The sequence below is a fragment of the Zingiber officinale genome, chromosome 3A, assembly GCF_018446385.1.
Source record: "Zingiber officinale cultivar Zhangliang chromosome 3A, Zo_v1.1, whole genome shotgun sequence".
In the NCBI taxonomy this organism is placed as follows: domain Eukaryota; kingdom Viridiplantae; phylum Streptophyta; class Magnoliopsida; order Zingiberales; family Zingiberaceae; genus Zingiber; species Zingiber officinale.
In genome coordinates this window covers 122,431,257-122,503,345 of record NC_055990.1, presented here as the reverse complement: position 1 = coordinate 122,503,345, position 72,089 = coordinate 122,431,257, and the positions used below count along the sequence as shown (strand labels likewise).

Sequence of the window (72,089 nt, the reverse complement as noted above, 5' to 3'; positions counted from 1 at the left end):
TTGGATTGGTTAACTAGGATTTATTTGTTGTTCTTGTTTAATTTTGTAGTTAAGTTCTTATGCTTGTTTAATGTGTAGTTGTTAGCTTAATTTCGTGTTAGATCTTCTTATGATGCATGTTAATTAGTTTTGGTACTTTGTTTAGTTCATTATGTATGATTGTTGATCTTGTATCATAGAGTGACAATGTGATACAAGTTTAGCTTTTATGCATAATTAGGTTTTGTTTAATTACTTTTAAGTTTGTTTAATCAATTGTCTTTGTTTGATTGTTGCTTTTTTTATGCATGTTTGAGTTCTTTGTTATGTTTCATGTTATTCCCATTGATAGATATTCTTGTATCGTAGCGTGACAATGCGATGTAGGAAAAGCTTCAATGGTTAGTTACAGTAGACATAGCTTTATTACTTGCATTGTCTTCCATTATTTAGATTAGATTTCATTTGATGTTTCGCTATTTCGATCCTTAGTTTAATTGTGTTGATAGTTAACCCATAGCGTAGAGTGACAATGCGTTGTGGATTAATTATTGACACCTAGTTAAATTTCATTCTAGCATTAGATTAGTTTCTTACTTGCTTTGCTTTTTATTTGTTAGGTTTAGAATTAAAATCCAAACCCCCTTTTCCATATTGGAACCCCCCAAAAAAAAAAATAGAAATAACACACGATCCTAAGTTTACCATCCTATCGTTACTTTGTTGGTGGACGACCCGAGTCATTTTTATGCTACATTAGCTTAGGAGGGGTTTGGTACTTCATTGTTTGATGCCCAATTCGCGACAAATTGGGTCGTAATCAGTGCCCTCAGGCGGATAAGAGGTAGCGGCGAAGGCTTATCGCAGCGATCAACTCGGGATATATTTTTGGGTCCGAGGCGCCTCTATAGTGCATTGGAGGCGCCCTCAATGCCCAATAAAAGGCAATCTCGAGGCAGCAGCAGAGACATCAATTATCAAGCTATCTTTCATCAACGCGCTGCTAACAAGACAACCCAGGAGTGCTGTTTCAAGTCATTGACAACCCGGAGCTTCATTTCCTTATTCTTGTTGTCGGTATTGTTTTAATTTGAGCTGTAACTGTTATAATTGTACACTTTCTCGATATTATAGTTGTTGCCCACCGAAAGTGATCAACGATCGTGGGCCTTGGAGTAGGAGTCGCCCTAGGCTCCGAACCAAGTAAACCCTTGGTGTCTCTCTGTGTTTGTGTTTATTTCGTTTATCATTTCCGTTGCTTTAACTCGAACATTTTTTGAATCCAAAATGAGTGAAAGCCACGAGTACTATTCACTCCCCCTCTAGCGCATCTCGATCCAACAATTAGTATCAGAGCGGGGTTGCTCTGAATTGGTACAACTACCGTTCGAGCATTTTTTTCGTCGCTTTCTCATTCGTTTAGGGTAAAAATAAAATCTTACGCCTTTCGTCTTTTTTCCCTCCAAAACTGTTTTCAAAAAATTCATTTTCATCCCTTCACCACTTATTAGTATTGATAAAATATCGCATTTGGTAAAATTTAAAATAATATTTTTGTAATATTTTTTAATAATAGATTATTATTGTATTATTTTTTCTCAAAATTCGTGAATTCTCATTTCTATCCTTTTCTCGCACTACTAATCCAGGATTAAGTCCTAGGACATTCTTTTCCATTGTTTTTCTTTGTGTGCGAGATTCTGCTTTCATGGCTCTCCAAGAAGGCTTCAATACAGCCCGACCGTCACTTTTCACCGGAGACGATTTTGGCTATTGGAAGAGTCGGATGGAATACCACCTCAAGACGTAAGTTGATATGTGGATCATTATCCAGACCGGTCTCGAGCTTCCACGTGACGGCACTAGAGAACTAGTTTCATGCATCAACTGGGACACCAGCATAAAGAAGAAGGTTGAAGTCAATGCCAAAGCAACCTGCATGCTACAATGTGGGCTGACAAAGGAGAAACTCAACAAAGTAGGACCCTTCTCAAGCCCCAAAGAGCTATGGAAAAAGTTGATCGAGCTGCACGAGGGCACTCCTGATGCTAAGGTAAGCAAACACGACTTAATTTTAAATAAATTATAAAACATCAAAATGCAGGAAAGTGAGATGGCAAGCCAGCTCCATGCACGCATCCAGGACCTTCTCAACGGACTTCATGCGATAGGACAGAAGGTAGATAACCGGGACATCATCAGATATTCCTTAAACGTCTTTCCGAGGAATACCTTGTGGGCATCCATGGTAGATGTATACAAGATTTCTAAGGACGTTTCTTCTATTAATTAGATGAGTTGTTTGCTGAGTTTGAACTGCATGAGCAGATTAATGCACGCTTGGCCGAGAAAGGGTTGGCTTTGGTTGCAGGTACAGGCAGAACCCGGGAAACTAAAATAAAGCGCAAAACCAAACCCGAGTCCAAAGACGAATCGGAGGATGACGACGAGATTGTTTCCGAGCTATTAAGGCTTGTACAAAAGATCTGCAGAAATAAAAAGGCGACTCAAAGGAACACGAAGGACAAGTCCGGAGTCACCTGCTACGGCTGTAACCAGAAGGGGCACTACAAGTCGAAGGCACTACAAGCCGAATTGTCCAAACAAAAAGCAACGAAGAAAGAAGGCATTGAAGGCAACTTGATCCAAGTCATTAGATGAATCCGAGACTAACGAAGAATAACCAACAAGCTTCCTCGCATTACCAGTGCAAGCCAACATTATCGAAACCGAGTCCGAGCTCGAGTCTGAAATCGAGAGCAAGTCAGAAACCGAGTCCGAGCGAAGCCACGGATCCACATCCATTTCCGAAGGACCGAACCCCACTGTAAGTTCTCTACTCGCCGAAACTCAGTTAGATGATTTAAAAATTTTAGTTCCTTACTTGTTAAAAAAGTTGGCTAAATCCAACGTCCAGGTCAAGTCACTCCAAAAGGAGGTAACATCCCTTAAGGAAGTGACTGACTCGAGTTCTTTAACTGAGCCAGTTCAAATTAGAAGTTCAACTCAAGTCCAACAACTTAAGGAAGAAAATTCTAATTTGAAAACTCAAATTAAAGAACTCAAGGACATGTTGGAACAATTCACCCTGGGTTCCAAGAATCTTGATCTGATTCTTGAAAAACAACGAGCCGTTTTCAACAAATCCGGACTTGGATTTAAAACCAAAAGAAAATACAAAGCATATATATCCTTAGTTAATAGAAAAAATAGAAACATAGTCCAAGCATGGGTCCCCAAGTCGAACTTGGTTAATCAAGTTGGACTTGGACTATATTGAGTCCCCAAGGATCAGATCTACTACCTTGATAGAACATACCGAGGCTATGATCCAGGGGGAGCCAATAGAAAGACCATATTTACCAAAAGATAGAATTGTTTGATGCTTGATTTTTTTTTATTATACATGTCTAGATTCAGGATAGTTTAAGGACGTTGACATAATTTACATTTGTCCAGTTAAACCTAAGGATTTCAAAAAGAAAATTAAATATATAATTTCTTTGAGTGGCTCTGTCTAGGAAGTGGTGGATGATCTCATACCTAATAAGGTCGAGTACCTCGTCACGACCTGGGAACCAATCTTAGAAATGTGTATTTAATTGACTAGTTAAAAAACCTAAGTTTAACTCAAATGTAAATTAATCCTTAGAAATAATCTAAATTCAAGATAACCATCTCACAAAATTACTTAAGATTACCTGATTGATAACTTAGAATTGGGCGAGATAGATCAAGGTTGAATCAACAGTATTAATCTTCAAATAAATTCAAGTTAATTAAATAAATTCAATTTAATCAAATGAATCAACTTAATTAATTAAAAAAATTAAAAAAACTCTTTTAAAAATTATTTGAAAATCATTTAAAAATCATTTTAAAAATCGTTTAAAAACTCGTTTAAATCATTTTTAAAATCATTTTATTTTTTTTTTAAAAAAAACTCTTTTAAAATTTATTTGAAAAATTATTTAAAAATTATTTTAAAAATATTTTTAAAAACTCTTTTAAAAATTATTTGAAAAATTATTTGAAAAATCATTTTAAAAATCTTTTAAAAATTCTTTTAAATCATTTTTAAAGTTATTTAAAAATCATTTTAAAAATCTTTAAAAAAACTCTTTTAAAAATTATTTGAAAAATTATTTAAAATCATTTTAAAAATATTTTAAAAACTCTTTTAAATCATTTTAAAGTTATTTAAAAATCATTTTAAAAATATTTTAAAAACTCTTTTAAATCATTTTAAAAATTATTTGAAAAATTATTTTAAAATCATTTTAAAAATATTTTAAAAATCTTTTAAAAACTCTTTTAAAAATTATTTGAAAAATTATTTAAAAATCATTTTAAATCTTTTAAAAACTCTTTTAAAAAATTATTTGAAGAAGCTAAATTGTTGTTGAAAGCACTAAGTCTTTTCAAAAGCACTTTCAAAATTAGCTAAGTGTTTTTCAAACACTTTCATAAACTCTTAAACATTTTTTTGGTTCAAGTTTAGCTACTCTTTAGGGGAGCTCAAAATTACCTAAGATATATTGTCATTAACATCTTTTTGATTTATGTCAAAGGAGGAGAGAGGTCAAAATTAAGGGGGAATATAAAGAATTATTTTTTTACATTTCTTCTATGCTTAAAATTCTTTATTTTACTGTCATAGTTTTATTTAACTTTGAACCATATTGCCATAATCAAAAAGGGGGAGATTGCTGGTGCAGAAAGCATCCGACGATCGAACCTATGTTTTGATTATGTCAAAGGGATCGAAGTTAAGGTGTTTTGTTTTCTAATGTGTTGAATGAGTTTTGCAGGAAAAGTCCTAAGTATACTTAGGCAAAAGTCCTAGTTGCGGTTAGGCAAGTGGAAAACCCTAGGGGACGGTAACCCTAGGTCATAGGGGGTGGTAACCCTATGCAGAAAGTCTTGGCGGGTTGGAGCTTCGGGCAAAAACCTAGGGGGTGGTAACCCTAGGTTAAAATCCTGGTGTCATGAACCGGGTAGAAGTCTGGACGGGTCGTGGACCAGACATCCAGCATGAAGACCGGAAGCATCGAGCGCCGAGCAAAAGTCCAGTCGGTCTGGAGGACCAAACTGGCAAAAGGTAAAACTCTCCTGAGTGGAGTAGGTGAGGACGCGTTCCCCGGAAGAGGGAACAGTAGGCGTCGGTTCGACCTAGGGTTTCCGGTAGGAAATCCGAAGTCAGAACCGGATAGTCCAATGACTGTCAGACTTTATATTTATGATATTATGTGCTAATTTTGTGTTACAGGGTATCTTTTGGACTAAAGTATCTTGCAGGTTCAAAGGAGCAACCTTAAGCCTTGGATGAATAGTGTCCGAGGCGCCTCCATGGAGCTTGGAGGCGCCTCGGGTGCAAAGATGAGCTGTCTGCGCAGAGGAGCTGGAGGCGCCTTGGACTGCTTCTTGGAGGTGCCTCCATGGAGCATTGGAGGCGCCCTCAGGCGGATAAGAGGTAGCGGCGAAGGCTTATCGCAGCGATCAACTCGGGATATATTTTTGGGTCCGAGGCGCCTCTATAGGGCATTGGAGGCACCCTCAACGCCCAATAAAAGGCAATCTCGAGGCAGCAGCAGGGACATCAATTATCAAGCTATCTTTCATCAACGCGCTGCTAACAAGACAACCCAGGAGTGCTGTTTCAAGTCATCGACAACCCGGAGCTTCATTTCCTTAATCTTGTTGTCGGTATTGTTTTAATTTGAGCTGTAACTGTTATACTTGTACACTTTCTCGATATTATAGTTGTTGCCCACCGAAAGCGATCAACGATCGTGGGCCTTGGAGTAGGAGTCGCCCTAGGCTCCGAACCAAGTAAACCCTTGGTGTCTCTCTGTGTTTGTGCTTATTTCGTTTATTATTTCCGCTTCTTTAACTCAAACATTTTTCGAATCCAAAATGAGTAAAAGCCACGAGCGCTATTCACCCCCCCTCTAGTGCATCTCGATCCAACAGTAAGGTCTTCGTTCGATTCTGTCTAGTGTTCGCTTATCGTTCATCTTCTATCTTGTTCTTTTGTGCTTTCGATGGAAAGCTCATCTCAGCCTCCCGTCGCCGTTCCTGGACTATGGTACACTTCCATTGAGTCTAGGTTTGATGCAGGCAATGCAGAGAGTTTGAGGGTTGCATGTGAAATTCTGCCTAACTATCAAATTGGTCTCCCCTCTGCCTTTGACCCTCCGCCAAATCGCCGCCCAGTTTCGTAACATTTTTCAGGGACCAATTTACTGCCGGTCTGCGGTTCCCGATCCACCCTTTATTTTTTGTTGTTTGCAAATATTTCCGTATTTCTCTCCACCAACTAGTGTCGAACTTCTTTCAGCTGCTGTGCGGGGTTGTCGTTCTATTCCGCCTGCAAGACATTCCCCTTACTTCTTGGCTCTTCCATTATTTTTATTATCCCAAATTATCCGAGCCGGGGACCTTCTTATTTCAAGCCCGAGTGGCCTTGGTCTTTTTCGATAATATGACGTACTCCAATAAACATTGGAGGGAATACTATTTTTTTTGGTCAATTTTCCCGATCGTCCCAATTTCCTGACCGGCTGGCAATTAGAGGTGTCAAACTCGCCAGAGCTCAAAAAATACAAGAGTCGCTCAGACTACCTCCATGTTGCCTCACAATTGGTCGGGCAAAAGTACCATATTCATAAATTGATGCATAAGGGGGTCCTCTACGTGTACGACTTGAGTCTGATCCGCACGAAGCTTCCGTCCAGCCTAGGTACGCTCCTGCTTGGTTATAACTTTTGAACCTAACTAATTTTTTGTCACGCCCCGGGGAAGTCCCTGTCCGAAGAAATTTCGGCAGCACCTCCCCTGTACGGGTGACAATCTGAAGCATTTCTACAGACATAATATACATCAGCCACATGCGACTGGAATATACACACAACCACGCAGTTTATAATACAGCCTACTCAGCTGATACAATAAAAACAAAACACAATGGAAAATGACAGAAACCAAAATACAAACCAAACACAAAACTACTAGCTGGCTAGGCTTACACAACCAACGACCAATACAAAATACCACATAACAACATCAACACTCCAGAAACAAAACTGAAGTACAGAGCTAAACACACTGATATATAAAACAAATAAAACATAACGGAAAACTATAGTCTGCTGATGTGACATGGGAACCGGCAGACAGGATACTCCAAGCGACTCCATAACCACCTAGTATTTGAAAAGATAGTGTCCACGGGGGTGAGTTCAACAACTCAGCGAATACCAATAGACATGTCTAGTAAGATATATCTAACAGCAATAAACATGGAATACAGTTTCCTAATCATATATAGGAAAAATGCAAAACTGAAAGGTAACTGAGGAAGCTGTACTCACCAGGAACTCCTATCCAGAAACAAAAGGGTCGTCAACTCGAGTGTGTCATAAATCCTGTATGAATGTCAAACATATGCATCCAACCAAATGCAGTAAATAAATGCAGCAAGCACAAGCAATAAATGCATCAATGCGTATGATGCCAATGACATGGTCACCCCTGACGTAAGTCAGTCATCTCTCACACAATGGTGAAACCGAGTGGGTAGGTCGCGACAACCGCACTCGACATCACTACCCCGATGAGCGACCGAGCGACGAGATGTCGCTTGAGTACACACATACTCCTACCCCAAATCATAAACGGGGAGCGAACGCCTCATCTCCCAGACACCACGATGGGAGGGATCCCAGGCTACCACCAGCACACACTACCCACGAAGGACCAACGAGCACCATCGAAAGCAACCGACGGTATTACCACTGGCTCGCTACCCACGAAAGGCCCCAATGAGCACCGAACAGTGATGAAACTGACGATATGCTCTACAATAATGGAGCAGCCTATCACGCAGCATGCAATCATGCGAATGGTGCATGACACTAAGCATGACAATATCCTGAACCAATCCATATATATATATAAATGTGAACCCTAGTACCAGTAAGTCAAATTCACATATCTAGGGTATACATGTCCTCTATGGTATAACAACCTAAGTCCTGAACATATCCACCTCCATAAAATATGTACCAACAATATACATGGATCAAAGAAAAAGGGTCTAGGTACACAGATTAGATATGATATAAAAATATAAGTACACATGCTAGATAATAAAAAAATCTAGAATCTAGTCCTAAACTCAATAAAGCATGGTATGTCACTTACTCTAGGAACTAAGGTACTCATGACATTAATCACAAGGTATAAACATGGATACATAACAAGCGACAAAATAGAACATGCTATGGGTATCAAACCGTGACATACCAAAGGCAAACATGATCATTGCTTGTAGCTATAAAATACTATGCATATCCAATTGACAATATCATAAAAGATAAGTCAAGAGGTACCCGCCTCTAATTGCAGGTCCAATCCAGTTAAATCCAACGTTGAGATGCTCATCTCAAATCATAGTCCTATGACTCCCTGTCCATAAGCTCCAAGAGCACACACAAACCTATCCCTCCAAGAAACAATCCAAAACTCCAATCATACAGCAAAAGATTTGCTGAAACCCTAATCCTCAATACAAAAACTCACCTCAACAGATGAATTGCTGTTGATCCAAAATTGAAGAGCTGCAACGACATGCTGTTGGAAACTCATGGCTGTAACCACAAAAATCCTTCCACATGCTTGTTGGTCGGAATCAAACCACAGTCCCTGTTTCCCAGAAAACCACCCAAATCAAAATAAGTATGACTTAATCAACTCAAATTCTCATTCCAGACCCATATCTCCTCATCAACTAGTTAGTCAATCCAACACAGAAATGAATCAAATTCAAAACTTACCCAAATTGGGACAAACCACCACTGATCCAAGGCCGGAGTTACCATGATCAAACAACCTCCAAGAATCAGTCCCGATCCATATATTCCCCTCGTATGAACTCCAACGGCTGCTGTCCACCAAATCAATATCCCTAAATTAGCAACAATATTAGACGAATCACAGTTAGAGCACGGTAACAACAAGGATAGGACCACAGTGAAGAACCAACTAGAGCAATGACCTTTGCCCCTGGTTGAAAACCCAACTCGTGTAGAGGTGGCACCTCAGATCGGGATGACCAGTACATCTCGGCAGTGGACCGAGAGCTAGGGTAGAGGGAAATTCTGGCCGAGACAAAGGAGAGAAATCCAAGGAAAAAAAGGAAAGCTCCGGCGTCCAATGGCTAGTGATCGGCGACCGGCTGGCTAGCTAGGGCAAAGAAAAGGTGGCGCTGTGAGGAGATCGGAGAGGGTGTCGGCTGTGGCGACCGAGGGCGACGCGAGCAGGAGGTGAAGAGCGACTGGGATCTCCATGGCGAGAGGCGTCGGCGCTCAGATCAGAAGAGGGGAAAGAAATTCGGGAGAAGAAGGAGAAGAATTGGGAAGAGGAGGAAATCGATGAGGTTGGGGGAGAAGAGACCGCCTCGTGCGGTTAGGGCAAAGGGCACGGGGAAATTCGGCGGAGAAGGGAGACTCGGGCGCGCACGGTTTCGGCGAGGAAGAGAAGAAAGAAAATAAAGAAAAGAAAATAGAAAAGGAAATTAAAAAAAAACATTTCCTCGCTTAAATGGGGTAGTCTATACAGGCCTTTTCGGGATCCACTTTTATCCCCATAAACTTGTGCATACGAGCTCCGAAAAATTCGTGAAAAATTTCTAAAAATTCCAGAAAATTCCCTTATTACTATTCTCCATTTTTTCGGTATTTTACATTTTTTACTTTTCTTTTGCAGCCCAAGTCATGTTACGTGCACGTCTGGCCGACAAAGCCAAGCTCGCAGACGCTGAGATCAATGTGGCGGTCGTGGCCGAGGTGTGCAGTCGATTGACTCACAAGAAGACCCGCTTGGAGAGAGCGAGGGAGCGCCAACCTTAGTGAGCGAAGGGATAGCTAGTCGGACGCCCAGCGGTGGAGCAGTTGGTGCATCGAATCCTCCCTCCGCACAGCTGCTGATGATTCCGGTTGAGGGGACGTCGGACTCGTCCTCTTCTGGGGAACCACTGATGAGTCGCAAGAGGCGTCGGGCAGAGGCGACATTGCTATCTACTTCCTCCGTGGTGTGACTAGGACTAGCCCGTGCCTTCCTTCCGCCAAATGGGTTGAAACCTCGATGCCAGCTTCCGCCACGGCGACCGTTTCCCCTACATTATCGGATCATACACCATCCCTGTCCGGTCTACCACAGGGAACTATTTGCGCATCGCCAGTTGCTTTTATGCCGCCGCTGTTGGCGTAAGTTGCACCAGAATCAAACCTGAGTTTTGATGTTGTCAAAGGTTCAAGTTAAGTCTTGTTGTGATCTAACAAGTTGACTGAGTGTGCAGCATGTTTACTCAACCGGGAAAGACCTAGCTGGAGGCTAGGCAGGAGAAATCTTAGCTGATCGTGGAACCCAGGTGCAAGTCCAAGTGAGTCGAGGGGACCGGATGCTTGGCGGTGTGATCAAGAGGTCTGGAGGACCGAAGATCAAAGGAAAAGTCCTGGGGAGCCGATCAAGGCTGAGTGAAAAGTCCAAACTAGATCTGGAGGATCTAAGTTTGACAGGTAGGTTGAGGTAAACAAACTGGAGGAGCAACAGTGAGGTCGGGTTCCCAAAGGGAACAACCTTAGGTCGCTGATCCAACTGAAGAAACCGGGAAGGTTTCCAAGTTGAGATCAAGACAATTCTACTATCTTTTAATATTATTCTTGCATTATACTATTATTGTGCTAATCTCTGTTTTGCAGGATGTTTTGCCTAACACTGTTCTGCAGGTACTGCACGATCGGTCGACCGAACCAGAGGATCAGTCGACCGAAACAGCAAAGTTCAGTTCAGTATTCAGATTGAACCAGAACATAAGCCGAGCCCAATCAAAGCTTGATCGGTCGACCGAACAGTAAGATCGGTCGATCGAACTATAAGCACAGGACAGATCATATGCACCAATCAGCAGCAAAGGAAATAGGCTGATCGGTCAACCGAACCTGGGGATCGGTCAACCGATTCAATCAACATTTATTCAGCATTAAATGATGATCTCAGCAGAATCACGACGAACAGGGAAGGAGGTTGTTCGGTCGACCGAAATGCATGATCGGTCGACCGAACCATTAAAGACCAGTAAATGCGAAAGATCGAGCCAGCTTCGAACTTTAGCTAGGAAGGAAGGGAGCAGGTTCGGTCGACCAAACAGTGGGATCGGTTGACCGAACCTCCAGTACACCTATAAAAGCAGGCTCGAAGACAGAGGCCAGGACAATTTTTTCTGATTATCTTCAAGTCTTCTCTTTGCGTACGGATTGTGCTACAAGTCTTCGACTCCGCAAATCTACTCCGTCCGGAAGTGCTGACTGAGCTTCAACCTATACATAATTGTCGGTATATTTTCATATTGCACTTAATTTTAATAAGATAGTAGGATTGTTACTATCTTATTCTATTTGTACTTGTATGATCTGCTTCTCTCCGAGGATTTCGGAGAGAAGAGTTATAGTGATTTGCCCATCGGTGCGGTCAAGGACCGCGGGCCTTCGAGTAGGAGTCAAGCTAGGCTCCGAACAAAGTAAAAGAACGTGTCTCTTTGTTTAATATCTGCTGCTTAACTTTGATTTTTAATATACTAAAAGAAGAGTTTTAAAAAGTGATATTGACCCCCCCTCTCTATCGCAAGTTTCCGATCTATCAATTGGTATCAGAGCGGGTTAACTCTGAAATTTCTTAACCGATTTTCAAAGCAATTTTTTAGAACTTTTCTCTTATCTTTTAGAAACATTTTTTTATTTATTTTATTTTTCTTCTCAAGCATTACTAATCCCAAGACGAAAGTCTTGGAAATATTTTTCTCTTAATTCTTATCTTGCAAGAATGCCAAATTCTTATCAAGAAGGTTACAACACCGTAAGACCTCCACTGTTCAAAGGAGAAACTTTAGTTATTGGAAAAATAGAATGGAGTGCTACTTGAAGTCCAACATCGAGCTCTGGTTCACAATCCTAAAAGGTTACACTCTACCGACGAAAGACGGAACTCTAGAACCAGAAGAATGGACTCCTCAAATGATCAAGAAGGCTCAACTGAATTACAAGGCAATCAACACCATTAAGTGTGGGCTCACAACGGAGGAGTTGAACTGAGTCGGTCCCTACGACAACGCCAAAGAATTATGGAACTCACTAGTCAAACTACACGAAGGAACCGATGACTCGAAGGTAAACAAAAGGGATTTACTTTTAAATACTTTATTTAATATAAATATGTTTCCTGGAGAGACGGCCTCGCAACTACACGCTCGTCTAAAGGGCATACTCAACGACCTCCACCTAATCGGACACAACCTGGAAAATCGCGACATGATAAGGTACGCTCTGAACGCCTTTCCGAGGAATGCTTTGTGGGAATCGATTGTAGATGCATACAAAGTTTCCAAAGATCTTTCAATTCTTAAGTTAGACGAGTTATTTTGTGAATTGGAATTACACGAACAGTCTAACACAAGCCATGTCGAGAAAGGTGTAGCGTTGTATGCAGGTTCAAGCAAGGAAACAAAATCAAAAACGAAGGTTGAGTCAAAAAGCGAACCAGACTCGGACTCAACGAATGAAGAAGAATTAGTCAACATGGTCCGAAGGTTGTTGACTAAGAAGAAGTTTAGAAGAAGCGCCAAGAAGATCCCACCGAACCATATCCAAAACAAATCAAAAGTGATCTGTTATAGATGTAACAAGAAGGGGCATTTCAAAAATGAATGCCCAAATCGGAAAGAAGAAAGACTCAAATCAACAAGACGAAAGAAGGCTCTCCATGCAACATGGGACGAAACTTCTTCTGACGAATCCGACACGGAGCAAACGAAGCACTCGAGCCATCTTGCATTTATGGCAAGAAACGAAGATTTCGGGTCCGAGTCCGACGAAGAGTACGAATCCGAGATCGACATCGAGTCCGACGAAAGCAACGGATCAGAAGATCCCTATATGGTAACAATTTATTCCAAGTCTAATTTACTTAAAGTAATTAAATGTTTGTTTAAAAAATTATCAAAATCTGAAAAACAAAATAACTTGTTACTTAAGGAAATGGACCACCTTAAGCAATAAGTTAACTTGAGTGACTCGACTAACCAAGTTCAAATTGGAACTTCAACTCAAGTTGATAAGCTTGAGGAAGAAAATTCCGATTTGAAAGGTCAAGTCGAGCGACTCAAGAAAACGTTGGAAAGGTTCGAAATGGGATCCAAGTGTCTAAATATGGTACTTGAATTGCAACGAGCCGTGTATAACAAATCAGGACTCGGTTACCAACCCAAACAAACAAACAAATCATACTTATCCTTAATCAGTCAAAATAATGGAAGGCAAGTCCAAGCATGGGTTCAAACAAAATTTTTAATCAAACAAATTGAACCAAATCTGTACTTGATCCCTAAGAGTCAAATCCATTACTTAGATAGACCTTATCTAAGCTATGACTTAGGGGGAGCAAGTAGAAAAATAATACAACCAACTTGATTAACCAAACTTAATACTTAGGATTAGGTTTATTTCTGCTTAGAACGGTTAGATGAAAAAGGTTTAACAAACCCTATAACATAGCATCGGAATGGATTGGGATGATAGTACATCAAGGAAGCTTTGTCGAAGGCATGTCTAAGCTGAATATAGAATTTTACCTCGTGCACTAGACTTAGTGGATCTAACCGAAGCTACCCCAGTCAAACATGGGCTAGTTAGACCAAAATTTAGTATTAAGTTTTTTGGGCGGGAACAGTTTGGAAAGCCTTCAGCAAGTGGTCTAATGATATCCAAGTAGGTCGTATGCCTCGCCACTGAACTGAAAACTTATCCTTAGGAAGCCTGCTTGATTAACCCAAAGCTAAGTTTGAATCTAACATGAGTTTAATAACCTTTTTCAATGTTAAAACTTATTAAAAATTATTTTAAAATTTATTAAAACTTATTAAAAAATTATTTTAAAATTTATTAAAACTTATTAAAAAATTATTTTAAAACTTATTAAAAATTATTTTAAAACTTATTAAAATTTATTTAAAAATTATTTTAAAACTTATTAAAACTTATTTTAAAATTTATTTTAAAACTTATTAAAACTTATTAAAAAATTATTTTTAAACTTATTAAAATTTATTTAAAAATTATTTTAAAACTTATTAAAACTTATTTTAAAACTTATTAAAACTTATTTAAAAAATTATTTTAAAACTTATTAAAAATTATTTTAAAACTTATTAAAAAATTATTTTAAAACTTATTAAAATTTATTTTAAAACTTATTAAAAAATTATTTTAAAACTTATTAAAACTTATTTTAAAATTTATTTTAAAACTTATTAAAATTTATTAAAGATTATTTTAAACTTTTTAAAACTTATTAAAAATTTTTAAAAAATATTTTAAAAATTATATAGAATCTAAATCTAACTTGGTTGACATTTTTACTAAACCATTACCTCAAGCAGAATTTAGTAATCTAAGACGACAATTAAGAATGTGCTTTATAGAATAGGTTCTTCTGTTTTGGAAATTATTACTTAGTTTATTTTTCAAGATTATTTTTGTAAAAATCCCTTTCAAATTTTTGGTTTTCATAATTTCTTTCAAATTATTTTAAATTTTCTTGAGTAGCCTAGGTCTTACTATAGAATTGCATGATCCTATAGTCCTAGGAGCCAGCATCTCACAAGCACAGTAGGATCCCTTATTTGATAACTTAGAATGGATGAGATGCTTAGGTCTTAGCCCTAGATTTCAGATGCTTATGTCAGTGCATCGATATAAATCTAGGCTTTAAACAATATACATGAATCAATTTGAGTTAACTAGCTAGTAAAAACCTAGTTAGTACTAAATACTCAAATTGACCAACCTGAGTCATTAATTACTATCTTGTGGTAGTTAGCCTTGAACAAAGGTTGGACATTTCATCATAAGGACAAAATTTTCCTTAGTTTTCCTACCCATGCTTGGACTTTTAGGAATTTGTCAATTTTAGGGGGAATTTCAAAACAAGTTTTTATCATGTTTCCTTAGTGACCAAATCTTTTCAAAATATAATTTTCAAAACTTTTCAAAATTATTATTGACTTAGTAAAATTTTTATCCTCTTTAAAATTATTTTACTTAAGTATTATTTTAAAAAATAATTTTTTGTAAATTTTTCAAAATTATTTTGCTTGGTAACGTTTTTCAAAATTTTATTCAAATTTAGTAATATGTTTAAATTTTTTAAAAAAATTTCAACAATTTACATTACTTAGTAAAATTTTTCAAAATTTCATTATTTTTTAGCAAATCTATTAATAAAAAAAATTACATTTTAAAAAATTTACTTAGTAAAAATTTACATTTTTACTTAGATTTAAATAAATATTTTACTTAGTAAATTTTTTCAATATTTTACTTAGCAAAACTTTAATTCGAACTTTAATTCAATAATTTCTATTAGTAAAATTATTTTTAAATGAGTTAAACCTTTCCGGTCTTTATCAATTTTAAGGGTAAAATTGTACTTGGTTATTGATTCTACCCCTATTTTTTATGTGTGTCAAAGGGGGAGAGATAGTGAATTCAGGGGGAATTGTTTAACTCATGGGGAGAATTGTTTAACTCAGGGGGTTTAAAGATAAATTGTTTGCTTATTTACTTTTTGCATATGTTTGAACTTAACTTTAAACCTTAGTTGTCAAACATCAAAAAGGGGGAGATTGTTGGTGCAAGTTGCATCAGAATCAAACCTGAGTTTTGATGTTGTCAAAGGTTCAAGTTAAGTCTTGTTGTGATCTAACAAGTTGACTGAGTGTGCAACATATTTACTCAACCGAGAAAGACCTAGCTGGAGGCTAGGCAGGAGAAATCTTAGCAGATCGTGGAACCCAGGTGCAAGTCCAAGTGAGTCGAGGGGACCGGATGCTTGGCGGTGTGATCGAGAGGTCTGGAGGACCGAAGATCAAAGGAAAAGTCTTGGGGAGCCGATCAAGGCTAAGTGAAAAGTCCAAACTAGATCTGGAGGATCTAAGTTTGGTAGGTAGGTTGAGGTAAACATACTGGAGGAGCAACAGTGAGGTCGGGTTCCCAAAGGGAACAATCTTAGATTGCTGATTCAACTGAAGAAACCGGGAAGGTTTCCAAGTTGAGATCAAGACAGTTCTACTATCTTTTAATATTATTCTTGCATTATATTGTTACTGTGCTAATATCTGTTTTGCAGGATGTTTTGCCTAACACTGTTCTGCAGGTACTGTACGATCGGTCGACCGAACCAGAGGATCAGTCGACTGAAATAGCAAAGTTCAGTTCAGTATTCAGATCGAACCAGAACATAAGCCAAGCCCGATCAAAGCTTGATCGGTCGACCGAACAGTAAGATCGGTCGATCGAACTATAAGCACAGGACAGATCATAAGCATCGATCAACAGCAAAGGAAATAGGCTGATCGGTCGACCGAACCTGGGGATCGGTCAACCGATTCAATCAGTATTTATTCAGCATTAAATGATGATCTCGGCAGAATCACGACGAACAGGGAAGGAGGTTGTTTGGTCGACCGAAAGACATGATTGGTCGACCGAACCATTAAAGACCAGTAAATGCGAAAGATCGAGCCAGCTTCGAACTTCAGCCAGGAAGGAAGGGAGCGGGTTCGGTCGACCTAACAGTGGGATCGGTCGATCGAACCTCCGGTACACCTATAAAAGCAGGCTCGAAGACAGAGGCCAGGACAATTTTTTCTGATCATCTTCAGGTCTTCTCTTTGCGTACGGATTGTGCTACAAGTCTTCGACTCCGCAAATCTACTCCGTCTGGAAGTGTCGACCGAGCTTCAACCTATACATAATTGTCGGTATATTTTCATATTGCACTTAATTTTAATAAGATAGTAGGATTGTTACTATCTTATTCTATTTGTACTTGTACGATCTACTTCTCTCCGAGGATTTCGGAGAGAAGAGTTATAGTGATTTGCCCATCGGTACGGTCAAGGACCGCGTGCCTTCGAGTAGGAGTCAAGCTAGGCTCCGAACGAAGTAAAAGAACGTGTATCTTTGTTTAATTTCCGCTGCTTAACTTTGATTTTTAATATACGAAAATAAGAGTTTTAAAAAGCGATATTCACCCCCCCCTCTATCGCAAGTTTCCGATCTATCAGCCACTGCCGAAGATTCAAAAGTCTGGTATCCGACCGGCGTCAACATCTCGATCATCTGGCAGAGCGACCTCGATCCAATCAACCCCGAGTGGTCAGCGCCACCTAACGACGGTTTTCCATCTTCTGACTGAGGAATTGCGTGAGTCGGATGACACTGAATCCTGAGCCCCTGAGCAATAGATAATCATTCAAGGGACGCTCGAATAGATATAGGCGGTCACACTAGCCTGTGCAGCGGTCATGCCTCCGGGGGCGCTCGTGGACAACCATACCTAGATGTCCATTGGGGTAAGTGTTTTGTATGTTCTTAATGTATCTCCAATCGACGCTTATTTTTTCATGGCTCCTCGCAGTATTGGGTAGAGAGTCTGGCCATGTGCCAAAGGTTTGCTTTTCTAGAGCAAGAAGTTAAGCAGCTGAGGGCGTCGAGCGACCAATCATCTACTTCTCAGGCATAGATGGAGCAGATGAATGCTAATAAGGCTCAACTAAGAGCTAATCTGGCTAAGAGTGCCAAGTAGCTGGAGGCGGAGAAGGGAAAAAATGTTGAACAGGCCAACCAATTAGCTCGACTTAATAAACATGCCAACACCTTTGAATTCAAAATCCATTCGGCCAACACTAGGAAACTCCTGGCTATTGAAGACCTGGAGATCAAAAACAAAGAGTTTCAGATGTTGACCCAAAACTTGAAGGAAGCAGAAGCTACCCTAAAAGCATAGTTGGGCGAACAATTGGTCGAGTAGGCTATCACGAAAACCCAACTCGCTGCAAAAGATGAGGAGCTGGCAGTGCTGAAGGCAGAGTTAGACACCTCCCAAACGGACTTAGAGACTTATCAGGAGGCCGAGTCAAGTAGGCTCGAGCTCATGAAGCAATCCTACATCTGCTCGGATGCTTTTAATGACAAGGTCGTCGATCGGGCACTTGGTCTGTTCGACTTAGTGATCGAAGGGGCGTTCAACCAACTCAGGGAAGGCGGCTACCTCCTCGCCGCTCTATCAAACAAGGTTATCAGCTAGGATAAGCTGACTGAGTCACTGCTTGATGATGTCTTAGATTATCTAGAGTGAGCTTGTTGAGAGTTCTGCCTCTATAAAAAATTTTGAAGTTTCACTAAATGTTTGTCCGTCTGGATAACCTTTATATTCTTCTAGTATTTTAATTTTTTGACTCATTTTTCAAGCGTCGTGTAAACTAAGCGTGGCCTTGTGTTTCTTCCAATCGGCAATGGCTTATCTACTTAGCCGATCGATCCATTTTCTTTTCAAGGTCGTTGCTTGACCGTTATAGCATAGACATGGGTTTAAGGTCGTTGCTTGACCGTTATAGCGTAGACATGGGTTTAAGGTCACCGCTCGACCGTTATAGTATAGACATGGGTTTAAGGTCGTCATCCGATCGCTGACGAAAATAGTGGTTTAAGGTCGCCACTCGATCGCTGATGAAGACAGGGGTTTAAGGTCACCGCTCGACCGCTGACAAAGGTAGGGGTTTAAGGTCGCTGCTCGACCGCTGATGAAGACAGGGGTTTAAGGTCGTCGCTCGACCGCTGACAAAGACAGGGGTTTAAGGTCGCCGCTCGACTGTTGACGAAGACAGGGGTTTAAGGTCGCCGCTCGACCATTGATGAAGATAGGGGTTTAAGGTCGCCGCTTGACCGCTGACGAAGACAAGGGTTTAAGGTCGCCACTTGACCACTGACAAAGACAAGGGTTTAAGGTTGCCGCTCGACCGCTGACGAAGATAGGTGTTTAAGGTCGTCACTCGACCGCTGACGAAAATAGATGTTTAAGGTTGTCGCTTGACCGCTGACGAAGACAGGGTTTAAGGTCGCCGCTCGACTGCTGATAAAGATAGGGGTTTAAGGTCGTCGCTCGACCGTTGATGAAGATAGGGTTTAAAGTCGCCGCTCGACTGCTGATGAAGACAGGTGTTTAAGGTCGCCGTTCGACGATTGATGAAGATAGAGGTTTAAGGTCGCCGCTCGACCGCTGATGAAGATAGGAGTTTAAGGTCGCCGCTCGACCGCTGATGAAAACAGGAGTTTAAGGTCGCCGCTCAACTATTAATGAAGATAGGGGTTTAAGATCATCGCTCGATCGTTGATGAAGACAGGTGTTTAAGGTCGTTCCCTGATTATTTTCTCTCAGTTCACCACAAACAACCAGTGCTTGGTTGTGTGCGTGGTTCTACCGTTGTATCTTGGGAAACAGACGACCCAAGAGAACCTCGAAGCATAGCCGGAAGTGGGGCGAATATGTTTCAAGGAAACTGCGTTGAGTGTAGGCCTTAGCATCTTTGTTGACAATTTCCTTTCTTGATTCGATTGTGCACTGCATTGACTCTACGACTCGGACCACTGGAAGACTAGCAGCCTGAGATTATCCGCTTAGGTCATCACAACAAATAAGTTAAAATTAATTTTATGTAATTTTAATTCAATAAATTTTCCCAACATCTTCGCCAGATTCTCCAACAATGTTGAAACAAACTTGGTTATGTTGAGATGACCATAGAACAAAATGTTGAGGTACAACAGACTCAACACATGAAAGCCCCCTCTGCCCCGATTGGAACTATGCCAATCCACCATGGGGAAAAGCTAGAGAAGTTCACTAGATTGAACTTCAAGGGTGGTAGCAGAAGATGCTCTTCTACTTGACCACACTCAATTTGGATCGGTTCTTGACCAAAGACCCTCCCAAGCATATTGAGGATGCTGATATTCATACCATCAGTATAGTGGAGGCATGAACTCATTCTGAGCTCCTTTGCCGAAATTACATCCTCAACTATCTTGTCGATTAGTACAAAGAGAACGACTGAATAGCCATGAGAGTCTTTGTACAAAAAGTACAAGATGGAGGATGTGAGGGCAAAGAAATTCATTCTGGGCCGATTCCTGGACTACAAGATGGTTGACTCCAAGACGATGATTAGCCAAGTCCAGAAGCTTTAGGTGATCTTGCACGAGATCCACTCAGAAGGGATGCTTCTAAGTGAAACCTTTTAGGTGGTTACTATCATTGAGAAGCTACCTCATGGATGTAAGGACTTCAAGAACTACCTGAAACATAAGCAGAAGGAGATGAACGTGGAAGAACTCGTGGTTAGACTTCAAATTGAAGAAGACAACAAGAGTTCGAAAAAGAAATTATTCTCTCATGCTACTATAAAAGATAACTGTTAGTTGGTCCTAGGAGGATCGTACCGGTTCCACTGTACAAAAATTTTGTACACGTGTCAAACCTTTTCCTAAACAATGTATTGTGTTCTTTAGAAGTTAAATTAGGAATCGCAAATGGAACTTAACATTATTGATTCCAAATTTAACTTATCTGTTCTTAATGGGTTAGACTTGGATCGCAAGCGGAACTTAACACTATTAATCCAAATCAACCTATGTTATAAATTCAATTAAATATTAATTTTCAAAATTGGCTTCTAGGACTGCATAGCGAGGCACATGACCTTCTTGAGTATGGGAGCATCCACCATCGCCTAGACAAAGCCTTTTAAGGAAAGCTAATATTTAATTTTCTTATATAGCTCTAGGTTTAACCAAAAAGAACAATCGAATCACAAATTTGAAAAATAAAACAAAAGAAATATAAATTCGAAACAAATCTGAAAACTCTAGAATCATATGTCTCTTGTGTTTAGTATTTCCAAAAATAACTATACAAAGAAAACTAGTATGATACGGAAAACAATTACTAGTTATACCTTTCTTTGTAAGCAAATAACCTCTTGATCTTCTACCGTATTCCTCTTCTAATCTCAGACGTTGTGTGGACAACGATCTTCCGAGATGAGAATCACCCAAACCCTTCTTCTCCAAGCAAGTTTCTGCCACCATAAAAACTCCAAGAGATGTGAGGTTCGGCCACCATCACCAAGCTCCAAGGGATGCTAGAAATAAAGCCTCCTTTCTCTCCTTCTTCTCCTAGCTAGAACCGGCCACCATGGACTCCTCTTGTGTTGATGCCGCCGACCATAAAGGAGGAAGAGAAAAGAAGGAGAAGAGGCTCTAGGGCCAGCCACCACCAAGGAAGAGAGGGAGCAAAAATAGAATAGAGTTGTTAGTCATGAAAGCACCTCTACCCCCTCTTTTATAATCCTTGGCCTTGGCAAATAAGGAAATTTAAATAAAAACTTCCTTAATTCTTTTACCATGAAAAGGAAAATTTAATTAATTTAAAAAACAATTTCCTTTTCTTAAACAACATGGTAGGCCACCTATAAGCTCCAACAAGGAAAGTTTTAATAACACAAGAATTAAAACTTTCTAATTTGTTTCTGAAAATTTATTAAAAATTTCTCTAATAATTTTTCCCTTCATGGTTGGTTATAAAAGGAAATTTTATAAATTAAAATCTTTCTTTTAAACATGTGGATGATTTTTAAAAAGGAAAGTTATCTTTAAAATTGAAATCTCCTTTCAATCTACAAATAAGGAAAGATATCAAACCTTTTCTTAATCCTTTGTAGAAACTTATAAAAGGAAAATTTATGATTTTAAAACTCTCTTTTAAATCATGAACATGGTTACAAAAAAGGAAAGTTTTCTCAAAATTAAAATCTTCCTTTCAATCTACAAATAAGGAAAGATATCAAACCTTTTCTTAATCTTTTGTAGAAAGTTATAAAAGGAAATATTTAAATTTTAAACTCTCTTTTAAAACCATAGAATCCACATAAGAAAATTTTTAAAAATAAAAATCCTTTTAATATGATGTGGCCGGCCACCTAAGCTTGGACTCAAGCTAGGGTCGGCCACCACTTGGTTCATCCAAGGATTAACTTGGCCGACCCCTTGCTTGGGCTCCAAGTAAGGCTTGGCCGGCCACCTTAGGATGAGTATAAAGGTGGGTATAATACTTTATAAATAAGAGGCTACGATAGGGATCGAGAGGAGGAATTGGTTTTGGTCTCCCGATGAAATTAAGCTTCCCGTGTTCGCCCCGAACACTCAACTTAATTTCATCAATAATAATTCATACCACTAAAGAATTATTATTGAACTAACGCACCAATCCCAAATTACATTTTGAGCTCCTTCTTATTATGAGTGTGTTAGTCTCCCTGTGTTTAAGATGTCAGATGTCCACTAATTAATTGAGTTACTGACAACTCATTTTAATTAATATCTCAGTCCAAGAGTAGTACCACTCAACCTTATTGTCATGTCAGACTAAGTCCACCTGTAAGGTTTAACATGACAATCCTTATGAGCTCCTCTTGGGGACATTATCAACCTAGATTACTAGGACACAGTTTCCTTTTATAATCAACAACACACACTATAAGTAATATCATTTCCCAACTTATTGGGTCTATTGATTTATCGAACTAAATCTCACCCATTGATAAATTAAAGAAATAAATATTAAATATATGTGTTTGTCATTATATTAGGATTAAGAGCACACACTTCCATAATAACTGAGGTCTTGTTCTTTTATTTAGTCAGTATAAAAAGAAACTGTCTCAATGGTCTTACTCAATACACTCTAAGTGTACTAGTGTAATTATATAGTCATGATAAACTAATACCTAATTACACTACGACTGTTCTGATGGTTTGTTCCTTTCCATCTCGGTCGTGAGCTACTGTTTATAATTTATAAGGAACTGATAACATGATCTTCTATGTGTGACACCACACACCATGTTATCTACAATATAAATTAATTGAACAACTACACTTAGCATATAAATGTAGACATTTGACCAATGTGATTCTTTATTTCTAAAATGTTTATACAAAAAACTAGGCTTTTAGTATACATTCCAACAAGAACTTGTGGTTACACTTCGAATTGAAGAAGACAACAAGAGTTCGAAAAAGAAATTATTCTCTCAGGCTACTATAAAAGCTAACGTGGTCGAGCATGGTTAAAACTCGAAATAGAAGAACCCTAAGACTTCCAAGATGGAACCCAGAGGAGGCATAAGCAAGAAATTTTCTTAGAAGTGCTTCAACTGTGGTCGAGTAAGTTACAAGTTTTCAAAGTGCAAAAAGCTGAAGAAGAAGCAGAAGGCCAATCCAAACAAGGGATCAGAAGTGGGTGACCTCTGTGCCATAGTCTCTGAGTTGAACTTGGTGGGTTCAAACTCATGGTAATGGTGGATTGATACTAGAGCCACCAGACATGTCTGCTGCAATAAGGAGTTATTCCACAACTTCGAAGAAGTCAATAGAGACAAGCTATTCATAGGGAACTCAATAACCTCATACATCATGGATCAAATAAAAATGGTGCTGAAGATGACCTTAGGCAAGGACCTTACTCTGAACAATATGTTACAAATTCTAGAGATTCGGAAGAATCTAGTATCTGAATCACTGTTAAGTAAGTATGACTTTCGCATTATTTTTGAGTTGGATAGAGTTGTACTGTACAAGCATGGAATATTTGTAAGAAAAGGCTATGTTTTTTATGGGCTATTCAAGTTCAATGTAATAGTCATTAGGCCTAAGATAAATAAAGATGAAAGCTCTTCCACTTATATTCTTGAGTCTTCATGTGTGTGATATGATAGACTAAGACATGTTAACTACAATATGTTGTGTAGGTTAATAAACATGCAAAACATGCCTACATTCCAACTTAACCCAAAACATAAGTGTGAGACTTGTGTTGAAGAGAAAATGACTAGGTCATCCTTTCAACATGTTGAGAGAAGCAATGAACTACTCGGACTAATTTACACCAACGTGTGCCACCTCAAAAGTACACGAATACGTGGTGAGAATAAATACTTTATCACTTTTATAAATGATAACACAAAATACTGTTATGTGTATCTTCTCAAAAGTAAGGATGAAGCTATAAAGAAATTTTATCTCTATAAGAATGAGGTTAAAAACTAACTTAATAAAAAGATTAAGATAGTTCAAAGTGGCTGAGGCGGTGAATATGTATCACCGTTTGTTGAGTTGTGTGTTGAACATGTGATCAGACATGAAACAACAACTCCTTATACACTTCAACAAAATGGTGTTGTTGAGCAGAAGAACCGTACTCTAAAGGAAATGATGAGCGTTCGTCTATTAAGCTCCGGACTGCCATAGTTTATGTGGAGGGAATCTATATTAACAGCTAATTACTTTTTAAATAAAGTATCCCAGAAGAAAATATATAAGATCTCTTATAAGTTATGTAATGGAAGATAATCATCCTATAAATATTTATGAATATGGGGGTGACTTGCCAAATTTTTTGTGTCTGATTTGAAAAGGATTAAGATAGAACCAAAGACTATTGATTGCATCTTTATTGGATATGCACATAATAACAGTGCGTATCAATTTTTTGTGTATGAGTCACAAATATCGGATATACACAAGAACTCGATAATATAATTGAGGAATGCCTCATTATTTGAGCATGTGTTTTCGTATAAGACACGAAAGAATGCTAGCTCCTCAAAACGGGCATATGAAACATAAGAAGAAGAAGATTATGAGGAACCAATCGAGGTTGACCTTAAACAAAGTAAAAGAGCTCAGGTGGAAAAATCCCATGGAATGGATTTTATCACTTTCATGTTGGAAAGTGAGCTCCACAGTTACTCAGAAGTAGTAAGCTCTTCTAATGGACCTCACTTAAGAGAGACAATTACATCTGAGATAGATTCTATCTTGTAAAATCACATTTAGGAATTTGTAGATCTTCCTCTGGGAAGTAAACCACTAGGTTGTAAGTGAATCTTCAAAAAGAAAATAAAATCAGATGACATAATTGATAAGTACAAGGCAAGTTGATAATCAAATGATACCGACAATGAGAAGACCTTGATTACTTTGATACGAATTCTCCGGTGCCGAGAATAATTTTCATTAGATTACTGTTGGCTATTGCCACTCTATGGAACCTAATAATACATTTGATAGATATAAAGACAGTCTTTCTAAACAGGAATTTAGAAAAGGAAATCTACATAGAGCAACTTGAAGAATTTTCTGTGTTAGGATAAAAAAATAAGATTTGTAGATTGGTAAAGTCATTATATGGTTTAAACAAGCACTAAAGTAATGATATGAGAAATTTGACAATGCTATGAAGGAATGTGGATTCAAGATCAATGAATACGATAAATGTATCTACATAAAAACCATAGAGAATGACTATGTCATCTTATGCCTTTATGTAGATGATATATTTATAATTAGGAGTAATGATAAGATAATCAAATCCACTAAAGATATGTTGAACTCAAGATTTGACATGAAAAACATGAGCCTAGTTGATGTGATTCTTAGAATTAAAATTCTTAAAACAACATAAAGTCTTGTTCTTAGTCAGTTCTATTACATGAACAACATTCTTGAGAAATTCACCAAGGGTGATATTGTGTTAGCCCGAACACCAATAGATACAAACCAATATTTATCAAAAAATTGAGAAGAAAGTATCACTCAGATAGAGTACTCTTGAGTGATTGGAAGTCTGATATACTTGATGAATTATACATGACTAGACTTAGCCTACATAGTAAGTAAGCTTAGTAGATATATGAGTAATCCCGGTGTTGAGCACTAGAAAAGGATAATAAGAGTATTGAGGACTTGAGGTATACTCATGAACATGGACGATACTATACGAGATATCCTGCTGTGATCGAAGGATACAACGATGTGAGTTGGATATCTGACATAAAATACTCTAAGTCTACGAGTAGATATGTATTCACTTTTAGAGGTGAAATCATTTCTTGGAAATCTTCTAAGCAAACTGTTATAACAAGATCCACGATGGAATCTGAGTTTGTATCTCTTGACAAATGTGGTGAAGAAGCTAAATAACTATGTTAATTCTTAGAAGATATTTCAAGATGTTAAAAATTAGCACCGATAGTTTGCATAAATTGTGATAGTCAATCGACAATTGGTTAGGCACAGAGTCATCTGTATAATGGTAAGTCTAGACATATATGTCATAAACATAATACCATTAGACAACTACTCTCCACGGAAGTTATCACTATTGACCATGTGAAAGCAAAGGATAACTTGGCATATCTGTTAATCAAAGGGTTAAACAGAGAGTTAGTTGCAAGCTCATTGCGAGAGATGGGCTTGATGCCGATGGAAAATGTTGGTGCAAAGGAAATCCAACCTATGCAGATTAAAGATCTCAAGAACTAGGTACAAAGGAACAACCTATTGTACCGATAAAGTAACTCACTATTGGAGAACAACCCAATAAACTAGTAAAGGATGGAGGTTGAGCACACGACTTTTAATGATCCAGTAGAGTAATGATGAATACTCTTAAGAGATCATCTATATGAGAAAGAAGTGTGGCCGCTTCGAAGAGAATTAGAGTCACAATTCTTAGAGTTTCTCATAGAACTAGGCATGTTCATGGCCAAGAATGAACACACTCATGAGAACTGAGTTGTATCAAGAAGAGTCATTGGTAAGATATGTCAATGCTTATACAGACGGAAGAACAGTTCAAGGATATCATATCTACTATTAGTCAGTATGTAAACAGATCTTCATAAGAGAAAGTTCAAAGGGCAAAATCTACATATCCTATGTAAGTACCCCGTGGTAGTTTTGATATGATCAACCAAGTCAAGTTATGCCCTGTTGTGTTTTAAGCCTTGTGTCTAAGTGTACAGGAACTTAGGAGCACAGAAAGTTGAGCGAAAGACGCAGATAGCGAGAAGGACAGCACGGGAGAGAGTCGACGGGCTCGGTGTATCTAAGGGACGAGGTGCTGCAGAAGAGTACACTGGCGGATGGGAATGAGGCACGTGGCGTTTTCGAGGGATGAGAAGTCGAAGCAGAAAGTTGCTCGAGAAGGATGAAAAATGGGTTTGGATGAGCCCTATTCTAGATGGCCGAAATCACTCAAACGATTAGAGCCGGAGCGGAAGATCTAGAGAAAAAGTCAATCAGAGGTTGACTGTGCTCCGGGCGCCTAAACGACCGGGACCCAAGGTGCCCCAGGCGCGCGCCTTAGTCGAGTTGGAATAGCTCGGTCGGGCGCCTGGACCAGAAACTTTATCGAAACACAACGTGACGTGATTCATTACGACAGGGATAAAATTTTATCCCCTCCAGGCACCTAGAACCCTTCCAGGCACCCCAATCAAGGATATAAATACAACCCTGATCGTAGTAGCTAGAATTAATCACTTATAATCAATCTCTTTGTCTGTTCTATTACTATGTGAGTTGTCAACACTGTAAGAGGCTTTTCCACCTGAATAAGACTTTAATAGTGAGCTTCAATTGCCTTGGATTAACAATCATCTTATTGCAAACCAAGTAACCTCTTTGTGTCTCTTCTTTCTTTCTAATCAATTTGTTAATTTTTTTTATACAAGTGTTAGTTTTAATAAAGTTGTAAAATTTGAGAAAGGTTTTTGTTTGTTTCATTTTTGTGCAGGGCTATTCACCCCTTTCTAGTTGGACGCTAGGGGACCAACATCCTATACTTGACTCAACTGTTGAATATTGTCATATACCCTATTTTCTATTCATGTGGGGGATTGTTAGAAATGTGAATGATAAAAAGGCGGAGAAGAAGAGACTCTATTGAGCATGAGTTTTTAGACCCACATTGGGAGTCTCTTGGCTTTATTGTTTATTTAAATTATGGCACATGCATTGATGTTATGGACATATGCATAGAGAGAGACTCTCTCTCATGCGTAGCTGTGCGGGGGCCGAAGGGGGGTGGTGCAAATCCAGATCTCAGATATGCACTGAACCAAGTTGACTCGTGTGTGAATACAACCTATGTGCGTTGAATGCCGGATCGATTGAGGTAAAATTTATCCAAAAGAATGAACCAACGTTTTGCTATCTGTTCAAGAGTGTAGCGGAAGTATTAATATGAAATTAATGGTTATTCCATAATGTCTCGACATTAATGGCATATTAAACTCATTAATGGTAATTTCGTAATATCTCGGTATTAATGACGATATTAAACCAATTAATAATGATTCTATAAGATCTTGACATTAATGAAGATATTAAACTCATTAATGGCAACATTAAATCTAACGTTAAATGACCATAATTTGGTCATTCATTGCAGGCAAAGTGAGAGCTCCTATATAAGGAGGCTAGATCTTGAGCAAAGAGAAAAGTAGCGGCAGATAAGCGAAAGCAAGAGCAATAGCAAAAGAATTCCTCCATCATCGTTCTCTGATTCTTTTCTCTCAGTCTTGCATCTACTTAGCTGAACTACTCGTGATAGCACTCAGGTGCATTCTCAGTTCGCCACGAATGACCAGTGTTTGGTTGTGTGTGTGGTTCTGCCGTTGTATCCTAGGAAATAGACAACCTGAGAGAATCTCGAAGCACAGTCGGAGGTGGGGTGAATTTGTTTCAAGGAAACTGCGTTGAGTGTAGGCCTAGATCTTTCTGGATGAATTCCTTTCCTGATTTGTGTTGGTTGCTACTCGGAAAACTTAGAGGTTCCACTGTACAAAAATTTTGTACAAAGGTCTGAACCTTTTCCTAGCTACCATGTGTTCTTTTAAATTAAATTTTGGATCGCCTACGAAACTTAACACGTTTGATCCAAAACTTAATCTATTTGTTCTTTTATGTTTTGACTTGGATCTCCTGCGGAACTTAACACGTTTGATCCAAATCACCTAAGTTATTAATTCCATTAAATATTAATTTCCAAAATTAGTTCCCAGTACTGACGTGGCGAGGCACATGACCTTCTTGGATATGGGAGCAACCACCACCGACTAGACAAAACCTTTTAAGGAAAGCTAATATTTAATTTCCTAAAATAACTTTAGGTCAACCGAAAAGAACAATCAAACCACAATGAAAAGAAAAACAAAAGAACACTATATCGAAAACAAATTCAAAACACTAGAATCGTATGCCTCTTGTATTTAGTATTATTTCCAAAAATAACTAGTATGATGCGGAAAGAAAAATTACTAGTTATACCTTTTAGAAAGACCTCTTGATCTTCTACCGTATTCCTCTTCTAACCTCGGACGTTGTGTGGACAACGAACTTCCGAGATGAGAACCACCTAGGCACCTTCTTTCTTCTTCCTTCAAGTTTCGGCCAAGCACAAGAACTTCCAAAGGATGAAGAATTTTCCACCAACCAAGCTCCAAGGGATGCATGCTTTCTCTCCTTCTTCTCCTTCCTTGATCCGGCCACATCCTCCAAGCTCCAAGAGATGATAGATTTCGGCCACAACAAGAGGAGAGAAGAGAAAGGGAAGGGCCGACCACCACACCAAGGAAAAGAGGGAGAAAAATAGAATAGAGTCCTTTTTTTTTTTAAGCCTCCTCTACCCCCTCTTTTATAATCCTTGGTCTTGGAAAATAAGGAAAAATTAATAAAAACTTCCTTAATTCTTTTTCCATTGAAAAGGAAAATTTATTTAATTAAAAACAAATTTTCTTTTCAATTTGTAATGGTCGGCCACCACATAAATTCTCCAAGCAAATAAAATTTTAAACAAAAATTAAAACTTCCTTATTTGCTTCCGGAAATTTATAAAAAATTTGTCCAATAATTTTTATCCCTTCATGATTGGTTTATAAAAAGGAAATTTAATAAATTAAAATCTTTCTTTTAAACATGTGGATAAAAAGAAAGTTATCTCTATAAATTAAAAACTCTTTTAATCTACAAATAAGGAAAGATATCAAATCTTTTCTTAATCTTTTGTAGAAACTTATAAAAGAAAATATTTAATTTTAAACTCTCTTTTAAATCATGAACATGGTTAAAAAGGAAAGTTTTCTTAAAATTTAAAATCCTCCTTTAATCAACAAATAAGGAAAGATTTCAAATTTTAATCTCTCTTTTAAACATGTAGATGATTTACAAATTAGGAAAGTTTTTACCAAAAATTAAAACCATCCTTTTAAACTACAAATAAGGAAAGAGATTAATCTTTTCTCTTAATCTTTTGTAGAAAGCTATAAAAGGAAATTTTTAATTTTTAAACTCTCTTTTAAAATCATGATATCCACATAAGAAATAATTTTAATAAAAATCCTTTTTAATATTCTAGTGGCCGGCCACCTAAGCTTGGGACCCAAGCTTTGTCCGGCCACCTTCATGGTTCATCCACTTGGTCTTGGCCGGCCCTAGCTTGGGTTCCAAGCTAGCTTGGCCGACCCTATTGGATGGGTAAGAAGGTGGGTATGCGGTGGGTATAAATCTCTATATACTAGAGGCTACGATAGGGACCGAGAGGAGGAATTGGTTTTGGTCTCCCGATAAAATTAAGCATCCCGTGCTCGCCCCGAACACACAACTTAATTTTATCAATAATAATTCATTCCACTAGAGAACTATTATTGAACTACCGCACCAATCCCAAATTATATTTTGGGCTCCTTCTTATCATGAGTGTGTTAGTCTCCCTGTGTTTAAGATAACAAATGTCCACTAATTAAGTAAGTTACTGACAACTCACTTAATTAATATCTAGCTCCAAGAGTAGTACCACTCAACTTCATCGTCATATCGGACTAAGTCCACCTGCAGGGTTTAACATGACAATCCTTATGAGCTCCTCTTGGGGGCATTTTCAACCTAGATTACTAGGACATAGTTTCCTTCTATAATCAACAACACACACTATAAGTGATATCATTTCCCAACTTATCGGGCTAATTGATTCATCGAACTAAATCTCACCCATTGATAAATTAAAGAAATAAATATCAAATATATGTGCTTGTTATTATATTAGGATTAAGAGCACACACTTCCATAATAACTGAGGTCTTTGTTCCTTTATAAAGTCAGTATAAAAGAAACGACCTCTAATAGTCCTACTCAATACACTCTTAGTGTACTAGTGTAATTATATAGTTAAGATAAACTAACACCTAATTACACTACGACCTTCCAATGGTTTGTTCCTTTCCATCATGGTCGTGAGCTACTGTTTATAATTTATAAGGTATTGATAACATGATCTTCTGTGTGTGACACCACACAACATTTTATCTACAATATAAATTAATTGAACAACTACATTTATCACAAATGTAGACATTTGACCAATGTGATTCTTATTTCTAGATAAATATTTTATACCAAAAGCTAGGCTTTTAGTATACATTCTAACAATTTGACTGTGCACTGCATCAACTCTACGACTCAGATCACCAGAAGCTTGGCAAAGCCAGCCCCATTGCAGTCTAAGATTATCCGCTCAAGTCATCACAACGGATAAGTTATAATTGATTTTATGTAATTTTAATTCAATAATTTTTTCCCAAAATCTCAGACAGATTGCCCAACAGATTATACTCAGGAGGTTCTGATCCTGATTTGAAGTGATTATGGGATTCCTAAGGCCATCAATGAATTTTGATCATAATTCACTGATGACCCTATAATGTCTATAATGTCCAAAATTTCAAAATCATGGCATGGTTTGAATTTGGGGAGCCTTAGAAACTCTTGGGTAGTGTTGGTGAGTAAATATAACAAACTTAGGCCCTTTAATGAATTTGGGTCAAATTATCTCAAGGTTATGAAGATTTCAAAAATCCATAGCTCTCAAGCTATGTTACGGAATCCCGATCTAAGGGCATAGTTATATTCAAGAGGCTCTCGGGAGTATAATTGGTTTGAAGTGATTTTGAGCTTCCTAAGATCATCAATGACTTTTGGCCAAAACTCATTGATGACCTATAGTATCCAAAATTTCAAAATATTAATATGGTTTTAACTAGGATCATTTTAAAAATCTTCAGATGGTATTGGTGAGTAAGTGAGATAGGTCTAGACCCTTCAATAAACTTATGTTAAATTGTCTTAAAGGTGTGAAGATTTCAAAAATCCACATTTCTCAATTTATATTGTGGAATCCAGGTCTAAAAGCATGGTTGCACTTAGGAAGTTCTTAGAAGTGTAATGGTCCTGATTTGAAATGATTCTAAGGTTCCTAAGATCATCAGTGAGTTTTAGTCAAAATTTGTTGATAACCCTAAAGTGTTTAGAATTTCAAAATCTCTAAACCACAAGAGTCTTGAGAAATCTTTGGTGATGTTAGTAAGTAAGACAAGCATAAGCCCTATAATGAGCTCATATCAAATTATTTCAAAGTTGTAAAGATTTTTAAAACTACATGAAATCCACACTCAGATGATGTAAGGAGGATAATTTGGTTCTGAGTGTTTTTGAGGTACCTAACACCGTCAACAAGTTTTGGCCAAAACTAGTTGATGGTCTAGACTATCTAGAATTTTAAAATATTAGCATGGTCTGAACTAGGGGAGCCCTAGGAACCTTTTGATGGTATTGATGAGTAAGTAACACAAACCTAGGCCCTTTAATGAGTTTGTGTTAAATTGTCTCAAGTTGTAAAAATTTTAAAAATTTACATCTCTTAATTTAGGTTGTGGGACCTTAAATACAAATATTGGGTGCATTTTTTTGATACTATAGTTAACTATATCCTTTAGTAAATTATCAAAAAATGTTTTTGATTCAAGATTATTATTTGATAATATAAGGTTATCAATAAAAACCTTATTTGGTTTAGGTAAGAAGTGATTCTCGTATAATGACGCATGCCAACAAGTCAACAAATAGGGCATGTGACCCCGAACGTGATTCTCTCGGAAAAGTGAGGTTTTCTTGATTCCGAGGTAAATGGGATCCAGTCGCGGTTGGTCGTCGAGAGTGAGCAGTGGTCGAACGTTGAGAGTGAGCAGAGAGGGCGAGTAACAACCGGTCGTCGAGCATGAGTGAGGGCAGTACCGGCTAAGGTGGCAACAGCAACGACTGGCACATGATCAAGAGTGTGAGGGACAAGGACAACTTTTTTTTTTACTTAGATTTTTTTTATTAAAATATAGATTAATTGAATCATTCAACTTCTAGTTATAGATCTGATCAAAAGCATAATAAAATTATCCCAAAAAATTCTAAAATAATAAAAGAATTCTAAAATATTATTCAAATTTATTTACTTATTTCTTTATATCACCATATTATATATATATATATATATATAAAAAAACTTTTCTTATGTTATATAAGATTGAATCAAATAATATTAAATTATATTTTATTCTTTATAGTCTTAATTATGTGATTATCCAATAACTTGAATCAAACACTCTAATTATCTTGATATTATTGAGAATTATCTACGGAGATTCACCCACAATCTTCATAAATTTATTCCACCAACTTAGCCACTAGTGCTGGCAGTAATTATGATGATATTAATTAATGTCAAGCGTTCAATCGTTACTAGTCACTTGTAAGATGGTGATCGCAGAGATGATGACCATGTCTACTTACGGCCAATAACCACATGAACAATTGTAATAGCTCAAAGGAGAGAAGTCAAGGAGCTCGGGGAGGAAAGCTCGGACCAGGGAGTTCATAGTAGAAATTTAGAGGAGACTAGCTTGTTAGGTCGGCCTAAGATGTCGATGGGCTAAGCCGACTTAAAAGGTCCTTTTAACTCAATTCTCTAGAACACCCAAGTGTGATATGCTAATGTGGAGTGGGACCATATATATAGACATGCCATACTGACTGACATATGGTAAGATGGATACTAAAGACATCGCTATTAATTGAGGAATAAAATAATTTAAGACTCTTCTTTCTCAAATTACTTCCCAATTGTTATCTTTTAGGTCGTCAAATGTGCAAATGTCAGATGTCAACCGAGTTGCAAGGAACCTTCAACTCTGGCATGACTAATCTTTTTGTTTTGGAATTTTTCTAATTATCAGGGGTGGTTAATTTAATAATAATCAACTTTAATTAAAGAGGACAATTGCTCTTGTATATGTTTCTGCTTTCATCCAAAATTGTCAACTTTTTTTTATATCAACGTCTCTCGTCCTTGAAATTTTCTGAAAATAAGGATGTTTCTCAAAAACTAACCTTTTAATTGCCACGACCAGCAATTTTTACAATTTCCAGAAGCTCATCACAAACGCAATCCCTTCCCTTGAGGGACTACCCTTCCCTCATTGGGTAAATCTGTCATTTACTTACCATCACAGCTAAGCCCTAAAGTAACTGTAAATAAACAAGTACACGTGCATAGTTTATATATGATAATTTTGGTAGTTAGAATGTGTAGAACTCTGAATCACTGCTGACATACATATGTTCGGTTGTATGCTAACATAATAGGCTCAAAACAACTAGTTATAGCTTAGATTTAATAAGGAAAGAGCTTGATTTATAAGCTCTCGTCTCAAAATCTTCCCTGCTAGCGACTTTGGAATTGAACTGATGAATACAGCCCGTCTAACTTTCTTATGTGGCTCAACCTACACCAGAGCAAAGTGTTATAGACAATCGTTGACGTTTGCTTCATAATGATAATGAGATTATTCTATGTGAAAACAAAACAAAACAAAATGTTGTAGAATGCTAGAAAAGGAGTCATTCAGTGCAGCTTTCATTATTATATGGTAACCTGAGCTATCAGATATAGGACCCTAGCTAGCATGACTGAATTAACTATAATGAATGAATTTACTTGATCCAACACAAGGACCAAAGATGTACCTGTTTTCTGACAAAATCTATAACTTCTTCCTCAGTTATAGTGCTTCCAGGTTGTCTAACCACAAATGCCAAGGGTATCTGTCCAGCTTCTTCATCTGGATACCTGCGAGTGACAAAAAATGCTGACTAGCGGGCAAGAGGGATTCAAATAGCAAATGGATAGGAAAAGCTGAATAGCGGGCAAAAGGGAAGAAGGATTTAACATAGTGACATTTAATACCCTAAAGAAATGCTTGTTTATGTATGATGCAATTGGGATATCATTAATTATATAAATAATTTACATTTTAATAAAATCAGTCTTCAATAAGTGCTAGCTTATTCAGTTACTGAGTAATTTTATTGTCTAATGTATGCATAAAGGCCCCTATTTAAAGTTTAAGGCGATGTCTTTTTAACCTCACTTCCATCACTGTCATGTTTTCCTAAAAAGTAAATATCTCAGTCCAACCAAGACAATTAGTCAGCAAACGGTCACTTCTCAAACAATTTGTTTATGGTACCCACAACTATAGGATCCAATTTCCACCATCCCAATTTGAATTTTATCAGGCAGTTTCTCTATACATGCACATATTCCTCCCATAGCAAAGCTAGTTGAAGTTTGGTGTCAGTCCACACAACCACTGCAAGTCAGGCTACAAACATGGATCCTATTTGGTGTTTGTAACAATGCTTGTCCAGTAATACTATTGCAAGTCATACAAGTAACGCACCCTCAACAAACCGTAGAGATAAAGACCTATCAATATTGATACGGTTGGTAATGGAGGGGCCCATGAGGAAAGGGTTAGAAAAGTCAAGGCCATATGACGGTCAAAAGTCAAGAGGACGTGGTGGTCAATAGTCAAGGTGATGCGGCAGTCAATGGACAGGCTGACGGGACGGTTAAAGGCAAGCAGGTGTGATAGTCAGAGGTCAGGCAGGCTGGTCGATCAAGGGGGCAAAGCAGTCGGAAGACGAGGGAAGACGTCAGGCGGAACACAAGTCACGGATCGGCATCGGCAGGGTTGTCCAGAGGAAGTCCGAGCTACAGGCCTGTGATTCAGAGGACTGGAGGCACACGTCACGGGTTGGCATCGGCAGGGCTGTCCAGAGGAAGTCCGAGCTACAGGCCTGTGATTCAAAGAACTGGAAGTATAGGCCAATGGGTCGGAAGCGGCAGAGCTGATCAGAAGCAGCCCGAGCTATAGACCTGCGGTTGAGGGCAGGGAAGTACAAAGCACAGGATGCAAGTCGGGATCGGCAGAGCTAAGCAGAGGCAACTCGAACTACAGACCCGCGGTTGAGGGCCAGGAAATACAAAGCGCAGGATGCAGGTTGAAGATCAGCGTAGCTGTGTCTAGACAGCTAGGGCTGCAGGTCTGCGAGTTGGAGGCCCGGAAATGCGAACCATGGGTGCAGGCCGGTGCAGGACACAATGGTTCGGAAGAGCTAAGTAGCACGGGTGCGGAGAATCTCAACGGTCCGTCGAGGAGAGTCATTACATATCAACAATGCGGGCAAAAGCGGAGGTTCCTAAAACGAAAAGATGCCCTCCTAACCAGTAGTAGCCTGCCAGCTGTCTCCCACTACAAGACAAAACCCATGTGCGAAGGCGGAGGTTCCTAAATAGAAAGATGCTTGCACGACAAATAGCAGCACGACAAGTGTCCGGAACGAGGCGACAAAGCCCAGCGTCTAACGTTTTCTGACAGGATGACAGGTTCCAAAAAGGGGAGGCATAAAAGGCGAGAAATCCCTCGTATGCAGGTACGCGCACACACTCTCTCGTCACTTTTTTCCACAACTGTTTTCCTTCTTCTTCTCTCTGTTCTTTCTGGGGAAAAAGGACCTGACTTGAGCGTCGGAGGGCCTGATCCGGGGACTTTTTCCCTGGGTTTCAGTCTCTAACGTGAAGGGGGAGATTGTCTGAGTGTGTGCAGGGTCTTGCAGCAGCGTCAGCCACCCGTGGGAGCCGAATCATCTTCTACGACCTTCCGTCAACCATCGGGACACCTCGACCAGCCTCCGTCCGACTCAGCCTCCGAACGGGATCAAATATGCAACAGAATCGACTTGAATATGGGCATTGGAAATTTCACATTGACCTTAGCCATGTCCATCAAGAAAAAGAGCTCCTGCTAATAAGCTGTTAGTACAGAAACATGTACAGCCAAAACTAAACATGTCAAGTTTATTTTGATGATCAAGGTTGAGCTTTGTGTTAGGCACTGACAACCAGCACAAAGCAATGTCAAAAATCTTACATAGATCTTAACATATTAGGCTCACATATAATTCAATGGTTGATGAAATTCATATGGCTAACTCCCAAAATTGGAACTTGTGACTTGTATTATCGGAAAAGATCCATGAAACCAACTCTACACAAGTAATTGTGGGTGTCCGTGTCATGAGCAATATTTCTTGTTATAATGGTTTCTGACTTATTAGACTGTTCAAGAAAAGGGTGGTGATAACAATAAAGAAGTCAGGCAACTCACCCTTGATCTCATCTCTTCATTATATCCTCTTCATTCTATCGTGTTATCCTTCTAAACCATAAGAATGAATATTTACAAGCTTCCCATGCTTGCAAAAGTGAGAAGCCACTTTCAATATTTAAATTAATCAACTCGCCCCAAAAGTGAGCAAAAATCCAAAGATTACTTGATGATAGAGACAATTTATATGAAAAAAAATAAGAATGTATTTCACTAGTATCACGTATGGAGTGGACAGCCCTCCTAATATCAAAATAAACAATAATTTTCAAAGGCAATCTCCTTATTAATCCTGAGTTCTATATATAGATATAAATAGGTCCTTATCTGTAAATAGGTGGTCGTTATCAATGAAAATTATAACTATATTCTTTACTTGTTTCTTCTAGAATATGTATCGATAGCATTCTTTTATTGACCAGAGCTAATCATTTGACATTGAATCATTTGATTTTACTTTTCAATTATACTTGAAGAAAGACTATATGATGGTATTCAAATTTATCCCCGATCATTCTAAGTCACTGGAATCTTTTCCTAAATAATTATATTCTCATCTGCTATAATAACTACAGTGATACTACAGGATTGCAAGCCCAGTTATTCTGAAAACCATTTTAATATTTCCCAGCAACCACACGCTACACACGCTACAGTATTCTGCTACAGCAGTAATATTATAGAAATTGCTACAGTTCTGCACTAATACTACGGTAACAATGTAGCAGGGAGCCACAGTATTCTAGAAACCGTCCCGGACAATCCTAGTTCTCGAATAGTATAGTACTACAGTATGACTACAGTAATACAGTCTACTACAGTAGATAACTACAGTGTTCTGAAAACCCAATGCTGCAGCTACAGCAACAGTCGGCAGAACTAGCTACTGTATTTTGCGAAACCGTCGTTCTAATCTTCCGAGCAATCCGATTTCTCAAATGCTACAGTGTTACTGTACAGAAGAGATACACTATTTTTTGAAATCAAACTAATCTCTAACGCTGACATTTCCGTATACAATAGTCAGTTACATTAAAATAAAATTACGATGCCAATCTATCCTGCCGAGCAATGTAATTAAATTTTACCGAGCAATATTATTAAATTCTTCCTAGCAATACAATTAAATTCTATCGAATAATATTATCAAGTGGATTATCAAGTTCCACTGAACAATATAATTAAGTTCTACCAAAAGTCAGAGGCTCTGAGTTTCTGGTTAACAATACGTGGCGATCGATGAATGAAAAAACAGATAACGATTGTTGGATCTTGTCCTCTAACCACTCCTCAAGTAAATAGCTAATGGACTACGAGGAGGTTCACTTCAAAGGGTCATATATAGAGTGGAAGGAGATAAGTCCAAGGGGGTTTAGTTCTCCGATTCCTACAAGTGAAGATGACTCCTTTCCATAAGCTTTCTACTGCATCTTTTTTCTTCTTGTTCTTCTTCTTATTCGATCGGTGACTGATTTGAATGTTGGAGGGGTCGTATCGACAAGCCGGCCATGGCTCTAATTGGTGTTATATCTCAGGGCCTTGAATCTCACGAGTCAGAAAGCAAATCTAACTTTCTGGAGAAGAGCCTGAGCCGAAGGAAAAAAAAAGACCATCAAAATGACGTTTGATCCTGTCCGGAATATGAGTCAGATGAAGGTCAGATGAAGTGTCACAGGCGTTGACGGGGAGGAGACTGTAATGCTGCGGTCGCACTGGCTTCAGAGAGCGGGCCCCCATATGGCCCTGAAGGATTACTGGGCCTAAGCCGACGGTATTAAAACTCTGCACACACTCAGACAAGCACACGGAACGTAGAAGCCAAGAACCAGGGAAAAAGTCTCCGGAGCAGGCTCTCCGACACTCAAGTTAGGTACTTTTTCCCTAGAAGAACAGTATACGAAGGAAGAAGAAAAGTAGTAGACAAGTGTGCGAATGAGCGTACCTGCGCAAGGGAGAGGACGCCCCTTTTTATATGATGGTGCGTACCTTCTGGATACTGACCTCTGCTAGAAGGTGTCGGGTGTTAGGACTTTGTCAAATGGTGGAGGACACGTGGCCTTTTCCTATAGACTGGAGGAATGTTTTATTTGTAGATGACCCCTACCGTTGGAATATTTCTTGACATGCAATAGTTATTCTCTGACAGGTAGTTACGATTCCCTGGCCTGTTGTCGCATAGCGCCTTCTATCCTGCCCGGGTGTGACCGAGGCAACCCTGGTCGATCTGCTAAGTGCTGATGAACAGACTGGATGGATGGGGGGTGCGATCGGAGTCCCTTTCTTCCTGTTTTTATGATTCAGACACGACCGAGAATGACAAGTCTGTTTACGCGGGCTAGCTTGAGGAAACCCGACCAGTGAAGATAGGTCAGGCTTCGCCTTGATCACGTGTAATGTCGCAGACCTAGTTTCCTGATCGGTAAACCCCGCCCTAGCTTTATACGCTGGAAGACCCCAGGTGGTCCTACTCCGTATTTTAACTGTCACGCCCCATTGACTTCTGACTGTCACGTCCCCTTGACTTCTGACTGTCACGTCCCGTTGACTTCTGACACTTCTTACGACCGGACCCTCTGGTTATGCACCGTATTAGCGTTGTTTGTGGAAAATCTTACAAAAAGCTACGATTAAGATACGATTAAGATGAGTGGGAGGAGGGGAGAAGAACAGCGGAGGCATCAACCATCACTTGCGCATGAGCAAAAACTTTGAGGTTAAGGTGTCGAAGGTTGAAGGAAAGAACTATAAAAACTACTATGATGATCCTCCCGAATCATCCAACTGAAGCATCTTCAGATCTGTGAGTTGTTCATCACGTCAGATTTCAAAAACTTTAATCCACCACTATTATAGAGATATGTTGACTTCTAAAGGTAATCAATTCCATCTTCTGTATTTTTTATCAATATGTTTCTCGATCCTACGTGATTTCTCCTTGTAAGTATCGATTCGAGTGTTAGCAACGACAAAGGCTCCTTTGCGGCAACACCTTCTGACTTCAGCTAATTGCTCTATGAGACCCACAGCTTGTTGGAGATCTAGATCCTCGTCCATTTTTCCGTCGCCACTATCGCATCTACTCCTTCGTTTCTACCCCCATCTTTCATCTAAATCCAGCATCGCAAAATGCTTCTTTCCTTCAAAACATTTTTCCTTGAAGTGGGAAAGGATAACATAGGGCTTGGACAGTGAAGACAACATAATCAAATCCTCCCACCTAAGATAGGCTGATAGATCGACTAATAGATCAAAGAAGAGTGAGAGAACCCCCATCTCGCCTTCATGTAGATTTCTATCTTTTTTCTCACATTTAACAAGCCTATTAAATCTTTCTTCCAACCGATGCAGTATATAATGTGAAACTAACATGGACAAGGCTAGATAACTTCGCTTTGACTGGGAATACTTTTGGTTAGGAGATGCGGCTGCTCCCCAGTTGTTTAATGAATTAATGCTTTGTTTGCAATTTATGGGAGCCATTTTTCATGAATGCACGTCAAGCACCTTGCCGAGCACAGTTTGCAACTATAGAATCCACCTCACGCAACCATTTTCAAAGGTGGGACCCGATCAATTCAAAGGAATGGCAAGTTCAAAAGCTTCGGTTGCTTTCAATCCTTGCCGAACACCATTATCAAAGTGTTGAGCATGCAAGGGTGGGTCTCGTTTAATCAAAAAATTATGAGGTGGGCAAGAAGTATGACTGAGCTGGAGCAAAATTTGCAACTTGGAGGTTCCATTGGTAATGAATCTTCACTGGCAAGATAAGCTCTCTACTTGGATCATGGACTTCCTATACTATTTCGAAGACTGCATATGGTCACAAATGCATTGTGTCATGGAATTAGCGTTTGTTGAACAATTTGGAGTTTTCATTGGCAATCTCAAGGAGTTTTCTCTGACAAGATAAGTCCCTACATCTCATGGTTACACTCACCTTTTATTGTTCGATTTTCTATACTAATTTAATGAATTCCTATATCACTTGATTTATCTATTTACTGATTTATTAAATTTGGATTACACATATAGTTTTTACCTGCTATATTATCTTTTCCTTATAGGATCGGTCCTTTATGATTGTTTGTTCATTGAAATTCCTAGAAATAATTTTTTGGTGAAGGGACAATTATCCATTTATTAGGAAAAATAAACACTAGCTCAATCACATGATTCAATTCGAAAGGTAGCCTTGGTGTGCAACTACTCATTTTTATTATTTCCAACTCCGAGGGATCATACCTATTCCCGATTGGGGTAAGATTGAGCTTCTATTATTTATGACATTCTTAACATTCTGACGCTCTATTGGTGTTATGACATTGTCAAAGGCAAAACAGAAGTTTTATGGATTATTGTGGAAATATTTCTATTAACTTTCTTACTTTTTCAATAATCTGTCTAACGTTGTTTCAAGATGTGTGTTGCATGTTATCATTATTAAATCAGCTAGAGATATTTTAATAGCCTCCGAGCAAACTATAACAACCTAACTGTCAGGTAAACTAGTGCCTCCAGACCAATTATAACAGTCAATTCAGGTATAGGACTTTCCGCCTCCAGACAAACTATAATAGCCATGGGCTAGGTATATTCTCACTGCTTCCGAGCAAACTATAATGACCTAAGAGCCGGATATCTTACTTCACCTTTGGGCCAACTTATAATAGCCTATAGCTATACTATCTCTCACATCCTACGGGCTTCACATTCTCCGGACAAACTATAACAGTCTAAGAGCTAGCTATATTCGCATTGTCTCTAAACAACTATAACAACTTATGAGCTAGATAATCTATTGTTGCCTCCAGGGCCAATTTATAATAGCCAATGTGCTAAGTATAGGACTTTCCGCCTCCGAATAAACTAGAACAACCCCTATATTATGATAGCCTCTGAATTGTATCATTCTCTTATAGCCTCGAAGCTATAGTAGTATCTTATGACAGTTTTTGGGATATGATTTCCTATGACCGCCTCTAGGCTACGATCTTTTCTCACAGCTTCCGGGCTCAACCTTTCTCACAGCCTCTAATCTATAGTATTTTATAGAAGTATCATAGATATGTTACTCTACAATCGTCTCATTATTCAACTCAACAATATCTCCCGTGGGATTGGTTTTCTAGTCTCATTATTCAGTTCGATAATATTACCGAGCAGGAATGAATTTTGGGTCATCTTGGATTTCTTAGTAATATCCCCCAAGGGGGATTGAAATTCTTATCTTATTTAACTTTGCAGTATTTGATTTCCTGCTATCATTGACATATCCCCAGGTGGGATCAGATTTTTGTTCTTCTCAGTATTACTACTTGTCCTTGTAACAAGGGATCGAATTCCTCTTCTTGATCCGAGCATTAGTCTTTCGGTCTTCATGATATTCTCGTTATTATCTCCCGGCAGGATTGGTCTTCTTATTATTATCTCGAATTGGGTTTCTCTTGTTCTTGACATTCTTATTATTCCCGATTGAGATTATCAGACTTCAGATTTTGTTTTTGGTCTTTGTTTCAAAATAGTGCTTCTGTTGGATATTGCTACCATGATTATTTTATGCTTATCTCATTCTTCTATTGGATACTGACCATATCATTTAATTTGTTCAAAGAAGTCTTCATTATATAAAGAAGAAGAATTTCTCTATGTAAAAAGAAAAAATCAAGTGTGGCATATGAATAAATTTTTTTACAATTATTGGAATATTAATTCATGTTCTTAGTCTTGGCACATGCTGACACCCGGGTTCTCTTTAAATTAATCTTGTTCGACTTAGCATTTTTAATCGAACTTCATTTGACTTCGCTCTTCAGTCCGACTTGATAGAAGGGCATCTGATGGTATTCAAATTTATCCCCGATCATCCCAAGTCGCTAGGATCTCCTCCCGAACAATCATATTCCCAACTGCTATAGTAGCTATCATGACACTACAGTATCACGGAGCTGCAATGATTCTGAAAACTATTTTAATATATATATATATATATATATATATATATATATATCCTGAGCAACCAAAAGCTACATTATGTTACAATACCAGCACTGCTATAGTAATTACTATCGTGCTGCAAGAATTGCCACAGTGGCTGGTAATGCTACAGTAAGAAGACAGGGTTTCTAGAATCATTCCTGAGCAATCCGGTTATCGACTGCTATAATAATTGCATTAATGCTGAAGCTACAGTGGTGCTTGAAACCATCCCAAATAATGAGTTCCCAAATGCTGCAGGCCTACAGTATTACTATAGAATTGCAAAACTACCGTGTTTCTCGAAACCGTTGTTCTAATATTAATCTCTTGAACACTCACGTTCTCGTATGCTACGGTACACATGACTATAATCAGCTACAGTAAAATAAAGTTACCATGCCAATCCATTCTACCAAGCAATATAATTAAATTATGCCGAGCAATATTATTAAATTTTCCTGAGCAATACAATTAAATTTTGCCAAGCAATATTATCAAGTTCCGACGAGCAATATAAATAAGTTTCACCAAGTAATATTATCAAGTTCCACTGAGCAATGTTATTACATTCTACTGAGCAATATTATCAAGTTCCGTCAAATAATATAACTAAGTTTTGTCGAGCATCAAAGGCTTTGAAGTTTCTAGTTAACTATACGTGATGATCGATGAATGAAGAAGCAGGTAACGATTGCCAGATCTAGTCCTCTAACCATTCCTCAAGGAAATAGTTAATGAACTATGGGGAGATTCCCTTCAGAGGGCCATATAAAGAGTGGAAGGAGGTAAGTGCAAGGGGGTTTGGTTCTCTGATTCCTATAAATGAAGGTGACTCCTTTCCTTGAACTTTCTACTGCATCTTTTTTCTTTTAGTTCTTCTTATTCAATTGGTAACGGACTTGAGCATCGGAGGAGCCGTGCTGATAAGCTGGCCCTAGCTCTAATTGGTGTTATATCTCAGGGCCTCAGATCTCACAAGTTGGGAAGCAAATCTAGCTTTTTGAAGAGGAGAAACCCAAGCCGAAGGAAAAAGAGACCATCATGTATAAATGATATTCTTCTCATGTGGCATAGGCTGATAATGTGTAGGCTGATGATGTGGCATGGAGATCGTATCAATATCCCCTCCTTTGAAAGAAGTCTTGTCCTCAATGTGAAATGATGAAAATTGTGCAACGAGTAAATCATAATTTCCCCAACTAGCTTCTTCAAGAGGCCTATCTTGCCATTAGATTAAGAGTTCCAATGATGGCAGCCCACCTTCATTTATCCAGCGATAATTTAGCACGGTGGCAGGTGTTAATAACAACTCCTAGTTGAAATTAATAGGAAACAACGATGGTTGCAAAACTATGTGTTGACAATAAGCACAGTGTAGTAGAGAAACATGGAAAACTGGATAAACTATGGAGGAATGTTGAAGAGAAAGCTCATACGCAACTGGTCGAATTTTCTTGGATATAGTATACAACCCAAAGAACCATGGTGACAATTTTTCATACCTATGCTTGGCAAAAAACTGTTGTTTATAAGGTTGGAGACATGAAAACCAAATCTCCAACTTGAAATTACATATCACGTCGTTTGGTGTTGGCATACGACTGCATACGAGACTAAGCCTTCAGAAGATTTTCCTTCAATGTGCGTAACATAGCATCTCTGTTGGGATGTATACTATAAGCCTAACTTTTGCATGAACATCTATTTTGAAATATTTTGAAATGAGAATCACTTTGATCAAATGTTTACATTTTATATTTATATATATGTCGATGCAGTTGTCCATTTAATTTATATTGTAGATAACATGGTGTGTGGTGTCACACAGAAGATCATGTTATCGGTTCCTTATAAATTATAAATAATAGCTTACAACCAAGATGGATTGGGACAAACCATTGGAACGGTTGTAGTGTAATTTGGTATTAGTCTGTCTTGACTATAAAATTACACTAGTACACAATGTGTGTATTGAGCAGGACCATTTGAGATTGTTCGATTTATACTGACTATATAAAAGAACAGAACCTCTGTTATTATGGATGTGCATCCTTTTAATCCCTATATAATAACAAGCACGTATACTTAGTATTTATTTATTTAATTTATCAATGAGTGAGATTTATTCGTTAAATCAATAGGCCCGATGAGTTAGGAGATAGTATTATTTATATGGTGTGTTGTTGATTATAGAAGGAATATGTGTCCTAATTATTTAGGTTGATGATGTCCCCTTGAGGAGCTCATAAGGATTATCATGTAAACCCTGCAGGTGGACTTAGTCCAGCATGATAATAAAGTTGAGTGTACTACTCTTGGAATCAGATGTTAATTAATTGAGTTGTCAGTAACTCATTTAATTAACGTACATACGATATCTTAAACACGGGGAGATTAACGCACTCATTATAAGAAGGACCTCATATTGTAATATGGGATTGGTGCGGTAGTTCAATAATAACCCTTTAGTGGTATGAGTTATTATTGATGGACTTGAGTTGGGTGTTCGGACCGAACACAAGAAGCCCAAGCCCATCAGGAGGCTTAAACCAATTCCACCTCTAGGTCCCTGTAGCCTCTATATAAAGTCTCGCATCCACCCATCCACAACTTGGTTTGGTTTAACTTAACTTGGTTTGATTTAACTTGGTTATAGAAAGAGAGATTTTTTCTTAACAGAATTTTGTTAATTTTTTCTTTCTTTATAACCGACGGTAAAGGTTATTAAAGAAGTAGGTGGTGCCCCCTAAAACCTAATTTTCCCACAATTCTCTTCTCTCCTCCTAGGGCTAGCGGCACACATCTTTCCCCTTGTGGCCGGCGCCCCTCATCTCCTCCCTCCTTGTGGTCGGCGCCCCTCCCCCCTTCCTTCTTGCTTAGGGTCGGCGCCCCTTTTGCCTTGGTGGGCGCGGCTTGAAGAAGAGGAAGAAGAGAAGAGAAGGAAGAAGATTAGAAGGTGCTCCATCCTAGAGCCTCCTTTTGTAGCTGGCGGTTTGGAAACCGAGAAGAGAAGGAGGGTGGTGTTGTCTTGGTAGATCGTCGCCCACACGACGTCCAAGAAAAGGAGAGAAATGCGACAGAAGATCAAGAGGTCTTTAGCTACGAAGAAAGGTACAACTAGTTCTTTAATTCCACTGCGTAATTAGTTAGTTTTCCTTGTATCGATTTTGAATACCAACACAATTGGCCAGCGATCTTGTACTTCGATCAATGTGTGCTTTGATCCGTCAAGAACTTGCTTGATTGATTAAACACATGTCTGATCGAACATGCGGGTTGCTAGGAATAGTTCTGTTCTTGTATAGGGAAATTGAAACAGAACGGAATTTTAGCGCCTTCAATCTCGTGTTAATAACTAGTCTTCAAGATTTTAGCATATTAATATACTTATGCTATAAGGAATTTATATCTAAATTACAACACTTTACAGGTTTTTAGACAAAATTCATTTCTATCATGAAATGTTAAGGCATATAACTTGAAATAAAAAAATTAAGATTTCTTTTTAAATCTTTCGAAACACTGATTCCTCAAATAAATTTTGAAGAATTGGCTTCGTACTATATGATACAACCACGAACCTGGCTTTAATACCACTGTTGGGTTCGGAGCGTAGAGGAAGACAGACTGAATCATGGATCTTTTCGTGGTACATATAGTTTTACACAAAAATAATATAAAAACATACCTCGAGTTCTCGATAGACTTGAATGATATTACAGACGGATAAGAGCCCCACATGTGACACCTCTAGCGATACCCACGCGCACTAGATCATGAACTTATACGATCCATTAGGCGCTAGCCTCTTGGATCAACAAGGCTTTAGAAGCACTACCGATCTCTTCCTGATAGAAGAAAGTGAAGAAGTTGACGAGAGAGAAATGAAGAGAAGGAATTCTACTCTTGAATCTTTCCGAGGATGACTACTTATAGCCTCCAAAGAATACGAAGAGTTAAGGTCTCAATTAATTTATCATTTATGATCTTCATTAATTAGGAAGATGAAGAGTTATAGCCTTCATAAATTCTTTATTTATGACTTTCATTATGGTGACTCCTCAACTTCTTCATTAATTATCATTATGATGACTCTTCGAATTCTCTATTAATCATCATGATTATGGCTATTAGAATTTTCTCTTCTTTGTATCAAATAAATCTATATTTGATCTTGATGTCGACTAGCTTCCGTTACCATTTTTCATGTCTATGTGTTATGCGTGCGACCCTCTAGATTTTATACATGAAGGTAGTGTAAATCCATATACAGACTAACGTAACCGTCTAATAATAGTTTTTAGTCATCCAATGCGATAAAATTAATATCAGTCATAAGCTGTAAACCACCATGAAGCGATTGTTGCGTAATTCAATCTTTTCATCTAAGCTTACATTCCAATTAATTCGGTACATTATGCATCATTACTAAATTAATTGTTTTACTTGATTTTCAAGATATAATAGACTCCTCTTGAATGATAAATCATTCCTCCCATGGCCATGGATTTCGAATCACTAATATCTCTATCAAGCATTCAGGATGTCAACTCCTAATACAAAAGAGCGATGAATCCTTTATTTACTCAACACTATTTTTTTTACGCTTTGTCATATACCCAACTACCATATTAATCACAATCCGATTAAAAACTGCTTTTAACAGCATCAAAGCACATAACTCCACACATAGAATAAGTAAAGGTCTCAAGTCAAAAGATCAGTTACACTTATTCATAAGAGGAATGACCAATGATACATAATTTTCATTAACAATTTCCTTATTAGTCATAAGTTCTATATATGGATATAAATAGGTGGTAATTATCGATAGAAGTTATAATCATCTTCCTTATTTGTAAATAGGTGGTAGTTATTCATGGAAGTTATTGTTGGATTCATGGAAGTTATTATTTTGGATCTTTTCGTGGTACATATAGTTTTACACAAAAATAATATAAAAACATAGCTCGAGTCCTCGATAAGCTTGAATGATATTACAGACAGATAAGAGTCCCACATGTGACTCCTCTAGCGGTATCAACATGCACTAGATCATGAACTTGATACGATCCGTTAGGTGCCAGCCTCTTGGATCGACAAAGCCTTGGAAGCACTACCGATCTCTTCCTGATGGAAGAAAGCGAAGAAGAAGCTGACGAGAGAGAAATAGAGAGAAAGAATTCTACTCTTGAATCTTTCCGAGGATGACTACTTATAGCCTCTAAGGAATACGAAGAGTTAAGGTTTCAATTAATTCATCATTTATGATTTTCATTAATTAGGAAGATGAAGAGTTATAGTCTTCATAAATTCTTCAATTATGACTTTCATTATGATGACTCTTCAACTTCTCCATTAATCATCATGATTATGGATATTCGAATTCTCTCTTCTTTGTATCAAATAAATTCATATTTGATCTTGATCTCGACTGGCTATGTAAATACTATTGTTCATGTCTACGTGCTATGCGTGCGATCCTCTAGATTTTATATACGAAAACAGTGTAAAATACACAGATTAAGGTAACCATCTATCAACAGTTTTTAGCTATCCAACGCAATAAAATTAATATCAGTCATAAGCTATAAACCACCATGAACCGATTACTGTGTAATTCAATTTCTTCATCTACGCCTACATCCCAATTAATTCGGTACATTATGCATCATTATCAAATTAATTGTTTTACTTGATTTCCAAGATATAATAGACTCCTCTTGAATGATAAATCATTCCTCCCATGGCCATGGATTTCGAGTCACTAATATCTCTATCAAGCGGTCAGGATGTCAACTCCTAATCCAAGAGAGCGATGGATCCTCTATTGACTTAATACTATTCTCTCTACACTTTGTCATATACCTAACTACCATATTAATCACTATCCAATTAAAGACTAATTTTAACAGCGTCAAAGCACATAACTCCACGCATAGAATAAATGAAGGTCTCAAGTCAAAAAATCAGTTATACTCGTTCATAAGAGGAATGACCAATGATGCTTAATATGTGGTTTCCTCTTAAGCGGATCGTGTCCAGTGTACCTCTAAACTCAAGGCACCCCCAAGTACAACTTGGATATCCATCCTTTGGTCTATCTCGACTTAGTTATACTCAGCGTTGATCTAGATATTCATGCCCCCTCTAGATATCTATCCGATCAAGGACTATTTTCATATTAATATACCCATTAATTTATGGGACTTTATCATTAATCATATACGTACAAAAAAATGAATAATTAATGATAAATACTTGTCTTTATAAAATAACTATCCACAAAATACATAAGGAATGTCTTCACGCGTAAATGCACACTAACCGTTATAACCATCTTCCTTATGCTTTCTTGCTTCTTTTAGAATATGTCATCTTATGTGGCACTATAGTTGATGATGTGACATAGGTTGATTGTGGCACCATAGCTGATGATGTGACATAGGTTGATGGTGCGTAGACTGAAGATGTGGCTTGGAGATCATATCATTCAATCATTTCAATCTCTTTAGTCAAATTTACTTTTCTAGCAAAAATCAAAGTTGCAAGACTCAATTTGGGAATTTAGACCGTCCTTTAAACCATCCACTCTAATTAATTTGTCTCATCAAAACAAAAAATCTATTGTCTCCTTTATACATGCTAATACATCTCACTCTATGTCTTTCATTCTATCATCTTTTGGGGCTAGCACGTAATTATTATTGTATATTAATATTTTTTATTTTATTCTTTCAACTAACTTCATCCTCATCTTTGGTACACCAATTTCAACATGCTCATACATCTCACTCTATGCTTTTCATTCTATTATCTATAGGTGCTAAGACGTAGTTACTCTTTGCTTATTAATATTTTCTATTTTTATCCTTTCAACTAAATCCATGTATCCATCAAAATATTGTCATCTTTGGCATACCAATTTCTTGTTCGTGTCACTTCCTAACGATTAAAAAACTCTGATACATAACATATAAATTATGTAGGATCATATGAATGTCTTATGCATATTTTATTAGATCCAAAGGGACACACAACGAACACACACACACACACAAAAAACACTCCAAAAGATCATTTAAACTACTCATTCTTTTATCTTATAAGTAATATTTTCATCAATATCTCCTTGCTGAATAATAGATCACCTAAACTCTTGCTTACATATTTCCTATTTATCCATCTTAACTCCTTGATTATTTTTGAATTATTAAATCACATTTCATATGATCAGTTTTAGTTCTACATAAACCTTTTCTTGTAAAGTCTCTCTATAATTCAAACTTGGAATTTAACCTTGTCTCAAGGTTTATGTTGAATATGATGGATCTTCTCGTAAAGGATAGTCTGTCATACGAAACTCTCGTCAATGTAAGATCCTAAGAAAGAATCAGACCACATTGGATCGATTATATGAAATCTTACTCTATATTGTAAAAGATTGTTTCCTTCACTTAAACCCGTGACCACGAAGTCACACGGTATTAACTTTACCATTTCATCAAGGTTCCCTTTCATGATTGGATCTTCTACTACAGATAAAAAAAATTTAGAGATTTAAAGGAAAACCTTTAATATAAATTTACTTATTGCAGTTTAATAGTTATAGGAAGATCACCTCTCCTATTACACTAGTGACTACATTATCAAACATCTCTTTATCACATTAATATAATTACTAGATATTTCTTTATTTACTAAATTACATCATAATAATTGTTTGGGATTTTATAATCAGCTTCTAAGTAAAATCATATACAAGTCCTTTTCTCTATATTTCTTTTATCAATTGTCTTATTAAATAAATGGCAGATATGGTTAAACTTCCAAACATGAAATCAAAATGGCTCTAGATATGTTTGTTACTTCTCTCATTCCCTCTTCTAAGTCTTTCTGAAAGTCTGATATATGACAACAACTCGATTCCTTTATAAATGAAACAAAATTATACATATCTCTATGCTAAGTTTTCCTAGATTCGTTGGGAATCTTTCTAATCCTCAAAACTTTATTGAAGGACTTAGTTAACCAAATTATACCTTAATCTCTTAAATTCTTCAAAATTTAATGTTTCCAAACCTACATTTTTACTTATGTTGATTCATATATTTGAATAATTAATCATATGGAATTATACACAGTAAAAATATTCACAAATCAAGATATACATACGGAACAACAGCTGCATCAGCAATTTTTGGGTGAGAAAGAAGTATTTGCTCCAATTCAGTGGGAGGAACCTGAATATTAGTACATAAAAAATTACTAATATTCAAATAGATGTCAATGACATTAAGAATGAGAAATCAGAATTTAAGGTTGCACACCTGATATGCTTTATATTTGATTAACTCGTTTAACCTATATACAACGTAGAGGAAACCTTCATGGTCAAAATAACATAGATCACCGGTCTTTAACCAACCTTCAAGGTCCAATGTGGAGGCAGTTGCCTCAACATCACCAACATAACCTTAACCAATATATTTTGCAAATTAAAACAATAGGTGTATATAGCTTTTCTCATGCAAAAAATGCACAAACATCATTTGAAAATTCAGTTAGCAAGTACACCTTGCCAAGTTAACATGTAAATAAATTTTTCCTTTCACCCATCCAGATAAAATGTAAAAGCATTAAACCCAGCACAAGCCATAGAAGTATTTGGATAACAGTATAGTAATGAAGAGATGTCTAAAGTACTAGTAGCAAAGTTAACATACCAAGATACAAGATTCATATGTTCCAAATTTTGGACTTAGTTTGAAACAATTTTGTAGGTATAGCTGAACAATAAAAATGAACAATTGTCGGATGAATGTTTAACAAAATTATAATGCGATTTTTTGATTGAGGTGTTTGGTCAAACTATGAAAAAAGGATGGAGAAGTTAAGAGAAATGTCTCACATAGAATTCAAGCGGTTGAAATAGAGGAAGCGTCAAGTGTTCTTTGTGATAGTAAAGTAATTTTAAAACATAAAAGAAGTTCTACAAAACAACAGTTAGACCTGTTATGTTATATAGGTGGAATGTTGGTCAATGACTCAATCACACGAGCAGAAAATGAAAATCGCAGAGATGAGAATGTTAAAGTAGATATGCATATTATGATAATTGACAAGATAAGAAATGAGAATATTAGGGAGAAAAAGAAGATTGCGCATATTAAGAGAAAATTCTGAAAAATATGTTTAAGATGGTACAAACATATATTTAGATACCAACAAATGTTGTAATTAGGTGATGTGAGATTATAACAAATACGAACATTAAACGAGGAAGAGAAAAATCAAAGAAGACTTGGTTATAAACAATAAAAAAAAATATAATTTATTTAAATATAGATGATATAGAAGGGGGTAGAGTCTAATGCCGTAGAAAGATCTACATAGCCAACTCCACCTAGTGGGATAAAGTTTGTTGTTGCTGTATATAGTTTTAACTTTATTTTAAATTACTAATAATTTTATTTTTTTCTTTATATTATTATAACACTTTGATTCAATTAAATAGCTAATATAGCATTTATAATATTATAATCATTCACATGTATAATGTGTTCATATCACATTTCTAGTGTCAATTTGATCTCATTCCATTGTTGAACAATGTGATCAAATTTGTTACATGGCTCCTTTGAAAGTTTAAACAGGTTTAAGCCACTTTATTTGCTCATTTACCTATTTGACGGTTAAGTGTTTCAAAATTAAGATATTTGAAAGCAATATAAACCACAATAAAATAAGAAAGAAACACCATAAAGAGCTTTATTAGAGGAATAACTAGAGATAAAATGTATCTAAATTTGATGACTAGTTAATAACCATCCCATTCTTCTCTCTTTTTTGTTTCCCTTTCTTTGGTCATTCTTGGCAGATTAATGCTCCATTTCTTTTTCCACAAATATAATAAATCATGCTCTCTTAACTTTGGTCAGTTTGACACCAATTAATCAAATATCAAAGTGACCATTTTTAACTGGAGCATGCCTACTTGCAAAGTTGCAGGAAAATGGCATTCCTACCTATTTCATCAACCTTAGCATCATCAGGCAATATTTGTTGCAGCAATTAATCTTTATCCTTCTACTGAACATTGTACAAGGCTATATCACTAATAAAGTTCCATCCCAGAATTTGTATTATCAAAAAAATAATCTGCTATGTGATCAACCATAGTTGTTTGAAACCAATTTGATTAAGAGTGAATATAAAAGAGTCCTTGGAATTCACAATTGTCATACTACCAATTTAAATGTTTGGATTTATGTAAGAATATTTTGCTTTCAACTTCCATGTTCAACACAATTACAAGAATAGTTCTTTGGACCTAGGCAGCCAAACATGAAGATTACCTATGGATTAAAAAGCCTTTGTCCACTCGAAATTAGATTCTTACTTCTAGTGGTATGACTGAGCTAGTGGCGGCTTGCATCCAGAGTTGGTTTGAGTAGAACGATAGAGGTGCATCTCAAGACTTACGACTTTTTAGGATTCAGGCCATAAAAATTGATGGACAAGTGTCGTTTGGAAGTCATGCATCTAGCCTCAGCATGTGTCCATGCTATGACTTTTGGCACATGAACATCTCAAGACACGGGATACACTACCGCATGTACAGAACAAGGTCTGCGTGCTTTGTGGAGCAGCGGAGGAGACCTTGGGCTAGTTAGTCTTCCTATGCCAAACTAGTAGCTTGTGGGGACCTGGCTTGGGATGAGGCAGGAGATGAGCACACATTGGAGGGTCATATGCATCTTCAAGCAATAGCTTTGAAGTACTCAGCTTTGACCAAGGCATGACACTTAACTATGTCATGGATGGCTAGAAACATATTCGTGTTTGACGCTGAGCATATTAACATAGACAAGATACTTATTAAGATATAGGCACATGTTTTTAGATCCCTAAACATTTATTCACATTTGACTCCTGGTCAGAATGTTCACATTTTTTAGAATGGGCACTGATATGCCTAATAGAAGATGTCCATTCTTCTCTAATATATATTTTCATTTATTCATTAAAAAAATTACAAATACATTTAATATCATAATAAAATTCTTAAGTATGATGATTTCAAGAATTTATAAAGCATACTTTCCAAGTCCTGCCTCTAGTATCCTTTAGATGTAGCAATTCCTTCCTAATTTTCTAAAATAGTTATGCCAATATGAATTTAGTTTTCAAGACTTCTGGGCATTTTAAAAGTTTATTTTCATAGATCTTTTATTTAGGAGTATAGATTAGAGTTTTTATTTAATAATTATCTTGTTTAGAGAATAAAAGATTTATTTCAAATTTGATGGAGTGAAGTATATAGTTATTATTCCTTAAATATTATTAGAATATGTCCAATTTTGATTAGGTTCATGTTAAAGATCTTCTACAACAACAATAATATCCAAGTCTTATCTCATTATGTGGGGTCGACTATATAAATCCTTCTACGCCATTAGACTCTATCTCCTACTATATCATTATTTATATTTAAATAAATTTTATTCTATTTTATTATTACTAACCAAGTCTTTTTTTAATCTTTCTTTTCTTCATTTGATATGCACATTTGTCGTAATTTCACATCGCCTAATTGGAACATTTATTGGTATCTAATTACATATTAGTACCATCTTAACATATCTCCTAGAGTTTTCTCTTAATAGGTGCAACCCCGACTTTCTCTTAAATATTATTATTTCTTATCCTTTCTATTTTTATATGTTTGCACATCCACTGTAACATTTTTATCTCCGTAACTCTCATCTTCTATTCATATGCGTGAGTCATAATCCAACATTCAACTTCATATATCATAGCAGATCTAACGGTCATTTTGTAAAAAAAATCTTTAAATCTTAGAGGTATTTTACGATCAAAAAGAGCATTTGACACTCTCTTCTATTTCAACTATCCTGTTTATATTATATGTAAAACATCTCTCTTAATTTCTCCATCCTTTTATAAAAATGATCTTAAATACATAAGACTCTCAATTTTAGATGAGTCTCTTTTAAAAATTAACTCATTACATCTACTATTACTAAATTGAAATTTCATATATTCTGTCTTTACTTTAGTAAGCCTAAAACCTTTCACTTCTAATGTTTCCCGTCAAGATTTGAGTTTAACATTTATTCTTTCACGTCTCATCTACCACAATAATATCATCTACAAACAATATGTATTATGGTACCATATCTTCGATGTGTCCGATGAGTTCGTCCATAACTAGTGTAAACAAATAGGAACTTAGAACTGAAATATTTATGAGAAACGCATCAATTAATCCGTCTGAAATCTTCATTTTTGCCATTACATCCTTACATATACTTAATTAGTTTAATATACGCTATACTAACACTTCTCTTTTCTAAAATTCTCTATAAAAGTTCTCTTGGGACTCTATTATAGGTTGACGAATAATATATATACGTCTTGCTTCTATACTTGATACTTTTCAATTAGTTGTCAGAGAAGATGTTTATTGTTGGCTTCCAGACATAAATCTAAATTAATTTTCAGTCATTGTGGTATCCTTCCTTAAATTTTTTTATTATTCTTTTCTAAAATTTTATAGTATGACTCATTAGTTTAATATCCCTATACTTTATATAATTTTGTACGTCTTCTTTATTCTTATATAAGAAAACTAGAGTATTTACCCTCCACTAATCGAATATTTTTTTAGTTTCCAATTTTGGTTGAATAATTTTACAAGTCATTTAATACCTTATTACCCTAAATACTTCCATACCTCTATCGAAATATCATCTGGTCCAACTATTTTTTTTTATTTTACATCCCATTTAAAGTTTGTTTTACTTTTGAAGTTTGAATTCTACAATAAAAATTCAAATTTCTATACTCATTTTATGTACTTAAATTACCTAAGTTGATTATTTAAACATTCATTAAAAAGTTGATGAAAATGTTGATGCAATTAGCCTCCACCGTTTTGATATTTGACAATATGCTTTGTCTAGTTAAGTTTGATCAAGAGTTGATTCAAACAAGTTAAAGAGGTCAAATATAACTAGATATTTGGAAGTAAGTAAGAAGTCCTGATAAATCAAGGTTGACCTAGGAAAAGAGAAAGTTTAGTAGGTTAAGGTTGACCGGATGACTAGCAAAGGGATAATCCAAGCAGGTCAAGATTGACTGAATGTCTGACAAAGTGAAAGTCCATACAGGTCAACGATGATGGCAAGTGGCAAGTCCAAGCAAGTCAAGATGACTGAATGCTTGGCAAAGGAAAAATTCTAAGTGAGAGCAATAGGTCAAATTCGGACAACCAAACAAGGATTCAATTGACCGAACTATATGGTTGACTGAACATGGGTTCAATCTACTAGATTCCTGAGTTGTCAAAAATGTTGATGTGGAAGGTTGATGCAATAGCTGAAGTGGAAAAGGATAAGAATGAATCTAGATAATGTGGACGAAGATACGACTTAATCCAAATAAGATAAGAGTATATCCAAATAAGGTAAAAATATATCCAATAAGGTTGAACCAATCTAGTAATGAATTTAGATGGAAAGTTGGCGATCGTTAATTGCTTTCGGTGGCCAACAACTATAATATCGCAAATCTTTTACAAGCAAATAAGTACAGGTATTAGACTTTAAAAGATTATACCGACAAATACAAAAGATGAACGAAGTGGCCGTCGATTGTCAGAGTAGCAGAGTCTGGTTGAAGTTTTCGAAGCAACATACAAGATCACAAGTTCTTCTGTTCGAGTTATGTATCGAAGCTGCACCCCGAGGCTCCTTTTTATAGCTTCTGTGAAGCTGATCCAGATCCCCAAGCTTCGGGATCAAGCTTGACCCGAGGCGGATCGGTCGACCGATCCCTGCGTTCGGTCGACCAATCAGACGATCTTCTCCCATCCGATCCGCTCGCTCCGCTTCGATCTGGTCAAGTCTCATCCTCGGTTCGATCAACCGATCCCTTGTTCGGTCAACCGATCGACTCCTCTGACCCAATCAACCTAGCCTGATCCAGTCGACGCTGATCCTAGGTTCGGTCGACCGATCCCTAGGTCCGGTCGACCGATCCCCTGGTCGAGCCCGGTCCAACCTCTGGAAATCTGTTCTGCTGGCTTGGGGGTTCAGTCGACCGATCCCGGTCAGTCCTAACCCTGCATAAAAATATTAGTTTCCTGCAAAACAGAGTTAGAACACAAACGATAATATCTAGAAATAAATTTGACAGTCTCCAGACTGTCCGGTTCTGACTTCGGATTTCCAACCAGAAACCCTAGGTCGAACCGAAGCCTACTGTTCCCTCTTCCGGGGAACGCGTCCTCACCTACTCCACTCAGGAGAGTTTACCTTTGCTCAGCGTCCGGTCAGATGCTTCCGGTCTTCATGCTGGACGTCCGGTCCTTGACCCGTCCAGTCTTCCACCCGGTTCGCGACACCAGGATTTCAACCTAGGGTTACCGCCCCCTAGGACTTTGCCCGAAGCTCCGACCCGCCAAGACTTTCCGCATAGGGTTACCACCCCCTATGACCTAGGGTTACCACCCCCTAGGGTTTTCCCTTTGCCTAACCGCAGCTAGGACTTTCCTGAAACACTCAATCATCCACATTAGATAACAATTAAGCTTAACTTTGAATCCCTTTGCCATTATCAAAACTTGAGTTCGATCGTCGGATGCTTCCCGCACCAACAATCTCCCCTTTTTTGATTATGACAACCGAAATTCAAAGTTAAGAAAAAAATGCAATAAATATCAGCATAAATTAGCACAAGCATAAGTAAAACATAAGCACATTAAAGCTCCCCCTTAATAGAAGCCCCCCCTTAAAATAATTTCTTTTTATTTTAAATTTTCTTTAATTTCTTTTGAATTTCCTTCTACTCTCCCTTTGTCATATATCAAAATAAATAAGAGAGTAAAATGAGTATAGACATAAACACTTAGCTCTTTTAAAATAAGTTTTCTTGTAAATGTTTAGCTAAGTTAGAAAATTTCTTAAAGCATTTTGAAAATTTCCAAGGTATGCTTTTAAAATATTTTTCAAATGATTTCTTAAAGCATTTTGAAAAATTTTAAAATAAATTTTTGAACTAATTTTTCAAAGGATTTTTAAATAAGTTTTAGAAATAATTTTCCAAAGGATTTTTAAAACAAGTTTCAGAGAATTTTAAAATAAGTTTCAAAGAATTTTTAAAATAATTTTTCAAATAATTTTTAAGGAATGATTTTAAAATGATTTTTCAAATAATTTTTAAAGAATTTTTTAAAATGATTTTTCAAATAATTTTATTTTTTAAGATGATTTTTCAAATAATTTTTAAGAATTTTTTAAGATGATTTTTCAAATAATTTTTAAAGAATTTTTAAAATGATTAAAGGTTGATTGCGTTTAGTTGATTTTGATTAAGTTTTGAACAATTTGAACTTATTTGAACCTAGATCCATCTCACCCGATTCTAAATTATCAATCAGGTAATCTTAATTAATTTTGTGAGATAATTATCTTTAATTTAGGTCATTTCTAAGGATTAATTTACATTTGAGTTAAACTTAGATTTTCCAATTAATCAATTAAATATGTCTTTCTATGATTGATTCCCAAGTCAGGGCGAGACTCTAGGCCTTCTTTGGTATGAGATCATCCACCCCTTCCTAGACAAAATCGCTCAAAGAAATATATATTTAATTTTCTTTTTGAAACTCCTAGATTTAACTAGCAAGTGTAAATTATGCCTAGATCCTTAAGCTATCCTAGTCTAGGCATGTATATTGCAATGAAAATAAATAAACAAGCATCAATCAATTTTATCTATTTATTGAAATAGTTTTTCTATTAGCTCCCCCTGGATCATAGCCTCGATATAGTCTATCAAGGAAATGGATCTGATCCTTAGGACCCAATAGTGACCAGGTCCAACTTGATTAACCAAGTTTGACTTGGGGGCCCATGCTTGAATTATGTTTCTATTATTTCTATTTACTAGAGATAGATATGATTTATACTTACTTTTGGTTTTGAATCCAAGTCCAGACTTGTTGTAAACGGCTCGCTGTTTTCCAAGAATCAGATCCAGATTCTTGGAACTCATGGTGAACCGTTCCAACGTGTCCTTGAGTTCTTTAATTTGAGTTTTCAAATTGGAATTTTCTTCCTCAAGTTGTTGAACTTGAGTTGAACTTCCACTTTGAATAGGCTCAGTTAAAGAACTCGAGTCCGTCACTTCCTTAAGGACTGTTATCTCCTTTTGGAGTGACTTGACCCGAACATTGGATTTAGCTAATTTCTTAAGCAAGTAAGGAATTAATTTTTGCAAATCATCTAATTGAGTTTCGGCAAGTAAGGCACTTACAGTGGGGTTTGGTCCTTCGGAAACGAATGCGGATTCGTGGATTCGCTCGGACTCGATTTCTGACTCGTTCTCCATTTCGGATTCGAACTCAGACTCTGTGTCGACAATGTTCGCTTGCACTGGTAACGCGAGGAAGCTCGTCGGTTCTTCTTCGTCAGTCTCGGATTCATCTGATGACTCGGACCAAGTTGCCTTCAATACCTTTCTTCTTTTCTTCTTGTTTGGGCAATCTGGCTTGTAGTGCCCCTTCTGGTTACAACCGTAGCAGGTGACTCCAATCTTGTCCTCCTTGGTTGTTTGAGTCACATTTTTCAATTTGCATATCTTCCATACAAGCTTTACCAGTTCGGAAATAACCTCCTCGTCGTCTTCTGCGTCTGATTCATCTTTGGACTTGAGTTTGGTTTTGCGCATGGACGTCGGTTCGCGCATTCTGCTGGTACCTACAACCAACGCAACACCTTTCTCGACCAGACGTGAGTTAACCTGTTCGTGTAACTCAAACTCTGCAAATAATTCATCTAACTTAATCGAAGATAAGTCCTTGGATACCTTGTACGCATCTACCATGGATGCCTTGTACTACCATGGATGCCCACAAGGTATTCCTAGGGAAGGCGTTTAAAGCATACCTCACGATGTCGCGATTCTCAACTTTTTGTCCGATTGCATGTAGACCGTTGAGTAGGTCTTGTATCCGGGCATGAAGCTGGCTGGCCGACTCATCTTCCTGCATTTTAATATTGTATAGTTTATTGAAAATTAAGTCGCGCTTACTTACTTTAGCATCGGAGGTGCCCTCGTGCAGCTCAATTAGTTTGTTCCACAGCTCTTTGGCGCTTGAGAAGGGTCCTACTCTGTTGAGTTCCTCCTTTGTCAGCCCGCATTGTAGCATGCAGATTGCTTTGGCATTGGCTTCAATCTTTTTCATTATGCTAGTGTCCCAGTTGATGCATGAGACTAGTTTTCCTTTGCCGTCACATGGAAGCTCGAGACCGGTCTGGATAATAATCCACATCTCGACTTGTGTGTTGAGGTGGTATTCCATCCGGTTCTTCCAATAGCCAAAGTCCTCACCGGAGAAGAGAGGCGGGCGGACTGTGCTAAATCCTTCTTGAAGAGCCATTTTAAACCTTGCACACAGAGAATACGAAAACAGAATATCCCAGGACTTGATCCTGGATTAGCAGTGCGGTATGGAATTAAAAAAGAAAAGCGAGCTCGAGTGGTGTTGCACCGACTTCAAGAAAAATCAATTTGAACGAGAAACTAGATCGGAATATAGTAATTATACTAATTCCGATCGACTCCGAAAAATTTGAAAACACTACGAAAAATTTGCTTGACTGGTGGTTGCACCAAATCGAAGCGACCCCGCTCTGATACCAATTGTTGGATCGAAAGCACTAGAGGAGGAGGACGAGGAGGAGGAGAGGGGGGGGGGGGGGGGGAATAGCGCTCGTGGCTTTCACTTTTCGTTTCGAAAATCTTACGAATAACGCAGCGGAAATAAATAAAAGACAGACACACCAAAGACTCCAAGATTTACTTGGTTCGGAGCTTAGGGCGACTTCTACTCCAAGGCCCGCGATCGTTAATCACTTTCGGTGGCCAACAACTATAATATCGCAAATCTTTTACAAGCAAATAAGTACAGGTATTAGACTTTAATAGATTATACCGACAAATACAAAAGATGAACGAAGTGGCCGTCGATTGTCGGAGTAGCAGAATCTGGTTGAAGTTTTCGAAGCAGCGTACAAGATCACAAGTTCTTCTGTTCGAGTTCTGTATCGAAGCTGCACCCCGAGGCTCCTTTTTATAGCTTCTGTGAAGCTGATCCAGATCCCCAAGCTTCGGGATCAGGCTTGACCCGAGGCGGATCGGTCGACCGATCCCTGCGTTCGGTCGACCGATCAGACGGTCTTCTCCCATCCGATCCGCTCGCTCCGCTTCGATCTGGTCAAGTCTCATCCTCGGTTCGATCCCTAGGTCCGGTCGACCGATCCCCTGGTCGAGCCCGGTCCAACCTCTGGAAATCTGTTCTGCTGGCTTGGGGGTTCGGTCGACCGATCCCGGTCAGTCCTAACCCTGCATAAAAATATTAGTTTCCTGCAAAACAAAGTTAGAACACAAACGATAATATCTAGAAATAAATTTGACAGTCTCCAGACTGTCCGGTTCTGATTTCGGATTTCTAACCAGAAACCCTAGGTCGAACCGACGCCTACTGTTCCCTCTTCCGGGGAACGCGTCCTCACCTACTCCACCCAGGAGAGTTTACCTTTGCTCAGCATCCGGTCAGATGCTTCCGGTCTTCATGCTGGACGTCCGGTCCTTGACTCGTCCAGTCTTCCACCTGGTTCGCGACACCAGGATTTCAACCTAGGGTTACCGCCCCCTGGGACTTTTGCCCGAAGCTCCGACCCGTCAAGACTTTCCACATAGGGTTACCACCCCCTATGACCTAGGGTTACCACCCCCTAGGGTTTTCCCTTTGCCTAACCGCAGTTAGGACTTTCCTGAAACACTCAATCATCCACATTAGATAGCAATTAAGCTTAACTTTGAATCCCTTTGTCATTATCAAAACTTGAGTTCGATCGTCGGATGCTTCCCGCACCAACAGATAAGATCAGTCAACCGGATCTATTGATTGATTAGCCGAAAAACCGATCTAGATCAGCGACAAGAATGGATAAGTTATGGATCGATCGACCAGATAGACTTGTTCAATCAACCAGAAAAAGGCTGTAAAAAGGCTTCAACTCAAAACAACAAGAAATTAATCTACGCTTAAAGATCTCCATTATGTGCTCGAAAGTATTCTCAAAGATCTACTCGTGCAATAGCGAAGCACCAAGAGAAGTGTTCGAGACTCGGGGCTTCCAGCCGGATCAACAAGAGTTGATTTTGTTCACATGCTTATAATTTAGTATTGTTACTCTCATCTTGATTGTATCTTCCATAAATTTATAAGAGAATTCACTGCCTCCGGAATGAAAAAGATAGGGGACAATGTTTCGTATGTAGGCCTTGGACATAGCACCTTCGGGGGTATGAACCAAGTAAAAAATCCCCTCTATCCTTCTCAATGATCCTACAATTAATATCAAAGTCAGGTTGGCTCTTGATTGAACTAATCGCTAAGGAAGCAAGTAAACTAAAGGTATGGATTTAAAGTTTAAATTTTGCATAATTTGTTTAAGCCAAAGAGGACACTACAAAAATAAGTGTCCTACTATTAAGATTTGATCTGCACAACCAACGACAAAGGAGGAATCGATATTAGAGTCTAGAAAAGCAAAGAGCACATCATGTGCTTCAAATGTAAGCAAACTGCTCATTACAAAAATCAATGCCCACAAACGAAGTCCAAAAATCTAGGGGGAACTATCCAGATTAGTAAATTTAAGATTTATGAAAATGCTCTTTTTGAAATGCATATTAGTTAGATTTATGAAAATGCTCTTTTTGAAATGCATATTAGTTATAATTTAGTTAATTATAGTTTAGAACCGGTTAAAAAATAGATAAGTTAGATAATTCATATATAAATCAATTTAATCAAAATTCCAATCTAATTAGTCAAGAATTTGATCAAATTACTTTGATCATGCCAATAAAAATATTGATTTGGTCAATCAAAATCAAATCAATATAAATGACTTTAGATTTTGACCAAATTGACATTCAAAATTAATAATTTAATTAATGAAGATAATCTTAAATTGGCAAAGTCAAATCTAATTAATTTAAATATTAAAAATAAAAAATAAGATTTAAAATTTTAAAAATATTTCAAAAATTCAAAAGAAATTTTTTCAAATTTTAAAAAGCCCATTCAAAGTTTAAAATCTGAATTCAAATGTGAAAAATAAGAAAATAAATTTTCAAATTTAAAAAAAAATCAAATTAAATTTTAAAAATTCAAATTATATTTTAAAAATTAAAATTTAATTTTAAAAATCATGAAAACACAAAAAAAAATCAAATTTTAAAAAGACTAATCCAAATCTTAAAAATTCAAATTTAAATTATAAAATTAGTTTTCAAAAATTTAAATTTTAAACTTTAAAAATTATTTTAAATTTAAAATTCGAAAATTACAAGTTTGGAAAAAGAAAATTAGAACTTACAAACAAAATTAATAATTTTACAAACATTTGAAATATAGACTTGATTTACATATCTAAGTCAAACTTAAAATTCCTAAACCTAACTTTTTATTATGAAACTATTCAATAAATTAATATCCAACAAAATAATAAACCTAGTAAAAATCAATATATGTCAAAATGAGTTGGCACATTCGTGAGTTAACACGAAATGTATTAAATCGAGCATTTGATACATTATTAGAAACTTATATTATGACTTATTTAACTTGATTGATTTACTTGCTTCACTTGACATGCTCATGTATACTTTAATTATTTGCAATATATCATATTTCACATACTATGCATTTATGTCCATGTGGTTATTGCTTAGACTAAGTGCATGTCTAGATTAGATAAGATGTATCTTATCTGGTGCACCTTGCTAAATTGAACTAGCCGAAACTAATTCACCACATTCCAAACTAGTTAGACTAGATTTGTACTAAGTTGATCAATGCGTAACTTCTTATATTAGTTTTGTCAAAGGAAATGGTCGTGGATCCGAACATCGCCATGATCTGGAAGCTGATTTAAGAAAATCTACTTAACTGACCCAAAGTTAAACCTAAATCTAGCCAAGGTCAAACACTCTTCTCAATTCAAACTTAATCTTAATCACCTAAAATTGATAAATGTTAGAAAAACATAAATTGAAAAATATTTTTAAAAAATTCTAAATTTATTTTTTTAATTATTTCCAAAATATTAATGTCTAATTTAAATTAATGCTTGATTCAGTGTAAGTATATGTGTCTTTTCAAAAAAAAAATTATACATCTTGAAAATGATGATTGTTGACCACCATTTAAATTTAGGTCAACTTTGAACTCTTACACATAGGTATGTTGTCAGATTAAGAGGGAGACCCTATGAAAGACTCGATTTTAAAATGAATTTTCAAATTTGACACAATATTTTAAAAGTTGTTTGGAAAATAATTTTTAAAATTTTGACAACGATTTTAAAAATATTTTCAAATATGTTTCAAAATTTATATCGGAAAATATATTGAAATTTATTTATTTATTTTTGAAAATGTGTTTTAACACTACTTTCAAAAATTTATTGAAATTACTCATTAAAAATTACTTCCAAAATTTTTTGAAAATCATATTACGCAAAATTTTAAAAATATTTTGAAAATGAAGATTCTGAAAAAACCTTAATTTTTAAAAATATTTTGAAAGGTAATTTCAAAATGAGAATTTTTTTTGAAAAGTTTAGTCTTTCAAAAAAGTATGAAAAGTAATTTTGAGTAAGGGAATTGTTGGGACCAAAGAAATTTAGATATCTCAATAATGGTATGATATTGTCCATTTTAGGCTTAAACTCTCATGGTTTTATTTTTGAGCTCTTGCCAAAATGTCTTATACTAATGGAGATATCTTTTCCTTATAAACCCATGATCTTTCCTATGTGTTTTCAATATGGGATTTTGTTTGCAATCTTACAACCCCAACAATCCCCCACAAATAAAGGACCACAAGACCCCTCAAGCGGAAAGCCTACCCATTTGGCATTCGTTCCTCGACCTACCAAGTCTTCCTGCCCCTCGATCCAACTGACCTACAAAGTCTTCTTGCCTCTCGGTCCACCCGACCTATTAGGACTCCCCACCTAATGTCTAGTCCTCTTGATCCGGACATGGGAGCCCCTATTTTTTTTTGTTTGAGGTCAATACTCTATTCACATAGCTTGATTAAATCATAACTCTTATGCACAGTTCTGACAATCCGGACTCTAATACAAATTGTTAAAATAGAAGAAATTTAGATATCTCTACAATGGTATGATATTGTCCACTTTGTGCTTAAGCCCTCATGATTTTATTTTTGGGCTCTTCCCAAAATGCCTCATACCAATGAAAATATCTTTCCCTTATAAGTCCATGATCTTTTCTATGTGTTTTCAATGTAAGACTTTGTTTACAACCTTACAACTCCAATGGGAATTTTGTCGGTGCAATATCTAAAGAGATCCTTAAGAGTCATAAAATTAGATAAATTATTCTTTTTTATGTATGTAATAGTGGGGAGAAAAATAATTTAAATTAGAAACCCTAATTCTTTTGAGTTTGGCATAAGACCTGAGTCTAACTTAAACATATTATCAAACATTAAAATAGGAAAAAAAAAGAGAGACGGTTGATGCAATTAGCCTCTAGAATTTTAACGTTTGATAATATTTACGTGTCTAGTCAAGTTTAACCAAGAGTTGATCCAAACAGGTTAAAGATAACTAGATGTTTGGAAGTGAGTAAGTAAAAAATCCTGATAGGTCAGGGTTAACCTAGGCAAAGGGAAAGTATAGTCAGGTCAAGGTTGACCGAATGACTAATAATGAAAAAGTCCAAACAAGTTAAGGGTGATTGAATGCTTAACAAGGGTAAAGTTTAGGCCGGTCAAAATTGACCTGATGACTAACAAAGAGAAAGTCCAATTATGTCAAGGATGATTGAGTGCCTTATAAGTGACAAGTTCAAGCAGGTCAAGGTGGTTAGACGTTTGGCAATTAAGTGAAAATCTCAAGGGAATGAACCTTAGGTGGTGAGAAGTTTTAAAGGAGTGAACTTAAAACAAAGAAAAAAAATCTAAAGGAGTAAACCTTAAGGGGTGCGAAATGCTGGAGGAGTGAACTCCAAGCAAGTGAGACCAGTAGGTCATATTAAGGCGATTTTAACGAACGAGCTATACTATCGATTGAAACATAGGTTCGATCGAGCTGTCAAAAATGTTGGCGTGGAAGTTGATGTGGCAAAGGATAAGGATAAGTCCAGATGATGTGGGTGAAGATAAAGCTTAATCTAATAGTAGATCCAAATAAGACTTAATCCAAATAAAGCTTGATCTAGATAAGGTAAAAACATATCCAAATAAGGCTGAAGATCCAGCGAATGAACTTGGATGGGAAGCAGGCTTGGATATGATTAGTCAACCAGATCTGATGATCGATTGACTGAAAAACTGATCTAGATCAACAACGAGAATGGATAAGCTGTGGATAGGTGGACCAGATAGGCTTGTTCAATCAAGCGGAAAAAGGATGTAAAAAGGCTTCGATTGAGAACAACAAGAAATTAATCTACTCTCAAAGATCTCCATTATGTGCAAGTATTTTCAAAAATATGCTCATGCGATCGAGAAGCACTAGGAGGAGTGTCCAAGACTCAAAAGCATCAAAAATAGAATTTTCATCAGATCTAACTCGATGATGTTGTAATTCAAGGATAAGCTAAATGAAAACTGCTTGTGAGTTTGATTCGCCTAAATCGCAACCCAAATTTTTTCTTTTTTTTTTTAAAAAACTTTTTGACAATCTCGTGGATTGGCCTGCCTAACCCGTGATCCACCTTGGGTTGAGAATTTTTCAGCCAGTCAGGATGGTGGGTCAACCCGTCGCAACCACCATATAATGGGTTTCTGACGGATCATCCCGTCATGGGTTGGCCAGTTTGACAGCACTAAACTTGTAGTTTAATACAACAAAAGTTATAGTCAAAACTACCATAATTGCAGTAATTTGTAACGTTTTTAATTAAAATTGCTCCAATAATTTGACTAATTTTGATTTAGTTTTGATTTAACCAATATTTGAGTAGTTTTAATTTTATTTAGTCAAAACATAAAAAAAAAAGGCCCCTTAGTCTTATTATCTTCAAAATGGAAATCCATTTTACAAAACTAAAAAATGCACCCATTATATTTTTCATTCCCAAAATACTTTTTTTCTAATATTATTGTAACAACTTTGCAAAACTACTCCAACATGGGGTAAAAGTTGCTCTAAATCATTTTGATTACATTATAGTAATTTTAATCAAAACTATTATAACAGCTTTAAGTCAAAATTACTATAATTGATTGATTATAATAATTTTGATCAAAATTATTCCGACTAATTTTAATTAAGTTGAATTAATTTTGATAAAATTTGAACAGTTTGAATTAATAATTTAAGCAGTTTTAGTTTTAGCGTTGATTATAATTATTTAGTAATTTTAAGATGTCAAAGAAACTTTAATCAAATTTATTTTTAGATAAAATAAAGATTTCCTTTTGATTTTAGTTTTTTTTTTGTTTTTAATTGCAGTAACTAGTAAGAGACGAGCTAAACTAAAGATGCACTGGCGGCGGTACCTTTCATGATTGTGGGGCCACGAAGCCAAAGCTCCCCTCTCTGACCGGGTCCCAGAGACTCCCCAGTGGCGGGGTCCACGATCCTGGCCTCCGTGATCGCTGAGATCCGCCCTGTAGAACCATTCCTGGGATCGTCCGTTCCCGCAATCCCACCGGATGACTCAGTCAAACCATACCCCTGTCCGATCACCCGAAAAGAAAACCGCCGTCAGTTTCGCTGTAATTCTGTTCAACCGTTTCTTGCTTTAATTTCTTTTTTTTTTTAATAAAAAAAATGTTTTGGGGATTTAATGTCGGGCAACACGAACCTTGCCCATCTTGACGCTTGGGAAGCGGGCGGCAAAGCTCTCCGCTACCTCCCGAACAAGCGGGGCACCACCGCATACCAGAAGCTTCAGGGAGGAGAGATCTCGGCCTACCACAGCGGGCGACTTGGCCATCGCCAGAACCAGAGGCGGCGACACCAGCATGAGGTTCACTTGGTACCGCTCCACCGCCGCGAGCATTGCGCTGAAGTCGAATCGCTCCATCAGCACGGCCGTCTCCCCCAGCGTCACCTCGCGGAGTACCACGGAGTATCCGAACACGTGGAAGAGAGGGACCGTGATGAGAGCCACCGGCGGCTCCGCATCTTTCTCCTTCGCCACTTGCGCCGCGGCGTGGTTGGATGCGATCTGGGCGACGAGGTTGCGGTGGGATAGAGCTACGCCCTTCACCTTCCCCATCGTCCCCGACGAACAGAGGATCGCCGCGGTGTCCGATTGCAGTATCTCTAACGGAGGCAGCGGTGCCGGATTGGGGTCGAAGAAGGACCGGAATCGCGGGGAGTCTAGGAGGAGAATAGGAATATGGGGCGGAAGCTTGGGCGCAGTGGCAGCGGTGGCAAAGGCGACGGAGGGGTTGGAAAAGCGAATTTGGTGGGCAATCTCGGCAGGAGTGCTGAGGGGGTTGGCTGGGGAGACTATGGCGCCGATGGAGAGGAGGGCCAGGTAGAGGACGGGGATGTCGAGCCCGGGAGGGGAGATGAGGAACGCGACGTGGCCCTTGGAAAGACCGGCTCGAGAGCGGAGGGCGGAGGCGAGGTTCCGGATGCGAGCGAGGAGGTCTGGGTAGGTGACGGAGGCTCCGGTGGCGGCGTCGATTAAGGCGGGTTGGTCGGGAAGGGGGGAGGGGAGGAGGGAGAGGGAGAAGGAAGCGGCATTCAAGGGGACGGAATCTGGTGGAAGGGGGACGGGTCGTCGGAGGCTGTGGAATATCTTGGTTTCGCTGCAGAAGCCGCTCCGCGGATCTACAGCGGGCGCCGAAGGAGGAATTCCCTCCGACGTCTCCATGGCAAGTCAAGAGGAGGAGGAGCCGGAGGAGCAGGAGAAGGTAAAGGTAGTAGTAGTGAGACGTAGAGATGCAATTGTTGAGAATCTAGATTTCAGAGTTCATGCGACTAAAAAACACACAAGAAAATCAAACAAGCAGGATAAAAAGTATGCGGACGTTTTAGGAGACATATATACACATATGGTATGCGGACTTTCTTTTTTTTTTAATAGGGACAGGCATGCTGACGTTTTCGGAGACAGATGGACAGACACAGGTACCCAACGAGCGCGGATGTTTTTGGTCCGCAAAATGTGTATTGGAGAATAGGCCGCTCTCGTTTATTGAGGGAGAGTAATGGTTCCTATTTATTTTACATATGGTTATCATTTTCTATTAATGATGAAAAATGATGTATCATCTTATCCATATTTTACAGATTAGAAGATCTCAACAAAATACGAAACTGCGTCGAATAAGAAGTGCACGTGGTGTAAATGGTCCATCGTGGCCGGTGCTGCTATTAATGCGATTCCCGTGAATGGTCAATTGCGTCAGGTGAGCAATAGGCCTCATCCGAATGAAAATAATAATATTATATTTATTGATTAGTAATTCTTGCACAATTATCACGAACAAGATTATTATATTATTTTTTAAAAAAGAAAATCATAAATTTATAAAATTATTTGATTTATATAATAAAAAATATTAATTAATTATTAATTAATTAATTAATATATAATAAAAAATTATAAATTAATTAATAAATAATGTGCATTTTTTTAATTATTGGAAATAATAATATTAAAGAATAATTGTTAAACAATTAATTAACATACCAAAATATTAATAACTATAGTATACTTTGTTAGAATGCTTATATGTAATGTCGAAGATATTGAATCTCTACCTAATAAATTAATTTTTTAATATATATAAATTAAAAAACAAAACAGCAAATAAAATAAAATAAAATAAAAACGCACCCTCTGCAGTTAATCTGGGCTGGAACCTTAACCAAATTGGTTAGGATTTCGTCCAGGAGCTGAGTCAATTGGTAATCAGTTCATTGATTCGGTTACGAATTGAGTCCCAGACTTAACTCGGGATTTTAGATCCAACTCGTGATCGGGTCTAATGAGCAGTAGAGATATCTCATGGGGATTTGAAGAGTTTTTGGGATATAAATTTGGATTTGAAGATTTTTTTAAAAAATTTAAAATGAGAGTGAATTTGGAGATGTTTTCCTCATTTTTAAATCGGATTATTAATGTTAGTATGTATTTTAATTAATATTAATAGAATAAAAACTCTTATCGTCCCTAAGTTTAATTAATATTTAATTAAACTTAATTAATAAATATTAATTAAATATTAATTATCCTTAATTAATATTTAATTAATGTTAATTAAATATTAATATTAATATTTAATTAATATTAATTAAGGATTGCCTGATTAAATAGAAAAAAAATATATATCCAAGAGCGGAGATGAGGATGATAATTTATCTTTGCTTTCACTTCATTATCATCCCTAAGTTTGTATTGTTAATTAGCACTTTAAATAATTTGTTTTTCTCCATGTATTATATCAACGCCAATTCAAAATCTAAAAATTTATTATTCTCTTTCTAATAAAAAAAAATTCTTATAATTTTTTATAAATTCTATGTTCCGTATCTTTATTTATTATTATTTTATTTTATTATATATATATATAATTTTTATTTAATATTTTATTTACTTATCATCTTTAATTTAATTTATTTATAATTTATAATTAATATATTAATTAACTTAAGATTTTTAATTTAATTTAATTTATAATTTTCATTTAATATTTATTTAACTTATGAATTTTAATTTAATTATAGTAGTATTTTTTTAACTTATAGAATGTATTTATTTTTAAAATAATAATTTACTAATAATTTTATTGAAAAATTATATTGATATAAAAGAGAGGAGTAAACTGTGATCTTTACTAACAATTTTATTAAAAATAATTTATTTTTAAGTTGCTTTTAACAATCAATTATGTAACAATATTTTATGATTAATTACGGGCTTCATATCCTAGAGAAAAATAAAACAAGTTTGAGTTTTCAAAATTGTTCTTAAACTAAAACCTAAAACCTTACCTCTACAATCATTTAAATTTTTTTATTCAACTTTTTAATTTTACAAACCTATTAAAAAATTTACATTAGAGATGCCCTTAATGCGAAAAATTGCATCCTTTTTATTAAAATACTACTCTCTTTTTACATTTTTATCAAATTCACCCTCCTCTTAAAATATTTCAAAATGTCTTGAACTAAATATAATTTAAAATCAAATTTGCTCATAAAAGTATCCAAAATTTCTATTAACTGAATTGTTTATTCGACTATATATTTATCTATAAAAGATTGAAATATCAATTTGGAAAATTGATTTATTTTCACTAAATTTGTTTAATTTTCCTATGTGCTAGATAAAAATATCTCAAAATTATATTAATTTATATGCAAGTGATTGGTCTCAATTAGACTTTTTTTTAAGTATATTTTTGTTTTCAAATTATAGTGTAATAAAGTTAACAAAATCAAAACTAATGCTTTTGCTATAATTATTCAATCTTCGCCTACTATGCAAAAACTAATACAAAGATATACATGTATATATATTTACAAATATTTTTGCACCATTTTGCATGTTTGTCTCTTGTTTGTAAAATATAAATTTTTGGATAAAATGAATATTTTAGAATTTAAAAACTAAACAAATTTCACAAACTAGAGTCACATGGATTTATACAAAGAAACAACATTTACTTGGTGTAGTAGTAATATAGCATGTATTATTTGGAGGAATTTAACCATGTTGCTCCTATCCCAAACGACAATCGTCTTACATCCAAAATGAGATGGAGATACTTCATAATAAAAAATAAAAAAATAAAATAAACTTCAACAATGAATAAAAAGATGCAAAAAAT

The 72,089-nt window shown here is 36.9% G+C and overlaps 1 protein-coding gene and 1 long non-coding RNA gene across 4 annotated transcripts; both read right to left on the bottom strand.

The window, feature by feature from the left end:
• Positions 1–8,352: 8,352 nt before the first annotated feature.
• On the bottom strand, positions 8,353–9,505 carry LOC122052378. Of its 2 annotated transcripts, XR_006131996.1 has the most exons (4): positions 9,038–9,505; positions 8,817–8,947; positions 8,563–8,685; positions 8,353–8,479 (listed from the first exon to the last, which is right to left on the bottom strand). It is a non-coding gene; the product is annotated as an uncharacterized LOC122052378 (long non-coding RNA). The 2 variants fall into 2 exon arrangements; XR_006131995.1 differs by having other exon boundaries at positions 8,353–8,685.
• A 24,593-nt stretch (positions 9,506–34,098) lies between these two features.
• LOC122052377 (4-coumarate--CoA ligase-like 5) lies at positions 34,099–69,636 on the bottom strand. Of its 2 annotated transcripts, XM_042613868.1 has the most exons (6): positions 68,102–69,636; positions 67,794–67,971; positions 51,481–51,626; positions 51,326–51,393; positions 34,689–34,791; positions 34,099–34,447 (listed from the first exon to the last, which is right to left on the bottom strand). In XM_042613868.1, the coding sequence occupies exons 1-6, from the start codon at positions 69,122–69,124 to the stop codon at positions 34,319–34,321; spliced, it is 1,647 nt and encodes a 548-aa protein (XP_042469802.1). In that variant the 5' UTR covers positions 69,125–69,636; the 3' UTR covers positions 34,099–34,318. The 2 variants fall into 2 exon arrangements, with proteins under 2 accessions (XP_042469802.1, XP_042469803.1); XM_042613869.1 differs by lacking the exons at positions 34,099–34,447; positions 34,689–34,791 and adding an exon at positions 43,384–44,410 and having other exon boundaries at positions 68,102–69,634.
• Positions 69,637–72,089: the final 2,453 nt, after the last annotated feature.

Coding starts and splice junctions, on each gene's coding strand:
- LOC122052377 (XM_042613868.1), bottom strand. CDS start 69,124: ATGGAGACGTCGGAGGGAATTCCTCCTTCGGCGCCCGCTGTAGATCCG. Junction 51,394..51,480: donor TCAAATATAAAGCATATCAG/GTGTGCAACCTT, acceptor ACTAATATTCAG/GTTCCTCCCACTGAATTGGA. Junction 34,448..34,688: donor TAGATTTTGTCAGAAAACAG/GTACATCTTTGG, acceptor GCTCTGGTGTAG/GTTGAGCCACATAAGAAAGT.